We start from the raw sequence: 72,089 nt of genomic DNA on the forward strand, positions 1-72,089 counted from the left end.
CAGCGTCACCCTTTTAACCAGGCCGTAACGGGGTCGGCCAAAGGAATCCTAGAGAAAGAGAATCCTCCTCTCCACTGCTCAACCAGGATGCCGACATAGGTCCGAAAATAGACAACTAAAGGGTACGCAAGAAAACTTTACGGCCAAGGCTGCGCAGACTTCGGCCTACTAGTATAAATACATTCAAAATTTACGAGGAGCACACAAAAAACCTCCATTGAAACCTAGGCAACCTGCGCAACTGGAAAGAAGAAACACTGGTGGTAGGAATTCACACCGGCGCAGTGAACCAGTTCCAGTCTTCTATATCGAAGTTTACCACGCCTAGTGTAATCCAGCGAAAACAACACAGCCTCAACCGAATGTTGCCTTTGTTTCATGAGCGCCAAAGACAGAAGTAATCTGTGCCAGAAGATTGTGCTCTTATGGAGGTACCTAAGTATACATACATACATACATACATAAATACAAACATACATACAAACATACTTTAGTACATACATACATACTTGCATACATACATCGTGATCTTGATCCTGCTGCCAAGTCTCGCTACATACACACATACATACAAGAAACAGACCTAGATACACCCACTCTTATGTTGTAACCCATCCACCCAGTGATACATTTGCTGTTTTTTCTTCGTTATTTCTTCCATTGGGTTTCTATGTCTGGTTCACACAGGATTCAGCGGAATATCCGATGTAGTATCATCGAAGAGGATCGATTCGGTCGCCCAGGAGCAACCCTGAGGTCGTCAATTAACATCATTGGTGGACTTGATATTTCGTTCAGCAGCAACGACAACCAGACGGCCGTGGCTGCGCTATCGCTATATAACTACGGTACCATGCAACACATGCATACATTTAAGATTCCCGTCAAAATAACCGTACCATACAAATCCGGCTTTTTGGCGTATCGAGAAGTCGAGCATTATGTCACGTTGCTGGAGACACTTAAGAAGGAACACCCCCAGTGGAAGCCACAGGTGCTTTTGGTGGATGGCAATGGAATTTTGCACCACAGAGGCTGTGGCTCAGCCAGCCATCTAGGAGTTGTGGCTGACGTGCCCACCATTGGTGTAGCCAAAAAACTTCTTATTCCAGCGGTTCAAGCCCGAAGTGAGCGACAATTCCGAGAAGTAAGTGAAGACTTCTCTATGTTCTTGCCCTGGAACATTCGTTAGGAATACTCGCATCTACTTCTTTATCTTTGCCGTGATGATGCCCATTTCGCACAGTATTGGCTGTAATTCATTATTATTCCTGTCGTGCAACTGAGCGAAATTTTCGTAGATGGAGGGGATAGCAAGTGAAAAGTACTTAGCTTAGGATTTGGTCCCAGTGATAATCATCTGTCCCTGTTGAAAGTTTAACACTTGCGTCTTTTTGACCCTTTTGGCATCCGCAGGACAATATCAAACACCTTTGCCAAAACAGAGGCACGGCTCCAGTGATTGGAAAGGGCAAGACCGGCATCATTGGAGTAGCCAGCGTCAACAAAGGTGGATCAACACCCGTCTATATTTCAGTGGGCCACAGAGTGTCTCTGAATACTGCAGTTAGAATAGTCCAGCAGTGCTATCGAGGCAATTGTAGAATTCCAGCTCCTATAGACAGTGCTGATCAAGAATCCCGGCAACAGATTGGTGCAAGAACGAGAGATACTCGCCCGCGTGTGAATGCCAAGCCTAGAGATCGCAACACTTACCACGGACCAGTGCAGCAGGTCGACATGGACACGTCTGGCGGCAAGGATTCCACGACTTCCACCACACATGACGTTCAGCAGGAGACTCCGAATACAGCTCCACTGAAGGCACAGCCATCAGATAACGCCCAAGGGACTCCTGGTTTCCCTGCTCGTCTACGTGGCAAAGCAGCTCACACCTCCCCAGACGACGAGGGCTTCACCTCGGCTACTGGAAAACATACATTGAAGCCCAAGCCATCAGCTAACGCCCAAGGGACTCCTGGTTTCCCTGCTCGTCTACGTGGCAAAGCAGCTCACACCTCCTCAGACGACGAGGGCTTCACCTCGGCTACTGGAAAACATACATTCAAGCCCAAGGCATCCCCGTCAGTGCAACACATCACCCGATCCACAGGTAACATGGGCTACGGAAGCATCAGCCACCAAGAGGGAGAGGCATTTGGAACGCATTGCAGCTACCCGCAGAGGAAGCGCTAGTGCAATCAAGGTAATTAATGGCTTAAGTTGTGTTTGCACTCTCATTACTCACCATTATGTATCATACAAGTTGCCAACTATACCAACAGGACACCCGTGGAAACCCTAATGAAATCCCATTTCATCCTAGCTCACAGCCCTCTAATTACTCCCTTTTATCGAACATCCACATAAATCCTAGCATCGCATCAGAGTCTGTCACACGATAAACTGCTGGAACTGTAAAGATAGGCTTCATTAGTTCATGCAGCCCTCGACATAAGATACACCACATCACTACCCCTCTCGAGGAATGCATTGGGAAATCCTGCGCGGTTACGTAGATACATTCTACGTAGATCGAAGTCAGAGCACGTCGAGAAACGCATCTTCTAGCTTGTATATACCGATATTAAGACGAACCTGTGTCATACATGTACTGGCCTCTAGTGCGTCGCCAAAGACAGTAAGAGCCTGAGGAGGCATACTGGTGTTCGAGGATGTATTGCTTTTCGAAGAAACTCAATTTCCATTGAATGTGTGAATTGTGAACTGTAATGTCTGGCCCAATACAACATGTACATCGTTGATGTTGAAATATTTCGCAGCGTGTATAATAATCACCTGTGGTTCACATGGTGTAGCCTCGTGCTCTCGAGTGTCCCTGGGTATCACTGACCATGCTGGTAATGTTTTCCTTTGGTCATTTTCTATTCTCTGCTTCAGCAAAAACTGGATGCTGCCACCCGTGATTCGTCTTCGAACAGCGACCCTGATGAGGTTCCTGTCGCTATGGGCAAGCGGAAGGCTACCCAAGCACCGCCAACCAGGGATAACCTTGATGATTATGTTCTTCTACACTTTGTCATGTGATAATTGTCAACTCGCTTGCTAGCCTTCCTACTTTGTTGTATCCCATTTATTTTAGTATTCCTGATGTTTGTCCATACCCCTGCTTGATGATTTAACTCCAGTTACTTTCATTGGCTACCTTTAATTCCGTACTCCACTGATGATAGGGACAGAAGATATATTTCTCGCCGGCCGAGCGGAGCGAGTGAGGTTAGAAATGATTTCTCGCGCAACAAAATTTTTTTTCTTGCGAATATGGAATCTGGTGTTTTCTCTTTTTGTTGCTGTTCTTTTTGCCTGACTTCTTCAGTCAGTTTTTTATGTCTCACCAGTGTCCCCACCCTCCCACGTTTCATGTCTGCCCGTCTTTTTCCCTTTCTTTCTTGGCTGTAGATATGTTGTGCCAGTTTAATGCTGCCATATTACCACTTGGGGTTATACACCCGGTCTTTTCCCTCATTCGTGCGTTCGTCGGCGCGAGGGTTTTTTTCCGGCTGGCTCGGTCCAGAGAAATTAATCTGACGGTCCCAAGTGGTGCAATGCAATCAATTTTCCTCCTAGGGTCTGTCTCCCTGTTGTTGCTCCTAGTTTCGTCTTCATTCCGGTTCACATCTGGCTACGGCCTACTACCCTCACTCTGTGTGCTCCTGCCTCTGTGGTCTGGGTCCATGTCCTTATGTCGGTGTATGTGGAGCGAGAACATCGGTTCTGGATTATAATATTCCTGTTACACTACTACTAGGATAAACATACATATCGAACAGGAAACTTACCTGTGGTTGCGTGATGTATGCAGCCTTCATTTTATCTACAGCTCTATTAAAGTTATTAACTCCTCGAGGGTTGTTAAAACCGAAAATGAATAGAAAATATGAAGTTCAAATCAGGTTCCAGATCCGTGACTGTCTCAAGTCGCCTTGTATGCTTTCGTACATGTCTAGTCTTACCCTTACAATTGGTAGAGGTTTGGTTTTCTGCAGAACAAGAGGTCAAACCGACATGTATGCATAACCGTACCTTGACCAGCGCTTTATCTGTTTGCCACAAATATGGCGCTTGTTTGACGCCTTGCTTGAAACTTCGGCTGTTGGAGGAATTTTGCACACCTTAGTTGATCTCACATGGATGCAGCTAATGGGATTTCGGTCTTTGACCACTTGGTGGTGGGTCTGATCTACTCACCTCCCACCGTTTAGGCGCTGCATCTGCGCCTTTGATCCTAGAGGGTGGTGGCATTCCCACGGCGGATGCGGAAAACTCGGCTTCCAGCCGAGTCTCACGCGAACCGTGAAATTTATTTTTAGTTGATCTCACCAGTACAGACTGTATATTGCCGAAATCCATAGTCTATTGCCAGTGAAAAGCACTAATTATTCCAGAGAACAATGTCTTAGAACTCAGCCATCTGAATTCTCCACCGAGCAAAAAAACGCGTTACATGTATACATTGTTTGTTTGTTTGAAGTTTTATTTTACATCGCAAACCAAACGGGCATTGATGCCCAATATTATGATGGCGATAGAATAAAAAGTGTGGCTCGATAAAGCTGCACTTGAGAAAATGAGAAAATAGTCAATAGGAAGTATTTGTACCGGTAATTACAAGTCAAAATCGAACGAAGTAACAATCAGAGAGAAATAGCAAGATGAGGTCCTATGCCAGAGGGAGGTGCTATTTGGCCATATTAACCGTAGAAAAACACTTTCAGCAATCCTTTAAACGAGGTTGGACTACGAGTGGACGTGAGTTCCTGTGGCAGGGTGTTCCAAAGCTTCACGGCAGAAACCAATGGTCGGCTGTCGCCAGATGTTCGCCGAGTTAGTGGAACAACGTATTTGCAATTGTCATTGCCACGGGTGTTACTGGGAGGTTGGAGGGCTACTCTATCTTTCAGAAGAGGGCTGATGCTGCTGGTGTGGACTAAGTGCATAAGCAAACGCAGTTTGCATTTGGCACGTTCAATTGCAGGGGTCAGTGCAAGCCGAGTGTATATGAGTGGTATGGGACGGGAAGGGCAGATTGGCTACGCAGCGAACACATCGCTTGTCGAGGACAGTGAGCTGGTGCCGCTGCTGAGCCTTAAGTGCTGAGAAGAACGCGTTTGATCCATTAAGCATGTCAGGAAGTATAAGGGCAGAATAGAAGAGGAGTGACTGGCGTTCAGATAGCGACGGATGGATGGTTCTCAGGGTGGTTAGCATGTGCGAAGTTTTACGTACTATGCTGGAGACCTGCGCGTCCCACCGAAGACAGGAATCGAAAGCGAACAGTGGTGGTCTGGGTGAGAGGCGTCCCGTTGCAGTTAAGGGGGCAGCCTACCCATAAATTTCATAATTATGGCATTCAATTGACCGTTACTTTGGTGTTTCTCAATGGATTTGAGTGAAATTTTGATCACACACTCCTGCCACTATGCTAGCCCTCAGGACATGATTTACAAGTTCTTGCGCCTCACTGACAGAATTTCCGGCATAGTGCCACGCTGTGCGAGCCACCCAGGAGCCAAACAAATGCATTTTCAATTTTTTTCACATTTTCGTGCTCATTCTGTTCGTGCGCGGGACTCATACCTAGTACAAGTCCAGAAGCAGCCATGGGTGATGGGGTAGGGCCCCTCAACGAGGCCCTGGAATCTGTCACAACGGAACGAGTGGGCGTTCTCTCACAAACTCCCACAGACCGAAGTCAATTTTTGAATTTTTTTAGGTTTAGGGTGTGCTACGAGGTCGTAAATTTGATACAACATCCAGTGCTGGGACCTCCACAGCAAAGAATTTCCACAGCGCTGCACACCAAATCCAGGATACCCTCAGAAACCGGCAAAGACTTCCACTCACGTTTCACGACTGCCTAGTACTGAATCCTACCTGACTTCTTGACACGACTCAAACTTGCCAAAGTCACTAAATCAACGTCAACTACAATAATCAAGCCACATATCTGAAACGTCACGAGGGTGCTGGCAAAAGTCCTGCTGCCCAATTCGTGGCTCAAAAACCTAATTTTTTGGACTTGGAGCAAAATTCTGCACACTTTCACGTGTTTCCATGATACGACAAGTTGCGTACGGTCTGCTCACATTCAAATACAGTGCTGCCAACAAATGACAGCGTGCAACAAAAATTATCTTTCCTTGCAAGGGCACATTTTCGGCCATAACTCTTGAACGGCCGGTCAGATTGGGACACAATTTTCAGAGAATTTGCAGCTATTCATGCTCTTTCAACTGACGTAGCACTCAATATGAATTTACAAATTCGATTTTTCAGCAAATTTTTGGATAGTCTGCCACCTTAACGTTGACTTCCAGGGTACCACGGCATGAACCCTCGAATGGCTAAGACCTGCGTCTTGTCAGGGTTTAAAACCAGGCCTTTCCCGTGTAGGTAGTCAGGCAAGTTTGACACAGCAACTGATAAGACTTGATTTAGGGTTGCTACGGATCCGCATGCAGTGTCAAGAAGGATGTCATCCGCAAACAGCTGGGAGTGTGCTGGGCTGGTGACGCTATGGACGTTCATGGTATATAGTGAAAACAGCAAAGGCAGTATGTAGCTGGTGGTTTGCTGACGACAGATAGCGGTCCATGGCCAAGGTCAGGGTATCTTCCGTGGAGTGTTGTGGCCGGTACGCAAACTGATTGGCAGGCAAAAGTGAATGGGTTTGTAAGAAGTCACACAGGCGTTTGTGGACTATCTTCTCCAAGATCTTCGATGCTTTTGGCAGCAAAGATATGGGACGGTAATTGCGAGATGCGTTCTTGTCACTAGACTTAAATAGGGGTCGAACATTTGCAATCTTCGGGGAGAAGGGCACCATTCCAGACGAAAGGGATGCATTAATTAATATGGATAGCGACGGGGCGAGGGCTGCTGGACGATGCTTCAGGATGAATGCCGGAATACTGTCGCCGCCCTCAGCTTTACGAGCATCGAGTATCACGAGGATGGTGAATATCGCCTCAACACTAGTGGCCTGGAATTCCCGCAAAGGATCCTCAACTGATGTAAAGTTCAATTCAAGGTGACAAAACAAATTAAAACCAAGTAGTTCGGCAATTTCTGTCAATGAAATGCCACCAAAGGCAAGTGGCACAAAAGTTGAAACATCTTCCTCTAGATTGCTTTGCAAAATGACAGTGACAGTGAAATGACTAGCTTTTTGTATAGCCTACTCTACAAGTAGGTATTGAATCTAATAACACGTCAGAGGCTGGGTGTTTGTGCCATAGGCACCGGCGGATAATGTCGGCATAATTATTGGCATAATTTGGTGGTTGAAAATTTGGAGCAAAATTTTGCATCCTCTCGGAGGTAGGAGCATAACTACACGATTTTACCACGGTTCTAGTATGTAGGCTATACAATTGTGTACAATGCGCCTGATCAGTGCTGGTGGTCTGCATGGCAAAGCGTTTGGAGGTCATGCAGATAGTATTTTGAATGAAAAGCAGGGTAGAAATCATGGCAATACAATATTGTATGCTCGAACTCGTCTTCTGCAAAGTTCTTTCTCACACTGGCACAGTACATGTAGGAGAAGATGCGAGTGAATCAGCCTTCATCAGGTATCCCGGGGCGGAAGGGATAGTGACGGGTAGTCCGCAAAACTACGTGAACATTTACCGGTACTCGTACATTACATTTGTACATTATGCATGTTACGAAGTCATGACCAGTCTGGATTTTAGCAGCCATGATATGACGGCAGGCTACGGATATTGCTCTTGTTCGGTCATGATGGAAGGAGAAGTGGAGCTACGGGCCAGATAAGCTGATTATTCGCAGGGTGAGGCCCAGGGTGACATCGGTTGGACGAGTATGATGATTACGAAGACAGTTGAACATGATAATTTTCCAAGGTAACTCAAACTAATTTGGCAATGAAATAATATTTTTACTGAAGTACAAAAGAAATCAAGTAATGAATAGAGGAAGTATTGTTTTCTCTTTTCCTTGTTGACCGCTTAGGCTCTTACATGTGTAATAGGTAGCCGAGTGGTAGGCGCGGTGATATCAACAATAATTACTTTTATTCTACTTTCAGGTACACACCTGAGATATAATCGTTCGTGAAAGATGAAGCGGCAAAATAAATAACTTTCTCTCCGGTGCTCACCTAGAGGCTGAATCCTTATTCTTCGAGTTAGCTTTCATTGCTATCCAATCTAATCTAATCTAATTAAAACAGGAAAAGCGCAGCTGCTTTTATGCAGCAAACGCCGTATGCTTATATGCGAAGATACACTAAAATTAATATACATAATGTTGCTCCGTATTGCTTCCGTATTGCTTCCGTATTACTTCCGTATTACTTCCGTATCAGCCAGGCAGGGATACTACACCCTCCCTTCCTACAAATAATCACGCCCTCGTGATTTTCAAAAGTAGGCAGGTGGGTGAATGTTCTGCCTGGGCCGGAGATTGTACGGAAGTGCAGGAGGAGGCGGAGCGGGGGGTTGGAGTTGAGGAGGAGGCGGAGCGGGGGGTTGGAGTTGAGGAGGAGGCGGAGCGGGGGGTGGGAGTTGCGGTAGTGGTGTATGTGCCGGGGTTGTGTGTATCTCGGGATCGTATGTCGGTGGTGTTGCAGGACGTAAATCTACGTCGGTTACTTGATGATATGGCTTCAGGCGATTTACGTAAACAATTGAAAGCCTCTGGCGATCCGACAATGAACGAATGCGGACTGTGACATCATCGATCACCTTCTGGATGACATATGGTCCTGTCCAGAATCGGTGAAACTTGGGGGACTCATTCTGAGGGACCACTGGTGAATGTAGGAGAACAAGCTGATCCTTCGTGAACTTCGGTGGCGGGCGAGATGTACCATCGTAACCCTTCTTCTGGTGCTGGTGTGATTTAAGGCCGTGCTGGCGGGCACGCTCAAAGGCAGCCTCAGTTGAAGTACGAATAGAAGAGACGAATTCAGGGTAAGATGGTGGTGGTGAGTTACGGGGTAAACCATACATCACATCGAGAGGCAGAACCGGATCATAACCAAACTGGAGGCGGAATGGAGAATAGCCAGTCGATGCATGTACACTAGTGCGGTATGCTAGCGCCGTGGGTTGGAGATGCAAGTCCCAGTCTCGGTGATCAGAGATGGATGTTGCAATCATAGCTTCTAGTGTCCGGTTGAATCTTTCAACCATGCCATCACTTTGTGGGTGGTAGGGTGTGGTTCTGGTCTTGGTGATATCAAGCATAGTGCATAGGCTTTGAAACAAGCGACTCTCAAACTGGGAACCTTGATCAGTGTGCAAGGCAGCGGGTGCACCATAGCGACAGATCCAACCATTGAAGAACAAACCAGCGACAGTAGAGGCGAGCATGTTGGGCATGGGGAAAATCTCAACCCACTTGGAGAAGTAATCCATTATGACTAATACGTACCGATTTCCTCGATCAGTGATAGGAAGGGGACCCATGATGTCCATGGCGACACGCTGGCTTGGATAGGATGATGTTTGCGATTGCAGAGGTGCTTTCGGTTTGGGCTGAGGTGCTTTCCGTTTTTGGCACTCCGGGCAGGTTCTAACACACTGTTCGATGTCATCAGCCATGTGGGGCCAGTAGAACCGTGTACGGGCCTTGTCGATGGTGCGGTTGACGCCAAGATGACCCGATCCAATACCGGCATGCAGCGATCTGACAACAGTAGGACGTTGTGACGCAGGCAGGACCAATTGAAGATACGAGGACAGATCATCAGTCGACTCATACCTTCTGTAGAGAACACCATCTTGGACAATGAGACGATTGAACTGCGTCCAGAGTCGGTGCACATCAGGATGAACAGCAGCTAACTCATCTGATCCCTTAGGTGGTCGTTGCTGTGACCTCACCCACTTCATCACTAGAGAAATCGAGGGATCCACAGCTTGGCTAGTGCGGAGGGAGGTAGACGGCAGCCAGGACGCTGACGGAGCAGGCTCACGAGTGCATTGGTCGAGCTCGCCTGTGGACAGAGAGACACCGCATGAACTCACAGCAGCAGGTGCAGCAGGCGGCAGACACATACTCTTGGCAGCAGGGGAAGAACACACATGTCCACACAATCTTGACAAACTATCGGCGTTGACATGCTGAGAGCCAGGGCGATGCCGAGTTTCATAGTCAAACGCTGATAACCGTTCTATCCAGCGTGCAACAATGCCATCCGGATTCTTGAATGAAGATAGCCAAAGGAGGGCTTTGTGATCAGTGCGGAGTAGGAATGTGGCGCCGAGCAAGTAGTGACGGAAATAGTGAGTGAATTCAATAACAGCCAGTAACTCACGCTTTGTCGTTGTGTAATTACGTTGACCAGAGGACAGTGTCTTACTTGCATAGGCGATGGGATGTTCTGCACCATCGGAGCCGATTTGTGAAAGGACCGCACCAATGGCATGATCACTAGCATCGGTATCCAGAATGAAGGACTTATTGGCATCAGGATAGGCAAGGACGGGTGCTGAGCTGAGGTGTTGGCGGAGCTGATCGAAGGCATTCTGTGCCTCGGGTGGCCAGGCGAATGTTGAGTGCTTCCTTGTTAGCGCATGCAGAGGTGTCGCAATCTTAGCAAAGTCATGGATGAATCTCCTGTAGTATGATGCAAAGCCGAGGAACTGGCGCACACCCGTGATGGACGTAGGTTGCTTCCAGGTGGAAACAGCCTTAATTTTGGCGAGATCAGGGCGAACACCATCAGCAGAGAACACATGACCAAGATATCCAACAGATGAGTTGACTAGAGAGCATTTAGACGGCTTCACTTTGAGGCGGGCCTCACGGAGACGGTCGAGGACAGAACGTAACCGTTGGAGGTGTTCCTTGAACGTCCTTGAGAAGACAATGATATCATCCAGATATACAAGACACGTGGATGGAATAAGATCTCCCAGAACAGCATTCATCAGGCGCTGAAACGTAGCAGGTGCATTGCATAAGCCGAAAGGCATGCAGGTCCACTCATAGAAGCCAAATGGAGTGACGAAGGCAGACTTACGCCGGGCATCTTTATCCATGCCGACTTGCCAGTAGCCAGAAGCGAGGTCAATAGTTGTGAAGTGATGGCTCAACCAGCTGCTGTACCAGCCGCCGCTGCTGTACCAGCCGCCGCTGCTCCGGCACCCGCCCGCCACGTGCACAACTGGGCCACCCCGGCCAAATACGCAGGTCGGCTAGATGACAACTGGTCGGCATGGTATGCCCAGTTTGAACAGGTTGCTGCGGTGAACCAGTGGACGCCGGCCGAGCAAACTCAATTCCTGGGGTTGTCCCTCACCGGGGACGCCCAGCTATTCTACCTGAGTCTCCCACAGGCGACCCGTCAAGGCGCTATCGCTAACCTCGCTCAGGCCCTAGAAGACCGTTTCGCTCCCGCTCAGCGTGCGGAACTACACCGGGCCGCCTTCAAAGCGTTGCGACAGGAGAAGGGACAGTCGGCCAGCGCTTACTGTGAGAAAGTAAGGGCGGCTGTCGCCCAATCCTATCCCAACATGGCCGCTGCGGACAGGGATGTCCTTGCAAAGGACCAGTTTCTTGCTGGTCTCGACTCCAGGTCGATTCGTGTCAGGGTCCGGGAACTAGCTCCGAATACCCTGGATGCTGCCCTACTCGCCGCCCTTCACCAACATTCCATCCTGCAGGCTGAAGAGCAGGAAACACCACCTCTTCCCGTGTGCGGAGTCACACAGGAAACGCAGCTAGAGGCAGTCGCTAAATCGCTGGAAGCCATCAGCGTTCGACTGGCTCGCCTCGAACAACGTGACGCCGGTCCAACCGCACAACCTCTCCACCAGCCACAACGCAGCCAGCTGCAACGCAGCCAGCCGAGGAGACCCATTACATGCTTCAATTGCGGTCGCTCTGGCCACTATGCCTCTGAGTGCCGCCAGCCCCGTCAGCCATCGGGAAACAGCCGTCCACAGCAGTCCTGAGTCCAACTGCTGTGCGTGATGCGCTTCGGACTCACCAGCCGGTTAGTTTACCAATAGGAGCCTATTTGTAAACTAACCGGATACCTTGGTATGGGGATACTCATGTACATGTTATTTTGTTGTACTTATGGCCACTTGCAACTTGCAAGTACGAAAAAAGCACAATTTCCTGAACTTTGAGGCTCCTTAAGTACAACAAAGTGAATGCACATGTATATCCCCGGGTGCTAAAGCATAATATGAGGATTTTACGACCATAATGCAAGAATCCATGAAAGCAAAATTCCTTGATTTCGCGAGAATAATCCGCCGGAGCCTATTGTGCACAGGTGTAGTTCTAGTAGTAGCAGAAGTGGGTTGCGCATATACATCAATAAACAAAGGGGTGTTGACGTCAGATCAAGGGGGCCTAGTAGAACGCACAATGTCCTTCTGCGAACCCATCGAAATCCGAGATTGATTTTACGCAATATTTCGCGTTTGGAAACATTTGTCCGCGGGTACCGGGCGCGGGCTGAGAAAAAGTCGTCTTCAAAAGGTTCTTTTGCGAGAATCCGCGATATGCGCATTGAAACAAAATGGCGTCACGATTTATTGAAAGTGGTATAGTTGGTACGAGGGTTCAAAACCATTAATTTTGAACTCCAAAGTGTTCGTCTTCTTTTTGACATGCTCACAACAGCTCGCAACAAACAAAAGCTAAGGACGATGGAAAGAGAGCATGCCAAAGAAGATGAAGGCTATACATGTACTTGTAGTTCAAATGGTTTTGAACACCTGTACTGTACAACCAAGTATGCCACTTTCAATAAATCGTGACGCCATTGGGTTTTAACACGCATGTGGCAGATTCTCGCAAAATAAACTTTTGAAGACGTCTTTTTCTCGCAAAAAAACCTTCTCCAGGTCACGCACGACCGGCCCGCGGCCCGCGCCCGGTACACGCGGGATTTAATGTTTTTCAATCGTGAAATTTTGCCCGAAATACCCAGATTTCGATGAGGGCGTAGAAGTACAATCATGTACTTATATGACTGTAGTCGTTGTTGATTTGACAGCATGCATGAAACAAGTTCTAAGGCGGAGAACACCGTCTTCGGAAACAGTGACCTTACAACAACCATCTAACACCATGACTGTACTAATAGTACTAAGCTCCCTTAATTAATCTGACGTGAACACCCCGTTGTTTATTGATGTGAATTAAGCTGTCGAAGTGCCTACGTCACGCTGCCTGAAAACCCGTAGTTACACGTGGTTACAATAGTATTATTACAAGGCCAAGTGGTGACAAACAAAAGTCGCGTTACCTGCGATTGTGGTGTTTCCCGTGGTAACAACATCACTTTGACTGGGGCGCTCTGGTGCAAGATCGCGATTTCAAATTTTGTTATACTTCAAGAAGTTTCGCCTTTGGTCTAAAGCCTTCTTGCAGTGTTTTCTTGCTGAGTGTTTACCAGCACTTGAGAGATACGAGTTTTGATTTTCGCTTGCCGCTGGACAAGGAAACGAGCCCCGAGTTGGTTGGTCTCAGAACTAAAAGAAATCAGCAATCGTTGCGATGGAAATAACGGAGACCGTGACCCATCATTGTTTCTTGGCCGGCTACTACATGTACATGTACATGTACATGTAAAGCCGAACGACAGCACAGGCACAGCAGTGGCCAAGCAAAAAAATCAGCTGCGCTTCTCCTTCTCTATAAAGCGAAAACTACAAGCTCGGCTACAAGTAGCAGTTTAATTTATTCCCGTAGCTATGCAGAAGACGTTACTTCAGTAACGTCTGGCGCTAGCCAGGGTCCACACAGCTTTAATTTGGTATTTGTTTGTGTGTTTGTGTCACGCCTGGCGCTATCCGTATCTGACGGCAAAAAAGCATAGGATGTTATAAATTTTTCAATTCTCCTTTTTTTTTCAGGCATATCCTGGGATTCGAACCCACACTATCGCCCCACATGCATTCCCCCATACACTTCGCATTCATACCCATTCTTCCAAGTTGCTTGACGTTATTATCTTGCGTTTGAAAGCCCTATTTGAATATTGCGGGCAGCTGTATGTGGCCAGCTGTGTTTGATGGTACGGTACGGTACGGGAGACGGTGTCGTATTACCCTCGATCGTACCTGTCCCGTACCTATCCCCTACCGTACCGTGCCGTCAAAGACGGCTGGCCACAATGCATATTCAAATAAGGCTTTCAAATGCAAGATCACAATGTGAAACAACTTGGAAGAATTAGTATGTATGCGAAGTGTATCGGGGGATGCATGCAGGGCGCGCGATAGTGCGGTAGGCCTTGGCGGATAAAGCGGGATTCACAGAAGCTTTTTTGCGATGCGACACGCGATGCGACAGACGCGAAACCGGGAAAACCCCAAATCGCAGCCATGTCGCACCCCACGCAACTGCCGCAACTGGGCCATCGCAGGCCATCGCAGAAATTGAGCTTGGCTCAACTTTTGCGATGCGATGCGATGCGACAAGCGATTTGGTGTACGATTTTGACCTTTTCTACAGCAAAGTTGTACAAAGGTGCAAGAGTTGCCTATAAATTTGTACAAGTTTTGTCAAACCGCGCGAATATCATGGTGACGTACCCAAATCAGCAAAACTTTGTCGCATCGCTGACTTCTTCTGTGAATGGTGTTTCGCGAGTTCGAATCGCACGCATCCATCGCAGATCGCGTCGCATCGCGTGTCGCATCGCAAAAAAGCTTCTGTGAATCCCGCTTAATGCTCGAAAAGGTGGCAGATTCTGCTTTTTTTGCACCGAAATTGGCAGAACCATACAAACCTTATGGCGGGCAATTCCTCCAATTCTGCTCCATTTCTTTATCCACATACCATACATGCATGAAACTTACCAGAAAAAGTACCGAATTCTGCCAATTTTTCTGCCGGCGTTATCCGCCAAGCCCTATAGTGCGGGTTCGAATCCCAGGTTATGTCTTAAAATAAAATATTTTTTTAAAGAATTTATAATATCCCTATGCTTTTTTTTTGTCTAGGTCATCAAGGCAAAAAAGCATAGGGTAGGGCCGTGAGCTGCCAAGCTCTCTCGTTATTATAAATAAAATTAATAATAATCCACGCAGAGACAACAATTTTATAATACTTGTAGCGAAAAAGAGAACAAATTCTGCTGTCATCGCCACACAACAACAAAGTCATGAAGGTTTACCAAAATCGATATTCTTGTCACAATCATCAGTGGAAAGCCGTGACTGAAGAGTAACCATGCTAAATCAATGATTAAAATACATTCAATAATGTGTTACGAGAACAAAACAAAGTGCTAAAATAGAATGAGGGAAGGTGAGACAATAGAAGTGAAGTGAGAGCTAAGTGCAACAGGGGTGAGGAACTAATTACAACGCTAGAACTGTGTATTGAGACAAACAATCATGCTGTGCACCTACGAAAACAATCTTAACGCAACTACATGTTTCTTCTGCTTACAAAGATCAGGCTTATGCAAACGAATACAAACAGCCTCAAGTACTTTCAACTGACTAGCGTACCGTGCACGACAAAGAACAGAAAAACTAAAATCATCATACACCTGCAGACACTTAGGGTGAGACAACAGATGAAGAAAAACGGCAGACTTCTTACGATCACAATCACCATCCGATTCCTCGTCTCCACCAACCGCAACCTCGTCCTCCGTCTCATCTTCCAACTCGTCCTCAGTGTCGTCCCCCGTGTCATTCTCCTCATCCACACCGATCAGTCCCAGGCTCGCTTCATGTTGCTTAACCTCTGTTCGTTGACTCCTCCTTTGATCTTGATGGTAATTTGTTACCATTGTTGTTGTTGTCATTGTTGTTCCTGTTGTTGTTAACCCTTTGCATGCTGAGCCCCTTTTCTCCAATCCACTGGCCGTACAGCGCACTGACTCTCTTGGTGGAGTATGCACTCACAGCTCGGAACGAAATTTATTCTGATTTTACTCAACCTTGATGGATTTTCATCGTCCTGGGCTCGTTGGAAAGATCAGGACCAAGCGAATCCATCCTGGCAGCTCTCAGCTCCATAGACACATCAGGGCCACATCCAGGTCCTCTCCGAATTACTCCACCGTGCCTCGGAACGGCACAACAACTCAATTTCACATTCTTGTTCGGCTTCTTGCCCAAATTCAACAGATTTTCACAATTCAAACTGCGCTGCAAAGCTCAGATCCAAGCGCTTCATTTGATGTCCATCACGCATGCGCCGTGCCAAAAGGGAAATCTCCTGGCACGCACTGCAACAAAAAGAAGTTATGAACAAAAAAATTCGCGTTCACTCGGGGCCGTGATTTCCGTGTTCATCTTGTCGCCGCTCAATGAATTCTTATCCTATCGCAAAGAACTTTATATCCCCGGAAAGATGAGGTGAAGATCTTTCCAACGGTGTATTGATTGTCGCGATGCGTTTATGTTTGACGAAGTTACGAAAGTTTGTACACTGGTCTATGCACTGCGATACAGCGCGCGAACTTTTTGCGAGTTAACTCGTACGTAGTGGATCAGGTCATGCATAAAGTGCGAGTAACGGAGGCACTATTGCCGACGACGACGGCCACCTAAGAACCCTCGGTCACAGCAATCGTTAGCACAATTGCCGTCGTCGGCAATAGTGCCTCCGTTACCCGTGTCGAGAACCGTGGAGATGGATAATGTGCACATCGTCACCACAACACAATGCACGACAACAGCACAGGAGAGTACGCCACAAGAACATCTGGCTCAAGACCAAAGTGGACGCTGCGATGAGGTGATGCCCCCATCGCCGTCGTTGCCGTTGCCTCCCCCGGAACCGCAACCTGCACCTGTCATCAGCGGTGCTGGGGCTTGGTCTGTGGGGTCGGTGGCACAGGTGAATATGGAAGAGGCAAGCACTGAACATGAACAAGGAGAAAGAAAGCTGAAGGGAACGGAATTCAACAGAGAAAACAACACGATCAACATTCAAAGACCTAGACGTTCAACGGCTAATTATTCAATGAATTATTACAGTACTGGATGTCAAGCACCGGCGAAGACACTGGGAACAGAAGATTTAACAACAACAGGAACAACAACAATGACAACAACAACAATAGTAACAAATTACCATCAAGATCAAAGGAGTAGTCAACGAACAGAGGTTAAGCAACATGAAGCGAGCCTGGGACCGATCGGTGTGGATGAGGAGAATGACACGGGGGACGACACTGAGGACGAGTTGGAAGGTGAGACGGAGGACGAGGTTGCGGTTGGTGAAGACGAGGAATCGGATGGTGATTGTGATCGTAAGAAGTCTGCCGTTTTTCTTCAGCTGTTGTCTCACCCTAAGTGTCTGCAGGTGTATGATGATTTTAGTTTTTCTGTTCTTTGTCGTGCACGGTACGCTAGTCAGTTGAAAGTACTTGAGGCTGTTTGTATTCGTTTGCATAAGCCTGATCTTTGTAAGCAGAAGAAACATGTAGTTGCGTTAAGATTGTTTTCGTAGGTGCACAGCATGATTGTTTGTCTCAATACACAGTTCTAGCGTTGTAATTAGTTCCTCACCCCTGTTGCACTTAGCTCTCACTTCACTTCTATTGTCTCACCTTCCCTCATTCTATTTTAGCACTTTGTTTTGTTCTCGTAACACATTATTGAATGTGAAAAGAATTCGGGTGGACACACCCATTCCCATAGCGCTGCACATCACATCCGAACCAGTTCCGTTATTTTTACAACGTTTCGGCACTTGGCCATCGTCAGGTAATAGCAATGAATACCGTGGAAGCCACACAAGGGCAGTATATACGCAGAGTGTAGCGCCAAAAAAGATGCGAATTATGTCACCTAGTGTGCAGAAGGGGGGGGGGACAGAGAGAGAGAAAAGGCGCAACTAGCACATCACGGAGGAGAAGCAACAGAAGGTAGCGCGCAATGTGCTCTGTGAATGGCGTTACGCAGAGTGTAGCGCCAAAAAATAAAAATGATGCGAGTTATGTCACCTCTATACAGAGGGGGGGGGGGGGAGAGAGAGAAGGTGCAACTGTGCACATCTCGCATCATTTTTATTTTTTGGCGCTACACTCTGCGTAACGCCATTCACAGAGCACAATGCGCGCTACCTTCTGTTGCTTCTCCTCCGTGATGTGCTAGTTGCGCCTTTTCTCTCTCTCTCTGTCCCCCCCCCCTTCTGCACACTAGGTGACATAATTCGCATCTTTTTTGGCGCTACACTCTGCGTATATACTGCTCTTGTGTGGCTTCCACGGTATTCATTGCTATTACCTGACGATGGCCACGTGCCGAAACGTTGTAAAAATAACGGAACTGGTTCGGATGTGATGTGCAGCGCTATGGGAATGGGTGTGTCCACCCGAATTCTTTTCACAGATGAAGCTGCAGGAAGCCTCAGCCCTTCTTCAAACATTATTGAATGTAACAAAGGTTTGCTCCCCACACCGGAGCTCGCGCTATTCCGCCGACTTTACGTGACACTTGACTGACTCACGACTGCCACCCAGAGCACACGAGAAGTCCATCGAACCTTCGACTCGGCAAACCTGCAAGAAAGCACCACTCCCTGCTCAATACACAGTGTTTCGGGGAATTCACCCCTCATCAGTTGAGCTTGAGTAGGCTGAGGAAGATTGTGCCTGAAGAGCACCACTTATATAGTGCTCTCCAGGCACAAACATCACCAGGGATACAAACTTACAAAGACGCTCCGCTTCCAGCGCGATAAACACCTCGTGAACACCAGATAGCAGCGTGAGTCAGTGTCGCTCCTGGACGGTGAGACAAACGTCGAGGACCCTCGGTCATTCGCAACGCTGTCACCTCCAAACCAACTAGTCGCAAGCCCGCGCTGGGCACAACAGTACGAAGTAGTGGTTGCGACTTCGGCGATGATTTGTAAGAAAGGTTTGCTCCCCACACCGGAGCTCGCGCTATTCCGCCGACTTTACGTGACACTTGACTGACTCACGACTGCCACCCAGAGCACACGAGAAGTCCATCGAACCTTCGACTCGGCAAACCTGCAAGAAAGCACCACTCCCTGCTCAATACACAGTGTTTCGGGGAATTCACCCCTCATCAGTTGAGCTTGAGTAGGCTGAGGAAGATTGTGCCTGAAGAGCACCACTTATATAGTGCTCTCCAGGCACAAACATCACCAGGGATACAAACTTACAAAGACGCTCCGCTTCCAGCGCGATAAACACCTCGTGAACACCAGATAGCAGCGTGAGTCAGTGTCGCTCCTGGACGGTGAGACAGACGTCGAGGACCCTCGGTCATTCGCAACGCTGTCACCTCCAAACCAACTAGTCGCAAGCCCGCGCTGGGCACAACAGTACGAAGTAGTGGTTGCGACTTCGGCGATGATTTGTAAGAAAGGTTTGCTCCCCACACCGGAGCTCGCGCTATTCCGCCGACTTTACGTGACACCTGACTGACTCACGACTGCCACCCAGAGCACACGAGAAGTCCATCGAACCTTCGACTCGGCAAACCTGCAAGAAAGCACCACTCCCTGCTCAATACACAGTGTTTCGGGGAATTCACCCCTCATCAGTTGAGCTTGAGTAGGCTGAGGAAGATTGTGCCTGAAGAGCACCACTTATATAGTGCTCTCCAGGCACAAACATCACCAGGGATACAAACTTACAAAGACGCTCCGCTTCCAGCGCGATAAACACCTCGTGAACACCAGATAGCAGCGTGAGTCAGTGTCGCTCCTGGACGGTGAGACAGACGTCGAGGACCCTCGGTCATTCGCAACGCTGTCACCTCCAAACCAACTAGTCGCAAGCCCGCGCTGGGCACAACAGTACGAAGTAGTGGTTGCGACTTCGGCGATGATTTGTAAGAAAGGTTTGCTCCCCACACCGGAGCTCACGCTATTCCGCCGACTTTACGTGACACTTGACTGACTCACGACTGCCACCCAGAGCACACGAGAAGTCCATCGAACCTTCGACTCGGCAAACCTGCAAGAAAGCACCACTCCCTGCTCAATACACAGTGTTTCGGGGAATTCACCCCTCATCAGTTGAGCATGAGTAGGCTGAGGAAGATTGTGCCTGAAGAGCACCACTTATATAGTGCTCTCCAGGCACAAACATCACCAGGGATACAAACTTACAAAGACGCTCCGCTTCCAGCGCGATAAACACCTCGTGAACACCAGATAGCAGCGTGAGTCAGTGTCGCTCCTGGACGGTGAGACAGACGTCGAGGACCCTCGGTCATTCGCAACGCTGTCACCTCCAAACCAACTAGTCGCAAGCCCGCGCTGGGCACAACAGTACGAAGTAGTGGTTGCGACTTCGGAGATGATTTGTGCGACACTGACTCACGCTGCTATCTGGTGTTCACGAGGTGTTTATCGTGCTGGAAGCGGAGCGTCTTTGTAAGTTTGTATCCCTGGTGATGTTTGTGCCTGGAGAGCACTATATAAGTGGTGCTCTTCAGGCACAATCTTCCTCAGCCTACTCAAGCTCAACTGATGAGGGGTGAATTCCCCGAAACACTGTGTATTGAGCAGGGAGTGGTGCTTTCTTGCAGGTTTGCCGAGTCGAAGGTTCGATGGACTTCTCGTGTGCTCTGGGTGGCAGTCGTGAGTCAGTCAAGTGTCACGTAAAGTCGGCGGAATAGCGCGAGCTCCGGTGTGGGGAGCAAACCTTTCTTACAAATCATCGCCGAAGTCGCAACCACTACTTCGTATTATTGAATGTATATTAATCATTGATTCAGCATGGTTACTCTTCAGTCACGGCTTTCCACTGATGATTGTGACAAGAAAATCGATTTTGGTAAACCTTCATGACTTTGTTGTAGTGTGGCGATGACAGCAGAATTTGTTCTCTTTATAGCTATTATAAAATTAATAATCTTGCTCGCGGGCTTCTCAGCGGTCAAAATGATGCTGTAGCTGTGTTCACTGCATGCTGCTGTAGCTGTGTTCACTGCATGCTGCTGTAGCTGTGTTCACTGCATGCTGCTGGCACTAGAAGTACACTGGAAACACGTCAAGCGCAGGTACTAGGTGACTCGACTTTCGTTTGTCATCACTTGGCACTTGGCGGGCCAAGTAACTACGCATTGTCAAGAAGCTGTGACGTCAAACTTCAAAGGCCTATGGGGAACCCACTTATAGTTATACTTGTTATACAGCACGCGGCTACCACGCGTTGGTACATCTTATACAAAGCACCTTACGTAGAAACGAGAGTAGCTGTAACGTCACTCTCTTTATTCTCGTGAGATATGTACTTGTTTTGAAGTTTGTTTGGTTTATTTGAATTCGCACAGTAACCGTGTACTTCAGCTATTCTCTCCTCCCTCTTCTGAATTTGACTCCCCGCTGGCCTTCTCTCCTCCCATCCCCTTACATTGTATTGGGCCTCCGCAGCTTAACCCCCCCCCCCCCTCGACCACCACCCCACGCACACACTACATTGTCACATACTGTGACATAGCACAACTCAACCATTCGCTACCCTGTTAGTGAGCACTCCTGCTCGTTTGGTCTCGCGAATCCAAATAAAATCGATCACGTCAAACTTGAACGGCCTGTGGGGAACCCACTTATACTAGCTATAGCTAGTTAGCGCGCATGCATGCGTGTACCGCTAATCCACGGCTGCATAGCCAGCGCCCTGGAACCGCTAGACGTGCGACCACATGTCCACGACAGTAGTAGTAGGGTATAAAAAGCTAGTCATTTCACGGTCACTGTCATTTTGCAAGACATTCTAGACGAAGACGCTTCGAGTTTTGTGTCTCGTGGCTCTGGTGGCATGTCATTGAGGTTGCCTGAACTGGTTCAATTTTTGTTTGGTCCATCTGAATCAAACGTTATCAAAATCCTCAGTGGTAGTATTCAGACGATTTCGGGTTCTGCGGTTCTTCCCTAGAACTGTGAGCGATCTTACTGGTGGGCTCAACTGAACCGTGCACAACTCCTCTCTCAGCTGAAGTTTCAAACATGGCGGCAAAGGAGCCTCGTGTTTCTGGCAAACAGATGGAGCAGTGGTCAAGGTACGTTATGCATAAGTATGATCACTTGTTCTACAGAAAACCAAATCTCTGCTACAGTCATGTATTTATAGGAGTCAGGCTTTGTATGAAAGGAAGCTTTCAAGGTGAGGTTAGATTGGCAATGATCTTACCTGATTTGAATTTCCTATTTTCTATCCATTTACTATTCATCCGATCTATTTTACAAGTAATTTTACATCCCAAATCAAATAGGCAAGTATGCACATAGCCAGCAATCGCAGGTTATCACCTAGATATAATACAAAGGCGCACAATGAAAACCTTGGCAAATTTATTCCGTTGTGACTCCGAGTTTCATGGCTGAACCAATCATCAGACAACGATAATGGAATAGGAGGCAGCCCCTGTACGTCGATGTGCGGTCCTGTCACCCACCGCAGGTGCTGAGACAAATACCCATTGGCATCAACAAGAGGCTGCAACGGATCTCATGCAATGAGGAAGTGTTCAACGATGCTAAAACGTTATACGAGGACGCACTGGCCTCAAGTGGCCACCCGAAAACCATGACATACAAGGATGAACCGAGCAACAAGAAGAAAAAAGCGAAGAAAGGGCGCAGCCGCGACGTCATCTGGTTTAACCCGCCGTACAGTACCACGGTCAAAACCAACGTTGGCGCAAAGTTTCTATACCTCGTCAAGAAACACTTCCCTGAAGGTTCGGCGCTACACAAGGTGTTTAACAAGAACACAACAAAAGTAAGCTACAGCTGTATGAAGAACGTAGCGTCGATTATCAAAGGGCACAATGCTGCAAAACTTCACTCGCGACCGCCAGTTGTGCCATGCAATTGTCGGGTCAAGGCGTCGTGCCCCCTCAACGGTGACTGCCAGTCTTCCGACGTCGTGTACGAGGCGCATGTAGCATCCAACGAAGTCAAGACCTACGTCGGCATGACTGCTACCACATTCAAGCAGCGCTACAACAAACACACTTCGGACTTCCGCCATGAAAAGTATGCCGCATCGACTAAGTTGTCCAAGCACATCTGGGATCTGAAAAACGAGAACCGCGGATTCGACATCAGATGGGAGATCAAGGATAGAGCACCTTCGTACAGTAACATCAGAAAGAAGTGTGGCCTATGCTTAACCGAAAAGTTCCACATCCTGAAAGCTTCAAAAGCTGCCTCCCTAAACAAGAGAAGTGAGCTGGTATCTAAATGCCCTCACCAGCGCAAGTTTCTGCTGGCCACCCCTATTACATAGACAGCTATGACCGCTGCGGGTTTTTTGACGCGTGATTGCAGGAGTTTGTGTGCGCTTAGACTTGTCATACGAACGCAGATGCCTGTGTATACGTGTGGACATGTGTCTACAGGTGTGTGTATATGCGTGTGTGCGTGTGTTTGTGCGTGTGCGAGTTAGGGTGTTGTGGGTGGGTGGGTGTCCTGTGTGTGCGTGCGCCCGTGTGCAAGTTAGGGTGTTGTGGGTGGGTGTATGTGTGTGTTAGTGTGTGCGTGTATGTGTGTATATGTGTGTGCGTGTTAGTATGTGTGTGTGTGTGTGGTGTATGAGCGAGATTAAGCGCGTACTTGTTAGTGCTAGACCTGCGCCTACTGCATCTGCCTCTGAAATAGCCCGTCCCTGTATACATTCACGCGATTACTCCTCTCGCTATCGTATTATCACACCTCTCTCCACTTAGATATACCAGCGCTGCCTCCTATTCCATTATCGTTGTCTGATGATTGGTTCAGCCATGAAACTCGGAGTCACAACGGAATAAATTTGCCAAGGTTTTCATTGTGTGCCTTTGTGTACGCCGCTCTGCCTGAATCAGGCATTGAGCACTCTTGCAGAACCAAAGCATATTGCCTCTGTGCACCTAGATATAATAATAATCTGCATAACGGTAAAAGTAACTTAGTTTAGAATGGAACGTTTGCTCAGCGTCACCCTTTTAACCAGGCCGTAACGGGGTCGGCCAAAGGAATCCTAGAGAAAGAGAATCTTCCTCTCCACTGCTCAACCAGGATGCCGACATAGGTCCGAAAACAGACAACTAAAAGGTACGCAAGAAAACTTTACGGCCACGGCTGCGCAGACTTTGGCCCACTAATATTTTAACATACATTCAAAATTTATGAGGAGCACACAAAAAATCTCCATTGAAACCTAGGCAACCTGCGCAGTTCCAAACTGGAAAGAAGAAACACTGGTGGTAGGAATTCACATCGGCACAGTGAACCAGTTCCAGTCTTCTATATCGAAGTTTACCGCACCTAGTGTAATCCAGCGAAAACAACACAGCGTCAACCGAATTTTGCCTTTGTTTCATGAGCGCCAAAGACAGAAGTAATCTGTGCCAGAGGATTGTGCTCTTATGGAGGTACCTATGTATACATATATACATACATAAATACAAACATACATACAAACATACTTTAGTACATACATACATACTTGCATACATACATGTACATCGTGATCTTGATCCTGCTGCCAAGGTTCGCTACATACACACATGCATACAAGAAACAGACCCACATGCATGTACACCCACTCTAATGTTGTAACCCATCCAACCCGTGATACAAGTGCTGTTTTTTCTTCGTCATTTCTTCCATTTGGTTTCTATATGTCTGGTTCACACAGGATTCAGCGGAATATCCGATGTAGTATCATCGAAGAGGATCGATTCGGTCGCCAAGGAGCAACCCTGAGGTCGTCAATTAACATCATTGGTGGACTTGATATTTCGTACAGCAGCAACGACAACCAGACGGCCGTGGCTGCGCTATCGCTATATAACTACGGTACCATGCAACACATGCATACATTTAAGATTCCCGTCAAAATAACCGTACCATACAAATCCGGCTTTTTGGCGTATCGAGAAGTCGAGCATTATGTCACGTTGCTGGAGACACTTAAGAAGGAACACCCCCGGTGGAAGCCACAGATGCTTTTGGTGGATGGCAATGGAATTTTGCACCACAGAGGCTGTGGCTCAGCCAGCCATCTAGGAGTTGTGGCTGACGTGCCCACCATTGGTGTAGCCAAAAAACTTCTTATTCCAGCGGTTCAAGCCCGAAGTGAGCGACAATTCCGAGAAGTAAGTGAAGACTTCTCTATGTTCTTGCCCTGGAACATTCGTTAGGAATACTCGCATCTACTTCTTTATCTTTGCCGTGATGATGCCCATTTCGCACAGTATTGGCTGTAATTCAATATTATTCCTGTCGTGCAACTGAGCGAAATTTTCGTAGATGGAGGGGATAGCAAGTGAAAAGTACTTAGCTTAGGGTTTGGTCCCAGTGATAATCATCTGTCCCTGTTGAAAGTTTAACACTTGCGTGTTTTTGACCCTTTTGGCATCCGCAGGACAATATCAAACACCTTTGCCAAAACAGAGGCACGGCTCCAGTGATTGGAAAGGGCAAGACCGGCATCATTGGAGTAGCCAGCGTCAACAAAGGTGGATCAACACCCGTCTATATTTCAGTGGGCCACAGAGTGTCTCTGAATACTGCAGTTAGAATAGTCCAGCAGTGCTATCGAGGCAATTGTAGAATTCCAGCTCCTATAGACAGTGCTGATCAAGAATCCCGGCAACAGATTGGTGCAAGAACGAGAGATACTCGCCCGCGTGTGAACGCCAAGCCTAGAGATCGCAACAGTTACGACGGAGCAGTGCAGCAGGTCGACATGGACACGTCTGGCGGCAAGGATTCCACGACTTCCACCACACATGACGTTCAGCAGGAGACTCCGAATACAGCTCCACTGAAGGCACAGCCATCAGATAACGCCCAAGGGACTCCTGGTTTCCCTGCTCGTCTACGTGGCAAAGCAGCTCACACCTCCCCAGACGACGAGGGCTTCACCTCGGCTACTGGAAAACATACATTGAAGCCCAAGCCATCAGCTAACGCCCAAGGGACTCCTGGTTTCCCTGCTCGTCTACGTGGCAAAGCAGCTCACACCTCCTCAGACGACGAGGGCTTCACCTCGGCTACTGGAAAACATACATTCAAACCCAAGGCATCCCCGTCAGTGCAACACATCACCCGATCCACAGGTAACATGGGCTACCGAAGCATCAGCCACCAAGAGGGAGAGGCATTTGGAACGCATTGCAGCTACCCGCAGAGGAAGCCCTAGTGCAATCAAGGTAATTAATGGCTTAAGTTGTGTTTGCACTCTCATTACTCACCATTATGTATCATACAAGTTGCCAACTATACCAACAGGACACCCGTGGAAACCCTAATGAAATCCCATTTCATCCTAGCTCACAGCCCTCTAATTACTCCCTTTTATCGAACATCCACATAAATCCTAGCATCACATCAGAGTCTGTCACACGATAAACTGCTGGAACTGTAAAGATAGGATTCATTAGTTCATGCAGCTTTCGACATAAGATACACCACATCACTACCCCTCTCGAGGAACGCACTGGGAAATCCTGCGCGGTTACGTAGATACATTCTACGTAGATCGAAGTCAGAGCACGTCGAGAAACGCATCTTCTAGCTTGTATATACCGATCTTAAGACGAACCTGTCTCATACATGTACTGGCCTCTAGTGCGTCGCCAAAGACAGTAAGAGCCTGAGGGGGCATACTGGTGTTCGAGGATGTATTGCTTTTCGAAGAAACTCAATTTCCATTGAATGTGTGAATTGTGAACTGTAATGTCTGGCCCAATACAACATGTACATCGTTGATGTTGAAATATTTCGCAGCGTGTATAATAATCACCTGTGGTTCACATGGTGTAGCCTCGTGCTCTCGAGTGTCCCTGGGTATCACTGACCATGCTGGTAATGTTTTCCTTTGGTCATTTCTATTCTCTGCTTCAGCAAAAACTGGATGCTGCCACCCGGGATTCGTCTTCGAACAGCGACCCTGATGAGGTTCCTGTCGCTATGGGCAAGCGGAAGGCTACCTATAAGCAACGCCAACCAGGGATAACCTTGATGATTATGTTCTTCTACACTTTGTCATGTGAGATTGTCAACTCGCTTGCTAGCCTTCCTACTTTGTTGTATCCCATTTATTTTAGCATTCCTGATGTGTGTCCATACCCCTGCTTGATGATTTAACTCCAGTTACTTTCATTGGCTACCTTTAATTCCGTAAACTCCACTGATGATAGGGACAGAAGATATATTTCTCGCCGGCCGAGAGGAGGGAGTGAGGTTAGAAATGATTTCTCGCGCAACAAAATTATTTTTCTTCCGAATATGGAATCTGGTGTTTTCTCTTTTTGTTGCTGTTCTTTTTGCCTGACTTCTTCAGTCAGTTTTTTATGTCTCACCAGTGTCCCCACCCTCCCACGTTTCATGTCTGCCCGTCTTTTTCCCTTTCTTTCTTGGCTGTAGATATGTTGTGCCAGTTTAATGCTGCCATATTACCACTTGGGGTTATACACCCGGTCTTTTCCCTCATTCGTGCGTTCGTCGGCGCGAGGGTTTTTTCCCGGCTGGCTCGGTCCAGAGAAATTAATCTGACGGTCCCAAGTGGTGCAATGCAATCACTTTTCCTCCTGGGGTCTGTCTCCCTGTTGTTGCTCCTAGTTTCGTCTGCATTCCGGTTCACATCTGGCTACGGCCTACTACCCTCACTCTGTGTGCTCCTGCCTCTGTGGTCTGGGTCCATGTCCTTATGTCGGTGTATGTGGAGCGAGAACATCGGTTCTGGATTATAATATTCCTGTTACATTACTCCTAGGATAAACATACATATCGAACAGGAAACTTACCTGTGGTTGCGTGATGTATGCAGCCTTCATTTTATTTACAGCTCTATTAAAGTTATTAACTCCTCGAGGGTTGTTAAAACCGAAAATGAATAGAAAATATGAAGTTAAAATCAGGTTCCAGATCCGTGATTGTCTCAAGTCGCCTTGTATGCTTTCGTACATGTCTAGTCTTACCCTTACAATTGGTAGAGGTTTGGTTTTCTGTAGAACAAGAGGTCAAACCGACATGTATGCATAACCGTACCTTGACCAGCGCTTTATCTGTTTGCCACAAATATGGCGCTTGTTTGACGCCTTGCTTGAAACTTCGGCTGTTGGAGGAATTTTGCACACCTTAGTTGATCTCACCAGTACAGACTGTATATTGCCGAAATCCATAGTCTATTGCCAGTGAAAAGCACTAATTATTCCAGAGAACAATGTCTTAGAACTCAGCCATCTGAATTCTCCACCGAGCAATAAAACGCGTTACATGTATACATTGTTTGTTTGTTTGAAGTTTTATTTTACATCGCAAACCAAACGGGCATTGATGCCCAATATTATGATGGCGATAGAATAAAAAGTGTGGCTCGATAAAGCTGCACTTGAGAAAATGAGAAAATAGTCAATAGGAAGTATTTGTACCGGTAATTACAAGTCAAAATCGAACGAATAACAATCAGAGAGATATAGCAAGATGAGGTCCTATGCCAGAGGGAGGTGCTATTTGGCCATATTAACCGTAGAAAAACACTTTCAGCAATCCTTTAAACGAGGTTGGACGACGAGTGGACGTGAGTTCCTGTGGCAGGGTGTTCCAAAGCTTCACGGCAGAAACCAATGGTCGGCTGTCGCCAGATGTTCGCCGAGTTAGTGGAACAACGTATTTGCAATTGTCATTGCCACGGGTGTTACTGGGAGGTTGGAGGGCTACTCTATCTTTCAGAAGAGGGCTGATGCTACTGGTGTGGACTAACTGCATAAGCAAACGCAGTTTGCATTTGGCACGTTCAATTGCAGGGGTCAGTGCAAGGCGAGTGTATATGAGTGGTTTGGGACGGGAAGGGCAGATTGGCTACGCAGCGAACACATCGCTTGTCGAGGACAGTGAGCTGGTGCCGCTGCTGAGCCTTAAGTGCTGAGAAGAACGCGTTTGATCCATTAAGCATGTCAGGAAGTATAAGGGCAGAATAGAAGAGGAGTGACTGGCGTTCAGATAGCGACGGGCGGATGGTTCTCAGGGTGGTTAGCTTGTGCGAAGTTTTACGTACTATGCTGGAGACCTGCGCGTCCCACTGAAGACAGGAATCGAAAGCGAACAGTGGTGGTCTGGGTGAGAGGCGTCCCGTTGCAGTTAAGGGGGCAGCCTACCCATAAATTTCATATGGCATTCAATTGACCGTTACTTTGGTGTTTCTCAATGGATTTGAGTGAAATTTTGATCACACACTCCTGCCACTATGCTGGCCCTCAGGACATGATTTACAAGTTCTTGCGCCTCACTGACAGGCTTTCCAGGCCGGAAAAACTCAAATTTCCGGCATAGTGCCACGCTGTGCGAGCCACCCAGGAGCCAAACAAATGCATTTTCAAATTTTTCACATTTTCGTGCTCATTCTGTTCGTGCGCGGGACTCAAACCTAGTACAAGTCCTGAAGCAGCCATGGGTGATGGGGTAGGGCCCCCCAAAGAGGCCCTGGAATCTGTCACAACGGAACGAGTGGGCGTTCTCTCACACGCTCCCACAGACCCAAGTCAATTTTTGAATTTTTATAGGTTTAGGGTGTGCTACGAGGTCGTAAATTTGATACAACATCCAGTGCTGGGACCTCCACAGCAAGGAATTTCCACAGCGCTGCACACCAAATCCAGGATACCCTCAGAAACCGGCAAAGACTTCCACTCACGTTTCACGACTGCCTAGTACTGAATCCTACCTGACTTCTTGACACGACTCAAACTTGCCCAAGTCACTAAATCAACGTCAACTACAATAATCAAGCCACATATCTGAAACGTCACGAGGGTGCTGGCAAAAGTCCTGCTGCACGGCGGCGGGCTTCGCCCGCCGCCGTGCAGCCCAATTCGTGGCTCAAAAACCTAATTTTTTGGACTTGGAGCAAAATTCTGCACACTTTCACGTGTTTCCATGATACGACAAGTTGCGTACGGTCTGCTCACCATCAAATGCAGTGCTGCCAACAAATGACAGCGTGCAACAAAAATTATCTTCATTCATGCTCTTTCAACTGATGTAGCACTCAATATGAATTTACAAATTCGATTTGTCAGCAAATATTTGGGTAGTCTGCCACCTTAACGTTGACTTCCAGGGTACCACGGCATGAACCCTCCAATGGCTAAGACCTGCGTCTTGTCAGGGTTTAAAACCAGGCCTTTCCCGTGTAGGTAGTCAGGCAAGTTTGACACAGCTACTGATAAGACTTGATTTAGGGTTGCTACGGATCCGCATGCGGTGTCGAGAAGGATGTCATCCGCAAACAGCTGGGAGTGTGCTGGGATGGTGACGCTATGGACGTCCATGGTATATAGTGAAAACAGCAAAGGCAGTATGTAGCTGGTGGTCTGCTGACGCAAGATAGCGGTCCATGGCCAAGGTCAGGGTATCTTCCGTGGAGTGTTGTCGCCGGTACGCAAACTGATTGGCAGGCAAAAGTGAAGGGGTTTGTAAGACGTCACACAGGCGTTTGTGGACTATCTTCTCCAAGATCTTCGATGCTATTGGCAGCAAAGATATGGGACGGTAATTGCGAGATGCGTTCCGGTCACTAGACTTAAATAGGGGTCGAACATTTGCAATCTTCGGGGAGAAGGGCACAATGCCAGACGAAAGGGATGCATTAATTAATATGGATAGCGACGGGCGAGGGCTGCTGGACGATGCTTCAGGATGAATGCCGGAATACTGTCGCCGCCCTCAGCTTTACGAGCATCGAGTATCACGAGGAAGGTGAATACCGCCTCAACACTAGTGGCCTGGAATTCCCGCAAAGGATCCTCAACTGATGTAAAGTTCAATTCAAGGTGACAAAACAAATTGAAACCAAGTAGTTCGGCAATTTCTGTCAATGAAATGCGACCAAAGGCAAGTGGCACAAAAGTTGAAGCATCTTCCTCTAGATTGCTTTGCAAAATGACAGTGACAGTGAAATGACTAGCTTTTTATATAGCCTACTCTACAAGTAGGTATTGAATCTAATAACACGTCAGAAGCTGGGTGTTTGTGCCATAGGCACCGGCGGATAATGTCGGCATAATTATTGGCATAATTTGGTGGTTGAAAATTTGGAGCAAAATTTTGCATCCTATCGGAGGTAGGAGCATAACTATACGATTTTACCACGGTTCTAGTATGTAGGCTATACAATTGTGTACAATGCACCTGATCAGTGCTGGTGGTCTGCATGGCAAAGCGTTTGGAGGTCATGCAGATAGTTTTTTGAATGAAAAGCAGGGTAGAAATCATGGCAATACAATATTGTATGCTCGAACTCGTCTTCTGCAAAGTTCTTTCTCACACTGGCACAGTACATGTAGGAGAAGATGCGAGTGAATCACCCTTCATCAGGTACCCCGGGGCGGAAGGGATAGTGACGGGTAGTCCGCAAAACTACGTGAACATTTACCGGTACTCGTACATTACATTTGTACATTATGCATGTTACGAAGTCATGACCAGTCTGGATTTTAGCAGCCATGATATGACGGCAGGCTACGGATATTGCTCTTGTTCGGTCATGATGGAAGGAGAAGTGGAGCTACGGGCGAGATAAGCTGATTATTCGCAGGGTGAGGCCCAGGGTGACATCGGTTGGACGAGTATGATGATTACGAAGACAGTTGAACATGATAATTTTCAAAGGTAACTCAAACTAATTTGGTAATGAAATAATATTTTTACTGAAGTACAAAAGAAATCAAGTAATGAATAGAGGAAGTATTGTTTTCTCTTTTCCTTGTTGACCGCTTAGGCTCTTACATGCATGGATACCTTGGTATGGGGATACTCATGTACATGTTATTTTGTTGTGCTTATGGCCACTTGCAACTTGCAAGTACGAAAAAGGGCACAATTTCCTGAACTTTGAGGCTCCTTAAGTACAACAAAGTGAATGCACATGTATATCCCCGGGTGCTAAAGCATAATATGAGGATTTTACGACCATAATGCGAGAATCCATGAAAGCAAAATTCCTTGATTTCGCGAGAATAATCCGCCGGAGCCTATTGTGCACAGCTGTAGTTCTAGTAGTAGCAGAAGTGGGTTGCCCATATACATCAATAAACAACGGGGTGTTGACGTCAGATCAAGGGGGCCTAGTAGAACGCACAATGTCCTTCTGCGAACCCATCGAAATCCGAGATTGATTTTACGCAATATTTCGCGTTTGGAAACATTTGTCCGCGGGTACCGGGCGCGGGCTGAGAAAAAGTCGTCTTCAAAAGGTTCTTTTGCGAGAATCCGCGATATGCGCATTGAAACAAAATGGCGTCACGATTTATTGAAAGTGGTCTAGTTGGTACGAGGGTTCAAAACCATTAAATTTGAACTCCAAAGTGTTCGTCTTCTTTTTGACATGCTCACAACAGCTCGCAACAAACAAAAGCTAAGGACGATGGAAAGAGAGCATGCCAAAGAAGATGAAGGCTATACATGTAGTTCAAATGGTTTTGAACACCTGTACTGTACAACCAACTATGCCACTTTCAATAAATCGTGACGCCATTGGGTTTTAACACGCATGTGGCAGATTCTCGCAAAATAAACTTTTGAAGACGTCTTTTTTCTCGCAAAAAAACCTTCTCCAGGTCACGCACGACCGGCCCGCGGCCCGCGTCCGGTACACGCGGGATTTAATGTTTTTCAATCGTGAAATTTTGCCCGAAATACCCAGATTTCGATGAGGGCGCAAAAGTACAATCATGTACTTACATGACTGTAGTCGTTGTTGATTTGACAGCATGCATGAAATTTGAGGCCACATGCCACGTACTGCTCGAGTCCCGGTGGTGTGACTGATGATTTTTTCTTTCTTTCATATCTGGCTTGCAAGTGTTGAGTTTCGGAGAGAAAAGAGCAGTACGTGGCATGTGGCCTCAAATTTCTTAACACTTTGAAAATTCTCCGTGAAATCCAAATTTGAAATTGCAATTAGCATGCATGAAACAAGTTCTAAGGCGGAGGACACCGTCTTTGGAAACAGTGACCTTACAACAACCATCTAACACCATGACTGTACTAATAGTACTAAGCTCCCTTAATTAATCTGACGTGAATACCCCGTTGTTTATTGATGTGAATTAAGTTGTCGAAGTGCCTACGTCACGCTGCCTGAAAACTCGTAGTTACACGTGGTTACAATAGTATTATTACAAGGCCAAGTGGTGACAAACAAAAGTCGCGTTACCTGCGATTGTGGTGTTTCCCGTGGTAACAGCATCACTTTGACTGGGGCGCTCTGGTGCAAGATCGCGATTTCAAATTTTGTTATACTTCAAGAAGTTTCGCCTTCGGTCTAAAGCCATCTTGCAGTGTTTTCTTGCTGAGTGTTTACCAGCACTTGAGAGATACGAGTTTTGAAATTTTTCAATTCTCCTATTTTTTTCAGGCATATCCTGGGATTCGAACCCACACTATCGCCCTACATGCATTCCCCCATACACTTCGCATTCATACCCATTCTTCCAAGTTGCTTCACGTTATTATCTTGCGTTTGAAAGCCCTATTTGAATATTGCGGGCAGCTGTATGTGGCCAGCTGTGTTTGATGGTACGGTACGGTACGGGAGACGGTGTCGTATTACCCTCGATCGTACCTGTCCCGTACCTATCTCCTACCGTACCGTGCCATCAAAGACGGCTGGCCATAATGCATATTCAAATAGGGCTTTCAAATGCAAGATCACAATGTGAAACAACTTACTTGGAAGAATTAGTATGTATGCGAAGTGAATCGGGGGATGTATGCAGGGCGCGCGATAGTGCGGGTTCGAATCCCAGGTTATGTCTAAAATAAAAGATTTTTTTAAAGAATTTATAACATCCCTATGCTTTATTTTCGTCTAGGTCATCAAGGCAAAAAAGCATAGCGTAGCTATAGGGCCCTGAGCTTCCAAGCTCTCTCGTTATTTGAAATAAAATTAATAATCTTGCTCGCGCGCTCCTCAGCAGTCAAAATGATGCTGTAGCTGTGTTCACTGCATGCTGCTGGCACTAGAAGTACACTAGAAACACGTCAAGCGCAGGTACTAGGTGACTCGACTTTCGTTTGTCACCACTTGGCACTTGGCGGGCCAAGTAACTACGCATTAGAGAGGTTTCGACCCGCGTGATTTGTGCTCTTACGTGAACGTCAATTTTTTCCGTCGACGCGAGCTCAGAAAGAGCTTTCGTTTCACGTTGCATGGGAAGCACGTCATTTCGCTGATGTCAGGAGCGAAAACTGGGAGCGAAAACTTCAAAAAGTGAAAAAAGTGATTTTTGGTGAGGCCAAAGTCGCACAAATATTATTTATAGCTAGTTTAGGGAAAATCGACAAAATCAAGTCAATAATCCCAACCTGATAGCAAGGCTAAATTTGAAAAACTCGCGTTCACGTCGAACGTGAGTTGACCTCAGCTCACGTCATGAACGGGAGTTTCGACGCCAAAATTTGCCACACCGACGTGAAATTCCACGGTGTAGTGCAGAACAATGTGAAGCGAAACCTCTCTATTGTCAAGAAGCTGTGACGTCAAACTTCAAAGGCCTATGGGGAACCCACTTATAGTTATACTTGTTATACAGCACGCGGTTACCACGCGTTGGTACATCTTATACAAAGCACCTTACGTAGAAACAAGAGTAGCTGTAACGTCACTCTCTTTATTCTCGTGAGATATGTACTTGTTTTGCAGTTTGTTTGGTTTATTTGAATTCGCACAGTAACCGTGTACTTCAGCTACTGTAAATATACAAATTTTCGGCAGCTATTTAATTTCGGCTATATTCGGCACCGACCCAAAATGCCTAAATTAAAACGCCGATGAAATTTTTCACAGCATCTGTCGCACTATACTATGCCCTCTACCCCACGCCGAAAATAAATCGCCGCCGAAATGTCAAAAATCGTGAAGTGCCGAAATTTTGCAGCGCCGAAATTTTGTATATTTACAGTACTCGATAATGGAATACTGTAAATATACAAATTTTCGGCAGCTATTTAATTTCGGCTATATTCGGCACCGACCCAAAATGCCTAAATTAAAACGCCGATGAAATTTTTCACAGCACCTGTCGCCCTATACTATGCCCTCTACCCCACGCCGAAAATAAATCGCCGCCGAAATGTCAAAAATCGTGAAGTGCCGAAATTTTGCAGCGCCGAAATTTTGTATATTTACAGTATTCTCTCCTCCCTCTTCTGAATTTGACTCCCCGCTGGCCTTCTCTCCTCCCATCCCCTTACATTGTATTGGGCCTCCGCAGCTTAACCCCCCCCCCCTCGACCACCACCCCACGCACACACTACATTGTCACATACTGTGACATAGCACAACTCAACCATTCGCTACCCTGTTAGTGAGCACTCCTGCTCGTTTGGTCTCGCGAATCCAAATAAAATCGATCACGTCAAACTTGAACGGCCTGTGGGGAACCCACTTATACTAGCTATAGCTAGTTAGCGCGCATGCATGCGTGTACCGCTAATCCACGGCTACATAGCCAGCGCCCTGGAACCGCTAGACGTGCGACCATATGTCCACGACAGTAGTAGTAGGGTATAAAAAGCTAGTCATTTCACTGTCACTGTCATTTTGCAAGACATTCTAGACGAAGACGCTTCGAGTTTTGTGTCTCGTGGGTCTGGTGGCATGTCATTGAGGTTGCCTGAACTGGTTCAATTTTTGTTTGGTCCATCTGAATCAAACGTTATCAAAATCCTCAGTGGTAGTATTCAGACGACTTCGGGTTCTGCGGTTCTTCTCTAGAACTGTGAGCGATCTTACTGGTGGGCTCAACTGAACCGTGCACAACTCCTCTCTCAGCTGAAGTTTCAAACATGGCGGCAAAGGAGCCTCGTGTTTCTGGCAAACAGATGGAGCAGTGGTCAAGGTACGTTATGCATAAGTATGATCACTTGTTCTACAGAAAACCAAATCTCTGCTACAGTCATGTATTTATAGGAGTCAGGCTTTGTATGAAAGGAAGCTTTCAAGGTGAGGTTAGATTGGCAATGATCTTACCTGATTTGAATTTCCTATTTTCTATCCAATTACTATTCATCCGATCTATTTTACAAGTAATTTTACATCCCAAATCAAATAGGCAAGTATGCACATAGCCAGCAATCGCAGGTTATCACCTAGTAATAATCTGCAAAACGGTAAAAGTAACTTATTTTAGAATGGAACTTTTGCTCACTGTCACCCTTTTAACCAGGCCGTAACGGGGTCGGCCGAAGGAATCCTAGAGAAAGAGAATCCTCCTCTCCACTGCTCAACCAGGATGCCGACATAGGTCCGAAAACAGACAACTAAAAGGTACGCAAGAAAACTTTACGGCCACGGCTGCCCAGACTTTGGCCCACTAATATTTTAACATACATTCAAAATTTATGAGGAGCACACAAAAAATCTCCATTGAAACCTAGGCAACCTGCGCAGTTCCAAACTGGAAAGAAGAAACACTGGTGGTAGGAATTCACATCGGCACAGTGAACCAGTTCCAGTCTTCTATATCGAAGTTTACCGCACCTAGTGTAATCCAGCGAAAACAACACAGCGTCAACCGAATTTTGCCTTTGTTTCATGAGCGCCAAAGACAGAAGTAATCTGTGCCAGAGGATTGTGCTCTTATGGAGGTACCTATGTATACATATATACATACATAAATACAAACATACATACAAACATACTTTAGTACATACATACATACTTGCATACATACATGTACATCGTGATCTTGATCCTGCTGCCAAGGTTCGCTACATACACACATACATACAAGAAACAGACCCACATACATGTACACCCACTCTAATGTTGTAACCCATCCAACCCGTGATACATGTGCTGTTTTTTCTTCGTCATTTCTTCCATTTGGTTTCTATATGTCTGGTTCACACAGGATTCAGCGGAATATCCGATGTAGCATCATCGAAGAGGATCGATTCGGTCGCCAAGGAGCAACCCTGAGGTCGTCAATTAACATCATTGGTGGACTTGATATTTCGTACAGCAGCAACGACAACCAGACGGCCGTGGCTGCGCTATCGCTATATAACTACGGTACCATGCAACACATGCATACATTTAAGATTCCCGTCAAAATAACCGTACCATACAAATCCGGCTTTTTGGCGTATCGAGAAGTCGAGCATTATGTCACGTTGCTGGAGACACTTAAGAAGGAACACCCCCAGTGGAAGCCACAGATGCTTTTGGTGGATGGCAATGGAATTTTGCACCACAGAGGCTGTGGCTCAGCCAGCCATCTAGGAGTTGTGGCTGACGTGCCCACCATTGGTGTAGCCAAAAAACTTCTTATTCCAGCGGTTCAAGCCCGAAGTGAGCGACAATTCCGAGAAGTAAGTGAAGACTTCTCTATGTTCTTGCCCTGGAACATTCGTTAGGAATACTCGCATCTACTTCTTTATCTTTGCCGTGATGATGCCCATTTCGCACAGTATTGGCTGTAATTCTGTCGTGCAACTGAGCGAAATTTTCGTAGATGGAGGGGATAGCAAGAGAAAAGTACTTAGCTTAGGATTTGGTCCCAGTGATAATCATCTGTCCCTGTTGAAAGTTTAACACTTGCGTGTTTTTGACCCTTTTGGCATCCGCAGGACAATATCAAACACCTTTGCCAAAACAGAGGCACGGCTCCAGTGATTGGAAAGGGCAAGACCGGCAGCATTGGAGTAGCCAGCGTCAACAAAGGTGGATCAACACCCGTCTATATTTCAGTGGGCCACAGAGTGTCTCTGAATACTGCAGTTAGAATAGTCCAGCAGTGCTATCGAGGCAATTGTAGAATTCCAGCTCCTATAGACAGTGCTGATCAAGAATCCCGGCAACAGATTGGTGCAAGAACGAGAGATACTCGCCCGCGTGTGAATGCCAAGCCTAGAGATCGCAACAGTTACCACGGACCAGTGCAGCAGGTTGACATGGACACGTCTGGCGGCAAGGATTCCACGACTTCCACCACACATGACGTTCAGCAGGAGACTCCGAATACAGCTCCACTGAAGGCACAGCCATCAGATAACGCCCAAGGGACTCCTGGTTTCCCTGCTCGTCTACGTGGCAAAGCAGCTCACACCTCCTCAGACGACGAGGGCTTCACCTCGGCTACTGGAAAACATACATTCAAGCCCAAGCCATCAGCTAACGCCCAAGGGACTCCTGGTTTCCCTGCTCGTCTACGTGGCAAAGCAGCTCACACCTCCTCAGACGACGAGGGCTTCACCTCGGCTACTGGAAAACATACATATCAAACCCAAGGCATCCCCGTCAGTGCAACACATCACCCGATCCACAGGTAACATGGGCTACCGAAGCATCAGCCACCAAGAGGGAGAGGCATTTGGAACGCATTGCAGCTACCCGCAGAGGAAGCGCTAGTGCAATCAAGGTAATTAATGGCTTAAGTTGTGTTTGCACTCTCATTACTCACCATTATGTATCATACAAGTTGCCAACTATACCAACAGGACACCCGTGGAAACCCTAATGAAATCCCATTTCATCCTAGCTCACAGCCCTCTAATTACTCCCTTTTATCGAACATCCACATAAATCCTAGCATCAGAGTCTGTCACACGATAAACTGCTGGAACTGTAAAGATAGGCTTCATTAGTTCATGCAGCCTTCGACATAAGATACACCACATCACTACCCCTCTCGAGGAACGCACTGGGAAATCCTGCGCGGTTACGTAGATACATTCTACGTAGATCGAAGTCAGAGCACGTCGAGAAACGCATCTTCTAGCTTGTATATACCGATCTTAAGACGAACCTGTGTCATACATGTACTGGCCTCTAGTGCGTCGCCAAAGACAGTAAGAGCCTGAGGGGGCATACTGGTGTTCGAGGATGTATTGCTTTTCGAAGAAACTCAATTTCCATTGAATGTGTGAATTGTGAACTGTAATGTCTGGCCCAATACAACATGTACATCGTTGATGTTGAAATATTTCGCAGCGTGTATAATAATCACCTGCGGTTCACATGGTGTAGCCTCGTGCTCTCGAGTGTCCCTGGGTATCACTGACCATGCAGGTCATTTTCTATTCTTTGCTTCAGCAAAAACTGGATGCTGCCACCCGGGATTCGTCTTCGAACAGCGACCCTGATGAGGTTCCTGTCGCTATGGGCAAGCGGAAGGCTACCTAAGCAACGCCAACCAGGGATAACCTTGATGATTATGTTCTTCTACACTTTGTCATGTGAGATTGTCAACTCGCTTGCTAGCCTTCCTACTTTGTTGTATCCCATTTATTTTAGCATTCCTGATGTGTGTCCATACCCCTGCTTGATGATTTAACTCCAGTTACTTTCATTGGCTACCTTTAATTCCGTAAACTCCACTGATGATAGGGACAGAAGATATATTTCTCGCCGGCCGAGCGGAGCGAGTGAGGTTAGAAATGATTTCTCGCGCAACAAAATTATTTTTCTTCCGAATATGGAATCTGGTGTTTTCTCTTTTTGTTGCTGTTCTTTTTGCCTGACTTCTTCAGTCAGTTTTTTATGTCTCACCAGTGTCCCCACCCTCCCACCTTTCATGTCTGCCCGTCTTTTTCCCTTTCTTTCTTGGCTGTAGATATGTTGTGCCAGTTTAATGCTGCCATATTACCACTTGGGGTTATACACCCGGTCTTTTCCCTCATTCGTGCGTTCGTCGGCGCGAGGGTTTTTTCCCGGCTGGCTCGGTCCAGAGAAATTAATCTGACGGTCCCAAGTGGTGCAATGCAATCACTTTTCCTCCTGGGGTCTGTCTCCCTGTTGTTGCTCCTAGTTTCGTCTGCATTCCGGTTCACATCTGGCTACGGCCTACTACCCTCACTCTGTGTGCTCCTGCCTCTGTGGTCTGGGTCCATGTCCTTATGTCGGTGTATGTGGAGCGAGAACATCGGTTCTGGATTATAATATTCCTGTTACATTACTCCTAGGATAAACATACATATCGAACAGGAAACTTACCTGTGGTTGCGTGATGTATGCAGCCTTCATTTTATTTACAGCTCTATTAAATTTATTACCTCCTCGAGGGTTGTTAAAACCGAAAATGAATAGAAAATATGAAGTTCAAATCAGGTTCCAGATCCGTGACTGTCTCAAGTCGCCTTGTATGCTTTCGTACATGTCTAGTCTTACCCTTACAATTGGTAGAGGTTTGGTTTTCTGTAGAACAAGAGGTCAAACCGACATGTATGCATAACCGTACCTTGACCAGCGCTTTATCTGTTTGCCACAAATATCGCGCTTGTTTGACGCCTTGCTTGAAACTTCGGCTGTTGGAGGAATTTTGCACACCTTAGTTGATCTCACCAGTACAGACTGTATATTGCCGAAATCCATAGTCTATTGCCAGTAAAAAAAAAAAAAAGTAAATTATCATGTCCGTTCCCGAAGGGAACTCACGACGGCCGCTAACACCCGGTAAATCCTATTGCCAGTGAAAAGCACTAATTATTCCAGAGAACAATGTCTTAGAACTCAGCCATCTGAATTCTCCACCGAGGAATAAAACGCGTTACATGTATACATTGTTTGTTTGTTTGAAGTTTTATTTTACATCGCAAACCAAACGGGCATTGATGCCCAATATTATGATGGCGATAGAATAAAAAGTGTGGCTCGATAAAGCTGCACTTGAGAAAATGAGAAAATAGTCAATAGGAAGTATTTGTACCGGTAATTACAAGTCAAAATCGAACGAATAACAATCAGAGAGATATAGCAAGATGAGGTCCTATGCCAGAGGGAGGTGCTATTTGGCCATATTAACCGTAGAAAAACACTTTCAGCAATCCTTTAAACGAGGTTGGACGACGAGTGGACGTGAGTTCCTGTGGCAGGGTGTTCCAAAGCTTCACGGCAGAAACCAATGGTCGGCTGTCGCCAGATGTTCGCCGAGTTAGTGGAACAACGTATTTGCAATTGTCATTGCCACGGGTGTTACTGGGAGGTTGGAGGGCTACTCTATCTTTCAGAAGAGGGCTGATGCTGCTGGTGTGGACTAAGTGCATAAGCAAACGCAGTTTGCATTTGGCACGTTCAATTGCAGGGGTCAGTGCAAGGCGAGTGTATATGAGTGGAATGGGACGGGAAGGGCAGATTGGCTACGCAGCGAACACATCGCTTGTCGAGGACAGTGAACTGGTGCCGCTGCTGAGCCTTAAGTGCTGAGAAGAACGCGTTTGATCCATTAAGCATGTCAGGAAGTATAAGGGCAGAATAGAAGAGGAGTGACTGGCGTTCAGATAGCGACGGGCGGATGGTTCTCAGGGTGGTTAGCTTGTGCGAAGTTTTACGTACTATGCTGGAGACCTGCGCGTCCCACTGAAGACAGGAATCGAAAAGCAACAGTGGTGGTCTGGGTGAGAGGCGTCCCGTTGCAGTTAAGGGGGCAGCCTACCCATAAATTTCATATGGCATTCAATTGACCGTTACTTTGGTGTTTCTCAATGGATTTGAGTGAAATTTTGATCACACACTCCTGCCACTATGCTGGCCCTCAGGACATGATTTACAAGTTCTTGCGCCTCACTGACAGGCTTTCCAGGCCGGAAAAACTCAAATTTCCGGCATAGTGCCACGCTGTGCGAGTCACCCAGGAGCCAAACAAATGCATTTTCAATTTTTTCACATTTTCGTGCTCATTCTGTTCGTGCGCGGGACTCAAACCTAGTACAAGTCCTGAAGCAGCCATGGGTGATGGGGTAGGGCCCCTCAACGAGGCCCTGGAATCTGTCACAACGGAACGAGTGGGCGTTCTCTCACAAACTCCCACAGACCCAAGTCAATTTTTGAATTTTTTTAGGTTTAGGGTGTGCTACGAGGTCGTAAATTTGATACAACATCCAGTGCTGGGACCTCCACAGCAAGGAATTTCCACAGCGCTGCACACCAAATCCAGGATACCCTCAGAAACCGGCAAAGACTTCCACTCACGTTTCACGACTGCCTAGTACTGAATCCTACCTGACTTCTTGACACGACTCAAACTTGCCAAAGTCACTAAATCAACGTCAACTACAATAATCAAGCCACATATCTGCAACGTCACGAGGGTGCTGGCAAAAGTCCTGCTGCACGGCGGCGGGCTTCGCCCGCCGCCGTGCAGCCCAATTCGTGGCTCAAAAACCTAATTTTTTGGACTTGGGGCAAAATTCTGCACACTTTCACGTGTTTCCATGATACGACAAGTTGCGCACGGTCTGCTCACATTCAAATACAGTGCTGCCAACAAATGACAGCGTGCAACAAAAATATCTTTCCTTGCAAGGGCACATTTTCGGCCATAACTCTTGAACGGCCGGTCAGATTGGGACACAATTTTCAGAGAATTTGCAGCTATTCATGCTCTTTCAACTGACGTAGCACTCAATATGAATTTACAAATTCGATTTTTCAGCAAATTTTTGGGTAGTCTGCCACCTTAACGTTGACTTCCAGGGTACCACGGCATGAACCCTCCAATGGCTAAGACCTGCGTCTTGTCAGGGTTTAAAACCAGGCCTTTCCCGTGTAGGTAGTCAGCCAAGTTTGACACAGCAACTGATAAGACTTGATTTAAGGTTGCTACAGATCCGCATGCGGTGTCGAGAAGGATGTCATCCGCAAACAGCTGGGAGTGTGCTGGGCTGGTGACGCTATGGACGTCCATGGTATATAGTGAAAACAGCAAAGGCAGTATGTAGCTGGTGGTCTGCTGACGACAGATAGCGGTCCATGGCCAAGGTCAGGGTATCTTCCGTGGAGTGTTGTGGCCGGTACGCAAACTGATTGGCAGGCAAAAGTGAATAGGTTTGTAAGAAGTCACACAGGCGTTTGTGGACTATCTTCTCCAAGATCTTCGATGCTATTGGCAGCAAAGATATGGGATGGTAATTGCGAGATGCGTTCTTGTCACTACACTTAAATAGGGGTCGAACATTTGCAATCTTCGGGGAGAAGGGCACCATTCCAGACGAAAGGGATGCATTAATTAATATGGATAGCGACGGGGCGAGGGCTGCTGGACGATGCTTCAGGATGAATGGCGGAATACTGTCGCCGCCCTCAGCTTTACGAGCATCGAGTATCACGAGGATGGTGAATATCGCCTCAACACTAGTGGCCTGGAATTCCCGCAAAGGATCCTCAACTGATGTAAAGTTCAATTCAAGGTGACAAAACAAATTGAAACCAAGTAGTTCGGCAATTTCTGTCAATGAAATGCCACCAAAGGCAAGTGGCACAAAAGTTGAAGCATCTTCCTCTAGATTGCTTTGCAAAATGACAGTGACAGTGAAATGACTAGCTTTTTGTATAGCCTACTCTACAAGTAGGTATTGAATCTAATAACACGTCAGAGGCTGGGTGTTTGTGCCATAGGCACCGGCGGATAATGTCGGCATAATTATTGGCATAATTTGGTGGTTGAAAATTTGGAGCAAAATTTTGCATCCTCTCGGAGGTAGGAGCATAACTACACGATTTTACCACGGTTCTAGTATGTAGGCTATACAATTGTGTACAATGCGCCTGATCAGTGCTGGTGGTCTGCATGGCAAAGCGTTTGGAGGTCATGCAGAAATCATGGCAATACAATATTGTATGCTCGAACTCGTCTTCTGCAAAGTTCTTTCTCACACTGGCACAGTACATGTAGGAGAAGATGCGAGTGAATCAGCCTTCATCAGGTATCCCGGGGCGGAAGGGATAGTGACGGGTAGTCCGCAAAACTACGTGAACATTTACCGGTACTCGTACATTACATTTGTACATTATGCATGTTACGAAGTCATGACCAGTCTGGATTTTAGCAGCCATGATATGACGGCAGGGTACGGATATTGCTCTTGTTCGGTCATGATGGAAGGAGAAGTGGAGCTACGGGCGAGATAAGCTGATTATTCGCAGGGTGAGGCCCAGGGTGACATCGGTTGGACGAGTATGATGATTACGAAGACAGTTGAACATGATAATTTTCCAAGGTAACTCAAACTAATTTGGCAATGAAATAATATTTTTACTGAAGTACAAAAGAAATCATGTAATGAATAGAGGAAGTATTGTTTTCTCTTTTCCTTGTTGACCACTTAGGCTCTTACATGCATGGATACCTTGGTATGGGGATACTCATGTACATGTTATTTTGTTGTACTTATGGCCACTTGCAACTTGCAAGTAGGAAAAAGGCACAATTTCCTGAACTTTGAGGCTCCTTAAGTACAACAAAGTGAATGCACATGTATATCCCCGGGTGCTAAAGCATAATATGAGGATTTTACGACCATAATGCAAGAATCCATGAAAGCAAAATTCCTTGATTTCGCGAGAATAATCCGCCGGAGCCTATTGTGCACAGGTGTAGTTCTAGTAGTAGCAGAAGTGGGTTGCGCATATACATCAATAAACAAAGGGGTGTTGACGTCAGATCAAGGGGGCCTAGTAGAACGCACAATGTCCTTCTGCGAACCCATCGAAATCCGAGATTGATTTTACGCAATATTTCGCGTTTGGAAACATTTGTCCGCGGGTACCGGGCGCGGGCTGAGAAAAAGTCGTCTTCAAAAGGTTCTTTTGCGAGAATCCGCGATATGCGCATTGAAACAAAATGGCGTCACGAGTTATTGAAAGTGGTATAGTTGGTACGAGGGTTCAAAACCATTAATTTTGAACTCCAAAGTGTTCGTCTTCTTTTTGACATGCTCACAACAGCTCGCAACAAACAAAAGCTAAGGACGATGGAAAGAGAGCATGCCAAAGAAGATGAAGGCTATACATGTACTTGTAGTTCAAATGGTTTTGAACACCTGTACTGTACAACCAACTATGCCACTTTCAATAAATCGTGACGCCATTGGGTTTTAACACGCATGTGGCAGATTCTCGCAAAATAAACTTTTGAAGACGTCTTTTTTCTCGCAAAAAAACCTTCTCCAGGTCACGCACGACCGGCCCGCGGCCCGCGTCCGGTACACGCGGGATTTAATGTTTTTCAATCGTGAAATTTTGCCCGAAATACCCAGATTTCGATGAGGGCGCAAAAGTACAATCATGTACTTACATGACTGTAGTCGTTGTTGATTTGACAGCATGCATGAAATTTGAGGCCACATGCCACGTACTGCTCGAGTCCCGGTGGTGTGACTGATGATTTTTTCTTTCTTTCATATCTGCCTTGCAAGTGTTGAGTTTCGGAGAGAAAAGAGCAGTACGTGGCATGTGGCCTCAAATTTCTTAACACTTTGAAAATTCTCCGTGAAGTCCAAATTTGAAATTGCAATTAGCATGCATGAAACAAGTTCTAAGGCGGAGGACACCGTCTTTGGAAACAGTGACCTTACAACAACCATCTAACACCATGACTGTACTAATAGTACTAAGCTCCCTTAATTAATCTGAGGTCAACACCCCGTTGTTTATTGATGTGAATTAAGCTGTCGAAGTGCCTACGTCACGCTGCCTGGAAACTCGTAGTTACACGTGGTTACAATAGTATTATTACAAGGCCAAGTGGTGACAAACAAAAGTCGCGTTACCTGCGATTGTGGTGTTTCCCGTGGTAACAGCATCACTTTGACTGGGGCGCTCTGGTGCAAGATCGCGATTTCAAATTTTGTTATACTTCAAGAAGTTTCGCCTTTGGTCTAAAGCCATCTTGCAGTGTTTTCTTGCTGAGTGTTTACCAGCACTTGAGAGATACGAGTTTTGATTTTCGCTTGCCGCTGGACAAGGAAACGAGCCCCGAGTTGGTTGGTCTCAGAACTAAAAGAAATCAGCAATCGTTGCGATGGAAATAACGGAGACCGTGACCCATCATTGTTTCTTGGCCGGCTACTACATGTACATGTAAATGTACATTTAAAGCCGAACGACAGTACAGGCACAGCAGTGGCCAAGCAAAAAAATCAGCTACGCTTCTCCTTCTCTATAAAGCGAAAACTACAAGCTCGGCTACAAGTAGCAGTTTAATTTATTGTTTGAAATAAAATTAATAATGTTGCTCGCGCGCTCCTCAGCAGTCAAAATGATGCTGTAGCTGTGTTCACTGCATGCTGCTGTAGCTGTGTTCACTGCATGCTGCTGGCACTAGAAGTACTAGAAACACGTCAAGCGCAGGTACTAGGTGACTCGACTTTCGTTTGTCACCACTTGGCACTTGGCGGGCCAAGTAACTACGCATTGTCAAGAAGCTGTGACGTCAAACTTCAAAGGCCTATGGGGAACCCACATAGTTATACTTGTTATACAGCACGCGGCTACCACGCGTTGGTACATCTTATACAAAGCACCTTACGTAGAAACGAGAGTAGCTGTAACGTCACTCTCTTTATTCTCGTGAGATATGTACTTGTTTTGCAGTTTGTTTGGTTTATTTGAATTCGCACAGTAACTGTGTACTTCAGCTATTCTCTCCTCCCTCTTCTGAATTTGACTCCCCGCTGGCCTTCTCTCCTCCCATCCCCTTACATTGTATTGGGCCTCCGCAGCTTACCCCCTCCCCCCCCCCTCGATCACCACCCCACGCACACACTACATTGTCACATAGCACAACTCAACCATTCGCTACCCTGTTATTGAGCACTCCTGCTCGTTTGGTCTCGCGAATCCAAATATAATCAATCACGTCAAACTTGAACGGCATGTGGGGAACCCACTTTTACTAGCTATAGCTAGCTAGCGCGCATGCATGCGTGTACCGCTAATCCACGGCTGCATAGCCAGCGCTCTGGGACCGCTAGACGTGCGACCATATGTCCACGACAGTAGTAGTAGGGTATAAAAAGCTAGTCATTTCACTGTCACTGTCATTTTGCAAGACATTCTAGACGAAGACACTTCGAGTTTTGTGTCTCGTGGCTCTGGTGGCATGTCATTGAGGTTGCCTGACCTGGTTCAATTTTTGTTTCGTCCATCTCAATCAAACGTTATCAAAATCCTCAGTGGTAGTATTCAGACGTTTTCGGGTTCTGCGGCTCTTCTCTAGAACTGTGAGCGATCTTACTGGTGGGCTCAACTGAACCGTGCACAACTCCTCTCTCAGCTGAAGTTTCAAACATGGCGGCAAAGGAGCCTCGTGTTTCTGGCAAACAGATGGAGCAGTGGTCAAGGTACGTTTATGCAGAGGTAGGATCACTTGTTCTACAGAAAACCAAATCTCTGCTACAGTCATGTAGTTATAGGAGTCAGGCTTTGTATGAAAGGCAGCTTTCAAGGTGAAGTTAGATTGGCAATGATCTTACCTGATTTGAATTTCCTATTTTCTATCCATTTACTATTCATCCGATCTATTTTACAAGTAATTTTACATCCCAAATCAAATAGGCAAGTATGCACATAGCCAGCAATCGCAGGTTATCACCTAGATATAATAATAATCTGCATAACGGTAAAAGTAACTTAGTTTAGAATGGAACTTTTGCTCAGCGTCACCCTTTTAACCAGGCCGTAACTGGGTCGGCCGAAGGAATCCTAGAGAAAGAGAATCCTCCTCTCCACTGCTCAACCAGGATGCCGACATAGGTCTGAAAATAGACAACTAAAAGGTACGCAAGAAAACTTTACGGCCAAGGCTGCGCAGACTTTGGCCTACTAGTATTTTAACATACAAGTAAATTTACGAGGAGCACACAAAAATCTCCATTGAAACCTAGGCAACCTGCGCAGTTCAAAACTGGAAAGAAGAAACACTGGTGGTTGGAATTCACATCGGCACAGTTAACCAGTTCCAGTCTTCTATATCGAAGTTTACCACGCCTAGTGTAATCCAGCGAAAACAACGCAGCGTCAAGCGAATGTTGCCTTTGTTTCATGAGCGCCAAAGACAGAAGTAATCTGTGCCAGAAGATTGTGCTCTTATGGAGGTACCTATGTATACATACATACATACATACATACATACATACATACATACATACATACATACATACAAACATACTTTAGTACATACATGCATACTTGCATACATACATGTACATCGTGATCTTGATCCTGCTGCCAAGGTTCGCTACATACACACATACATACAAGAAACAGACCCACATACACCCACTCTAATGTTGTAACCCTTCCACCCAGTGATACATATGCTGTTTTTTCTTCGTTATTTCTTCCATTTGGTTTCTATATGTCCGGTTCACACAGGATTCAGCGGAATATCCGATGTAGTATCATCGAAGAGGATCGATTCGGTCGCCCAGGAGAAAACTTGAGGTCGTCAATTAACATCATTGGTGGACTTGATATTTCGTACAGCAGCAACGACAACCAGACGGCCGTGGCTGCGCTATCGCTATATAACTACGGTACCATGCAACACCTGCATACATTTAAGATTCCCGTCAAAATAACCGTACCATACAAATCCGGCTTCTTGGCGTATCGAGAAGTCGAGCATTATGTCACGTTGCTGGAGACGCTTAAGAAGGAACACCCCGAGTGGATGCCACAGGTGCTTTTGGTGGATGGCAGTGGAATTTTGCACCCCAGAGGCTGTGGCTCAGCCAGTCATCTAGGAGTTGTGGCTGACGTGCCCACCATTGGTGTAGCCAAAACACTTTATATTCCAGCGGTTCAAGCCCGAAGTGAGCGACAATTCCGAGAAGTAAGTGAAGACTTCTCTATGTTCTTGCCCTGGAACATTCGTTAGGAATACTCGCATCTACTTCTTTATCTTTGCCAAGATGATGCCCATTTCGCACAATATTGGCTGTAATTCATTATTATTCCTGTCGTGCATCTGAGCGACATTTTCGGAGATGGAGGGGATAGCAAGTGAAAAGTACTTAGCTTAGGATATGGTCCCAGTGATAATCATCTCTCCCTGTTGAAAGTTTAACACTTGCGTCTTTTTGACCCTTTCGGCATCCGCAGGACAATATCAAACACCTTTGCCAAAACAGAGGGACGGCTCCAGTAATTGGAAAGGGCAAGACCGGCATCATTGGAGTAGCCAGCGTCAACAAAGGTGGATCAACACCCGTCTATATTTCAGTTGGCCACAGAGTGTCTCTGATTACTGCAGTTAGAATAGTCCAGCAGTGCTATCGAGGCAATTGTAGAATTCCAGCTCCTATAGACAGTGCTGATCAAGAATCTCGACAACAGATTGGTGCAAGAACAAGAGGCACTCGTCCGCGTGTGAAAGCCAAGCCTAGAGATCGCAACAGTTACCACGGAGCAGTGCAGCAGGTCGACATGGACACCTCTGGCGGCAAGGATTCCACGACTTCCACCACACATGACGTTCAGCAGGAGACTCCGAATACAGCTCTTCAGTCAGTTTTTTGTGTCTCACCAGTGTCCCCACCCTCCGACGTTTCATTTCTGCCCGTCGTCTTCCCTTTCTTTCTTGACTGTATATATGTTATGCCAGTTTTATGCTGCCATATTACCACTTGGGGTTAAACACCCGGTTTTTTCCCTCATTCGTGCGTCCCTCAGCGCGAGGGTTTTTTCCCGGCTGGCTCGGTCCAGAGAAATTAATTTGACGGTCCCAAGTGGTGCTTGTCCTGACTTTATGTTATGTGAATGCAATCACTTTTCCTCCTGGGGTCTGCCTCCCTGTTGTTACTCCTAGTTTCTTCTACATTCCGGTTTACATCTGGCTACGGCCTACTACCCTCACTCTGTGTGCTCCTGCCTCTGTTGTCTGGGTCCATGTCCTTATGTCTGTGTATGTGGAGCGAGAACATCGGTTCTGGATTATAATATTCCTGTTACACTACTACTAGGATAAACATACATATCGAACAGAAAACTTACATGTAGTTGCGTGATGTATGCAGCCTTCATTTTATTTACAGCTCTAGGTCAAACCGACATGTTTGCATAACCGTACCTTGACCAGCGCTTCATCTGTTTGCCACAAATATGACGCTTGTTTTACGCCTTGCTTTAAACTTTGCCTGTTGGAGGAATTTTGCACACCTTAGTTGATCTCACCAGTACAGACTGTATATTGCCGAAATCCATAGTCTATTGCCAGTGAAAAGCACTCATTATTCTAGAGAACAATGTCTTAGAACTCAGCCATCTGAATTCTCCACCGAGCAATAAAACGCGTTACATGTATACATTGTTTGTTTGTTTGAAGTTTTATTTTACATCGCAAACCAAACGGGCATTGACGGCCAATATTATGATGGCGATAGAAAAAAAAGTGTGGCTCGATAAAGCTGCACTTATGAAAATGAGAAAATAGTCAATAGGAAGTTTTTGTACCGGTAATTACAAGTCAAGCTCGAACGAAGTAACAATCAGGGAGAAATAGCAAGATGAGGACCTATGCCAGTGGGAGGTGCTATTTGGCCATATTAACCTTAGAAAAACTCTTTCAGCAATCCTTGAAACGAGGTTGGCCGACGAGTGGACGTGAGTTCCTGTGGCAGGGTGTTCCAAAGCTTCACGGCAGAAACCAATGGTCGGCTGTCGCCAGATGTACGCCGAGTTAGCGGAACAACGTATTTGCAATTGTCATTGCCACGGGTGTTACTGGGAGGTTGGAGGGCTACTCTATCTTGCAGAAGAGGGCTAATGCTGCTGGTGTGGACACAGTGCATAAGGAAACGGAGTTTGCCTTTGGCACGTTCAATTACAGGGGTCAGTGCAAGGCGAGTGTATATGAGTGGTATGGGACGGGAAGGGCAGATTGGCTACGCAGCGAACACATCGGTTGTCGAGGACAGTGAGCTGGTGCCGCTGCTGAGCCTTAAGTGCTGAGAAGAACGCGTTTGATCCATAAAGCATGTCAGGAAGTATAAGGGCAGAATAGAAGAGGAGTGACTGGTGTTCAGATAGCGACGGGCGAATGGTTCTCAGGGTGGTTAGCTTCTGCGAAGTTTTACGTACTATGCTGGAGACCTGCGCGTCCCACCGAAGACAGGAATCGAACTGTAGGCCCATAAAGCGAACAGTGGTGGTCTGGGTGAGAGGCGTCCCGTTGCAGTTAACGTTGAGTTCCAGGGTACTACGGCGTGAACCCTCAAATGGCTAAGACCTGCGTCTTGTCACGGTTTAAAACCAGGCCTTTCCCGTGTAGGTAGTCAGCCAAGTTTGACACAGCAACTGATAAGACTTGATTTAGGGTTGCTACGGATCCGTTTGCGGTGTCGAGAAGGATGTCATCCGCAAACAGCTGGGAGTGTGCTGGGCTGGTGACGCTATGGACGTCCATGGTATATAGTGAAAACAGCAAAGTACTAAGTAGTACACTACCCTGAGGGACTCCACACCCGCATGCAGTTAGGCGCGAGCACTGCCCACTCGCCAGAACTACTCTCTGTCGATGGTCCATGAAGTAGCTCGCAAACCAACGCAATGCAGTCGAAGATACACCCAAAGCAAACAAATCTTGGATCATGAGCTGGTGGCGTACTTTATGGAATGCCTTGCTCATGTCCACTAGTACTGCGCCAGTATTTAGCTGGTGGTCTGCTGACGACAGATAGCGGTCCATGGCCAAGGTCAAGGAATCTTCCGTGGAGTGTTGTGGCCGGTACGCAAACTGATTGGCGGGCAAAAGTGAATGGGTTTGTAAGAAGTCACACAGGCGTTTGTTGACTATCTTCTCCAAGATCTTCGATGCTATTGGCAGCAAAGATATGGGACGGTAATTGCGAGATGCGTTCTTGTCACCAGACTTAAATAGGGGTCGAACATTTGCAATCTTCGGGGAGAAGGGCACAATGCCAGACGAAAGGGATGCATTAATTAATATGGATAGCGAAGGGGCGAGGGCTGCTGCACAATGCTTCAGGATGAATGCCGGAATACTGTCGCCGCCCTCAGCGTTACGAGCATCGAGTATCACGAGGAAGGTGAATACCTCCTCAACACTAGTGGCCTGGAATTCCCGCAAAGGATCCTCAATTGATGTAAAGTTCAATTCAAGGTGACAAAACAAATTGAAACCAAGTAGTTCGGCAATTCCTGTCAATGAAGCATTACACGAGGGATTTGTCAGCTGCATTCCTCCAACGTGCCGTGGACGCAGCAGGACGATGGTTGAAGGATTGGCATCTCCTCGTCAACACCACGAAAACCGTCGTCCTTTCCTTCCAACCCCAACACACCATCCACATCACGCTCCACTCGACTCGGCTGCAGCAGGTCCACCAACATAGGCACCGTGGTGTTACACTCCAAGACGATTTGCGATTGACCCAACACATCATAGAAACCACCAACAAAGCCAAAAAACTACTACACCAACTCCACAAGACACGTGGCACAATGAACGCTTCCAGCCTATTGTTAATATACACAACCTACATCCGACCCGTTCTCGAATATGGCAGCCTTGCCCTCTCGAACACCACACAGCAACAGCGGGATACACTGGAGAGAATTCAACGCCGTGCTATACGCATCTGCCTTCGAATTCCCCTCTTTGCACCAGTTCACCACAGCTCCCTCCTCCATCACGCAAAGCTCCCCACCCTTAGCTCACGACTCCTTGTTAAACAAGTCCTACTAGCATGGGACATCCACCACCAAACCTCCCCACCACACCTGCAACAACCACATCTTGCACCACAACGTCAACACCAACCATACACCCTTCGACAGACAAGGACCTACTCCATCGGACACGCACACACGAACAGGCACCGAGACTCCCCCCATCAACAGTGCCCTCACCCTCTACAACTCACTCCCTATCGACATCACAACCCAACCTCGTAGAACTTCTTTCCGAAACAATGCATCCAGTCTTCTTTTGAGCAGTACCTGCTCCTGCTCCGCGCATCCCCCTGGTTTCTGATATCTCGAACGTGTACTTAACTATCTCGATCACCCCTGCTAACATTATTGCCCCCGCTTGTTTTTCATAATCCATTGCTTCTTGCCTCCCGGTTAATTTCCATCTAGCTGTTTCTGGCTAGTACCAGTTCTATCGCACTTATTAATCATCCTTATTGGCGTCACGCCATCGTGGAATAAAAGAATCATATGAAATGCCACCAAAGACAAGCGGCACAAAAGTTGAAGCGTCTTCCTCTAGATTGTTTTGCAAAATGACAATGACAGTGAAATGACTAGCTTTGTGTATAGCCTACTATACAAGTAGGTATTGAATCTAATAACACGTCAGAAGCTGGGTGTTTGTGCCCTAGGCACCGGTAGATAATGTCGGCATAATTATTGGCATAATTCGGTGGTTGAAAATTTGGAGCATAATTTTGCATCCTCTCGGAGGTAGGAGCATAACTACACGATTATACCACGGGTCTAGTATGTAGGCTATACAATTGTGTACAATGCACCTGATCAGTGCTGGTGGTCTGCATGGCAAAGCGTTTGGAGGTCATGCAGATAGTGTTTTGAATGAAAAGCAGGGTAGAAATCACGGCAATACATTATTGTATGCTCGAACTCGTCTTCTTCAAAGTTCTTTCTCACACTGGCACAGTACATGTAGGAGTAGATGCGAGTGAATCACCCTTCATCAGGTATCCCGGGGCGGAAGGGATAGTGGCGGGTAGTCCGCAAAACTACGTGAACATTTACCGGTACACGTACATTACATTTGTACATGATGCATGTTACGAAGTCATGACCAGTCTGGATTTTAGCAGCCATGATATGACTGCAGGCTACGGATATTGCTCTTGTTCGGTCATGATGGAAGGAGAAGTGGAGCTACGGGAGAGATGAGCTGATTATTCGCAGGGTGAGGCCCAGGGTGACATCGGTTGGACGAGTATGATGATAACGAAGACAGTTCAACATGATAATTTTCAAAGGTAACTCAAACTAATTTGGCAATGAAATAATATTTTTACTGAAGTACAAAAGAAATCAAGTAATGAATAGAAGAAGTACTTCCTCCGTATACGAAAACTTCGTGACTTTTTTTGAATGGTGTTTTGGAGCAAGAACCTGCTGAACGAACGGCGCCAAAGGCTGTCATCGACAACCCACGTCCATGTCGAGGTTAGTTTGGTTGATCCCGAACAGATTCTCCACGGACGCCATGCGTGTGAGGATGTTGCCGACAGAAACTCAAGAGTCAAATGCAAAAGAAACTAACACTTACTTGCTCGGAAATGACACAGTGACGAAGTGTAGCTCGTGGCGGGAACACGGAGTCACGCGGCACTCTCTGCCCTGAAACTGGCCAGGCTCGTACTCATGGTACTTGCGGTGCGCGGCCCCACAGATCTACGCAGCGTGAGAACATAGATTTGTTTCGCTCGCACGGCAAGATGAAACATTTCAGTCGTCATGCAACCAGCGCAGACTCAGGATAAGAATGTCGATGGCCTGGCTTTCTTCGCCTCTGTCCAGTCAGACGTCTCTTTTGTCGCCAAGGGGAATCGCAGGGACCTCCTCGAAGCCATTGAAGAATGCTTGGGATTATTATCCTGGCGAGAAAATGGGAAGCGTGTGGATGTGCTTGTATGACTCGTTTCACGGCATAATGAAGGTCGCGGGTTGGAACGACTGAATATGGTCGACACCGATTCGTACACAGCTCTAGAGATGAAGAGGACGTAGCCAAAGTCCAGCGTTGGATCATCACTGAAGGTGACAAGAATCCGAACGAAATGCGAGCGGAAGCAGCGACTGTTGACGATAGGGAGTCAGCGTCGTCAGGTGACAATGACATGAGCGACGAGGACTCTGAAAAAACTCAAGCACATTCGTCTGAGTTGCTTCTTTCTTTTTTGATAGCTTTTAAACAGGTTAGACAATGCCACGAGTGTAATTCCGAGTCAAACGGGACAATTCCTGAGCTGCGCGCAGCTTTCAGCAAAAGTCACGAAGTTTTTGTAAACGGAGGAAAGTATTGTTTTCTCTTTTCCATGTTGACCTATTAGGCTCTTACATGCATGGACACCTTGGTATGGGGCTAATACTCATGTACATGTTTTTTGTTGTACTTATGGCCACTTGCAACTTGCCAGTACGAAAAAGGCACAATTTCCTGAACTTTGAGGCTCCTTAAGTACAACAAAGTGAATGCACATGTATATCCCCGGGTGCTAAAGCATAATATGAGGATTTTACGAGCATAATGCGAGAGTCCATGAAAGCAAAATTCCTTGATTTCGCGAGAATAATCCGCCGGAGCCTATAGGCACCGGCGGATTATGCTCATGAAATCGGGAAATTCTTTCATGGATTCTCGCATTATGCTCCCAAAATCTCAAAATTATGCTTTGGGATGCTCACTACTCATAGTCCAAAAACACATGTGCATTGCAAAAAATATAAATTATATGATGGATTTGCAGCTAGCAGCAGCAAGTTTTGAAGTACACTTAAAGTCATAAACACAATGTTGCCATGACAGCAAACTCATGGATCAAGCCACAGTGCTGATAAAAAGGAGGGAGCATAGTGAAAACCATTACATGCACAAAAACTGGATATCTGTCACTTTAGCAAAGTAGAAAAGACAGCGGCTGAAAGGCCAAGCATGCCACCATGACTATCGGCTGAAGAATACCATTGCATCACAATAACTTGGACTACAAAGGAACGAGAGTAACAGGAGCATACTATTGGACTTGAATGGTCATCTGCTTGAACCGTGCAGGAACACGTGCGATTCTGTTGATTGTTGGCTGCCACTATACTGGTAAAGAGAAGCACGCAACTATCAGTACAATGTAGGTCTCCAGAGACTCTTACCGCCGGTTATATTGTCGTATCAATGATGCTTCAAGCTGATCAACTAGCCGGTTACCTAGCTGCTTGGTTGAGGACGCCTGAAACAACGAGAATACCCTCTCAGCCGGTGCAGACGAAGGAACGGCAGCGATTCTAGGTTTGCTTGTCCTGTTCATTGACCTATTACGACTACTCTCCGCAGTGTCAGCCTTATCCAATACATGTTCAACTGTGTCTTCGTAGTCGTCATATTCGTCCAAAATGTCAACCTCTTCGTCAGAATAATCAGCCCACCTCTCACGCACATCCACTTCTCCTTCTATCATAAAAAATCTGATTATCATCAACTAAGCTTTCTCAATCTGAAAACAATATCCACTAGATCAAGTGTATATACCGATATGTAGTTGCAATGGGAGTTGTCAACAAGACTAACCTGCATTGTTTAGTCAAACGATGGCTGCTGGAATCCAAAGGTCATGACATGGTATCATGCGTAATGTATGCTGAGTTGTTCCAGACGAACATCGTCGATACCGCGATACGGGTATCTGGTCTGTCCCGAGAAACCTGATTCACTGGATTATTTACTAGACTACATGTATCAGTTCACAAGAGCAAGAAGACGAAGTCCATCATACTATTCACATGATTTCTACCCTGCCCTGTATCGAAATAATTAGCGGCACTGTCTGACCTTTGGACCCTGTAGATCTGCAATGCACACCACCAGCGCAGATCAGGTAGACCTACACAATCGTCCGAATCGTAGACTACAGTCCACATAGTGACATACCTGTAGTAGCGGCGGTACATTGTCTGTACATGTACAGCATGGCATTCTTTCTGGGGCATAACTACAACATGATCGTAACAGAATAATGTAGATCTACATGACATTGTATTATGACAACATGTCTACATTACGAGAGTACATGTTGATGGGCTCTCAATACTCCCTGATGAAGCCTCAAGGGCGAACAATGGGAGTGATATTTACGGCCATTGCAGTGTAAGACCGTGGTGGTGTCGTGAGAGAGACAGGATATTGTATACATTCATCATGACTGTACTTCAAGAAGTAGTTATGCTCCGCCCTCAGATAGGATGCTAAATTATGCTCCAAAATTTCAACAACCAAATTATGCCGAAAATTATGCCGGCATAATCCGCCGGTGACTACTGCTGAATCGCGCAATGCCCGCTACTTGTTGTAGTTTGAGCACTCTGGCGCTAGAGCGACGAGCTACCTTAATGTCTGTGGTGCCTCCTTTGCACCATGGCTGGTAACTCGGCCTATTTAGCTCGTAGCTGTACTGATGAGGCCTTTATGGCCGAAACAGCTTGCTGTCTACAGCATTGGGTACATATGTACATACATACATGTATGTACATTATATCAATAAAAACTGCTTTATGGCAGTTTTCTAAAAAAAGTTATTGGGTTCTAGTCCATGGACCCCGTCTAAAAAGTAAGAAATTAACGAAATGTGATAGCCGAAAATTCAAATTCCACACAAAACCTCACAATAATCACAACACTTGATATGCTGCTTTCAACACTAAACTTGTACTGCACCAACAATTGGCAACATGCATGTCATGCATGCATAGGAAAGAGGATCACGAGGGGAAAAGGTCTTCTACGAGTACATGTAGCTTTTCATTCTGTGTGTGATTATTGTGAGGTTTTGTGTGAAATTTTAATTTTCGGCTATTACATTTCGTTAATTTCTTACTTTTTAGACGGGGTCCATGGACTAGAACACAACGCAGCTTACTCCAAACCCCGCCCCCAGCCCTGGGTCACCCCAGAGCTGAAACAGATGTTTCATCGACGAAGCTCAGCCCACCGCGCCTTAATAAAGCACCCCATGGATGACCGCCTCCGACAGCAGTATCGTGCAATACGTCGTCAAGGAACTTTACTCAACCGCAAACTGAAAAGTGTGTACTACAAAGATAAGTTCAGTGTCGCTACAGGAAATCCTAGACTCCAATGGGCAGTGCTGAATCAACTAACTGGAAGGAGAAAATCCCACCCCACACCGAAAGCCTCCCTCTCATCTTTGTCAGATACCCTAGGCAATATCGTCCATGATGAACACCGCGCTGCTCTTACGACCCCAGACACTCCGGCGGACGACTGTTTAGACAACTGCCTTCTCGAGTTCCAACCCGTTACAACAGCAGCAGCAACGAAGATTCTCGAACGATTGAATACCGCGAAAGCATCTGGATCAGACGGCATACCAGCTTACATCTTGAAACACCATGCCGCCGAGCTGGCCAATTCCTTAACTTCCATCTTCAACCAGTCATTGTCTAGCGGAAAGGTACCGTCAGCCTACAAACTAGCGTCTGTGTGTCCAGTGTTTAAGAAAGGCGACCCCTACGACAGTTCCAACTATCGCCCAGTCTCGCTACTGCCCATTATCTCCAAAGTCTTGGAATCACTAGTGCTCCAGCAGCTTCACGACCATCTGGACATCACACCCGGAGCAATTCCAAATGAACAGTTTGCATACAGGCGGAACCACAGTACTGAGGACCTTTTAACACTTGCCATCAATAACTGGCAGAGAAGTATGGATACCGGAGACTATACGGCCGTACTGCTGCTCGATATGAGCAAAGCCTTTGACCGCGTCCACCACCAAACGCTAATAGATGACCTTCACAATCTGAAGATCCTTGGAAATGCTCTTGAGTGGTTCAAGTCGTATCTGTCTCACCGACAGCAACGCGTAGAAGTGAACGGAACCACAAGTGACTGTAGAACCTGCACTAGGGGCGTTCCCCAGGGTTCCGTCCTAGGCCCTACCCTCTTCAGCATCTACACTCGACTTGTCCCCACTCTGCCATTGCGTTCCCAATGCCTTCTTTATGCAGACGACACCACCCTGTATGCCTCTGGAAAGTGTCCACGAATTCTCATGTCTTACTTAGAAGACGATTTTTCAGTGGTTAAGCAGCACCTCACAGATCGCGGCCTGCTCCTGAACTCCAGCAAGAGCCAAGTACTACTGATCCACAGCAGACGCTCACATCCCCCACCTAACCTGAGCATTATCTGTGGTTCGACTGTTATTGCCCCGTCTGACGAAGTTAAGTATCTAGGACTGACTGACTCTCGATTCAACTTTAAGTTTCAGTGCCCACGTTAACTCCCTCAGGGAAGACATCGGAAAGAAACTAGGTGCTTTTCGACGTGGAAGGAGGAACCTTGCTGTCCAGGCCAGAAGGCAGTTCTACTTGTCAGTAGTCCAGAGCAAGCTCGAGTACGCCAGCACTGCCTACGTCCACTGCCTCGCTGACAATGTGAGAGATCAGCTGCTACGCATAAGTAAGAGAGCACTTAGATGCATATTTGAGCATGACACATTCACGCGGACCTCATACTTGCTTGAGCGATACCACATAATTAGCTTAGACAAAAGATATCATACTAAGTCCATATTCTTCGTGTTCCGTTGCATCCACAATATCTGCAGTTCACTCCTCTCTGACATGTTCTCCCTTCGCCGTGACTGCGCTCACACAGACAGAGTAACCCGCGGCCAAGTCAATTATTCCCTTTCCTTACCCATTGTGCAAGCTCAAGCTGGATACAGATCTATTTCATTCCTTGGTGCTGACCGCTTTAATGCGCTTCCCGAATCCCTTCGCACAAATCATATCCCCAATTCATTTCGCCAGGAACTTAACAATTTCATTCATCTTGGGCACCCTGTAAGAAGACCTTAGGGTCTGTTGGGAATGCCCAAGTAAAATAATAAAATACAATACAAATACAATACAATAACTTTTTTTAGAAAACTGCCATAAAGCAGTTTTATTGCTATAATTTCTTTTGTTTTTTTCTGTCACCAATCAATGGAATGCCCTACTAGTATATCAATATGTAAATTTAAACTAAATGATGGCCTTCACATCATATCAAGAGATCAATACCGTATTATACGCATTGATGTGCAAGCCTTTTCTTGCAGAAAATGGCAAAATGCATGTTCTTCTGCGGGGAAACATGTGAGTACGTAGTGGTGGACCGTGGTGATACTTTTTTTATACGGAGGTCATTCTGTGCATGTTGCTGTAGCAGAATTTCATGACTCTGTCATAAAATTGTCTTGCCTTTCAGATATTTCAGATCTCCCAACCCTCGATCAGATTTATTTGAGAAATGTAACCAAGTGCGTGTCGCAGATGTTTTTGTTGATTCTGTGTTTATAATGGTTTATAATCATGGGTTTTCGTGATAAGGTCATCCTGCATCATATTGCACTGAAATCGTAATCCTGTTGATGTCGATACAACTTTTGGAAGTAGTTCAATGACTTCAAACTGCTAGTCCACGATTCTCTAAAACAACACAGCAAAAGAGGAACAATAAACATGTATTAAAATGTAAACAAATACATTGCTGAGTCCGACACCTCCTTCCAACAATTACACTGATCCTGAGGATTAAAGGGGCAAGGCTATGGTTGGAGGTACTGAGAGATAAACAAGGCACTCCATAAAAATAAATCTTACACATCTTTTGGTGAGTATCAATGATATCCAGTCGAACCTCTTTAGGACGAACACCAAGGGACCGATGGTATTTATTCTATAACAAGTGAATACAATTATTTCTCCAATAGACGTACGAATAGATTTCTTCTACAGCGAAAGATGATTCTAAGCCACACCAACTCATTGACTCGTCTCATATGAAACAAATGAGTCACTAGAGAGGTTCTGCAAAACGAAAATGCGTACAAACTTTCGTTCTACGTTATGAAGTGCGAAACTTCGCACGAACTTTCGCAACTTTGGACGCGAAACTTGTAGGGAACGCGAAATGAACTGTCGTAGGAAAATTCGTGAGATCGGGTCATGGCGTACGTGCACTTGGCCCGTGCAAACTACGAAAATGTGCAGAACGCAAAATTCGTGCAAAAATTTGTACACACTTTCGCAAGGACTGTCGCGAAACTTTGTTCGAATTTTCGTTTTGCAGAACCTCTCTACTGAACCTTTCTTTAGAAACATGACGGCAACTGAAACAGCAACAGAGAAAGTACGATACATGTACAGCACATTCTTGCAGGTACATGTACTACAAACAGATTGCAGATCGTAATTCTTGCTTTGGCGGCACGAAACTTTATTTGGGGCAGTGCAATCTCGGCGGTACTCACAAATAATGAATCAAACAGCCCAGACTCGAGTAAACAAATCCAATCATACAAGTACAAGATCTTCACGAGACGAGACTGCACCCGTTGGCTTGTTTCGTATGAAGCAAACAAGTTTACTGAACCTCTCCACAATGGAGATTTTCCCTGATAAATGAAAGAGTCAACACAAGCAAATGAATCAAAGGGAACTGGTCAACTCACCTGTCATTAAGTAATATTCCGCGAAAGGAGGTCTCAGCAGCGCCGAAACGAAATAAGCCAGGCCAGGAGACGAAATATCCGAAACAGCTCATACAAGAAGCAGTTCCAAAGAAGGAAGTTCCTCGCGGATGCACATCCGAACGTTCGAACACGGACTGCACTGCAACACAATGTCTGCCGTGCACGTGCACCGCACGCGGCTACCACCCGTTGGTAGATCTAATACCGAGCACCTTACGTAGAGACTTACGCCCACACTGCAGTATTAGTGACTGGAACTCCCTCCCCGCCGCTCTTCTGTCCCAGCCTCCCCACAGCAAGGGAATACAAGCATTCAAAACTAATGTTTATCGCCATCTGCGAAGCACAAACTGGCTCTGGGCAGTCGACTCGCTATGATGATGCTCTCGTCGTTCTCCTCTATCCCTATCTTGCACCACAACTGGCTCAGACAACCGACTCACCATGATCAGCCATGATGATGCTCCTCTCAGTAACAGCCCTTGTAATTTGTTAATAGTCTCACAGTTTCTCCCGCACACTCGCTGGTGTTAACCCTTAAGGCCTTCCTTTCTTTTCATTTTGCTGACTCGTACAGCTCTATCTTTTGTTTTTGGTGCGTGTTTTTGGGCGTGATGCCGAGACCTCAGGTCGGCAGAGCCATCAATGCCCCACGATCACTGCTGCGTCTCGCTGCAGCCCCTGCTCAATAGTTGTCACGTTCGTCCTAGTCTCAGTATCATTGTCTTTCTTATTATTTTCGAGCTGGGAATGTGAACATAGTAAAAAAAAAAAAAAAAAAAAAAAAAAAAAACGTAGCCTAACTGAAATACCGAGCACCTTACGTAGAAACTTACGTAGCATAGCGGTGTCGTTTTTCTTGCCATGTGAACACAATAATAGAAAAGCTGACAGGATCGCTTTTCTAAATACATACATACATGTACATACATGTACGTACATACATACTCAATCTATACTCAATATATATATTTATCGCCTTCTTAGTATTTGACCCCACTAATTTCCCCGATACCTAAACTGTGAAGACCTAAGCGGTCAAATATATCGCGTATTTGACTGCTTAGTCAAATACACGATATATGTGACTACTTATATTTGACTCCTAAGAACTTCTTAAGCGGGATTCACAGAAGCTTTTTTGCGATGCGACACGCGATGCGACAGGCGCGAAACCGGGAAAACCCCAAATCGCAGCCATGTCGCAACCCACGCAACTGCCGCAACTGGGCCATCGCAGAAGTTGAGCTTGGCTCAAGTTTTGCGATGCGACAAGCGATTTGGCGTACGATTTTGACCTTTTCTACAGCAAAGTTGTACAAAGGTTCAAGAGTTGCCTATAAATTTGTACAAGTTGTATCAAACCGCGCGAATATCATGGTGACGTACCCAAATCAGCAAGATATTGTCGCAAAGCTGACTTCTTCTGTGAATGGCATTTCTCGAGTTCGCATCGCACGCATCCATCGCAGATCGCGTCGCATCGCGTGTCGCATCGCAAAAAAGCTTCTGTGAATCCCGCTTTAGACTTAGAAATTTTCTCTCCAAATTAGAGAAAGAATTTTTTGAAGAAAGCAGAAATACACAAGATGGGATTTGAACCCACAACCTTGTGAATCTCAGTCACTCTTCCTTACCACCCAGCCACTGTGCTACCGATGCTGAACCTAGTTAAAACAATGATGTTGACCTTCAATGCAGAACAATGCTGTATAGGCTATAGTATAATACTAGAAATACAAGGATATGTCGTATATGAAGAGAAACTATTGCGTGGAGAACACGATAAATAGATTATAGACCTCATAGTTGGTCTATACAGGATATATAGACCTCCTAACCGGTCTATAATCTATACATACATACATAATATTGAGATTGAGTATATAAGAAAGGTTTGCTCCCCACACCGGAGCTCGCGCTATTCCGCCGACTTTCACAGTTTCTCCCGCACACTCGCTGGTGTTAACCCTTAAGGCCTTCCTTTCTTTTCATTTTGCTGACTCGTACAGCTCTATCTTTTGTTTTTGGTGCGTGTTTTTGGGCGTGATGCCGAGACCTCAGGTCGGCAGAGTCATCAATGCCCCACCATCACTGCTGCGTCTCGCTGCAGCCCCTGCTCAATAGTTGTCACGTTCGTCCTAGTCTCAGTATCATTGTCTTTCTTATTATTTTCGAGCTGGGAATGTGAACATAGTAAAAAAAAAAAAAAAAAAAAAAAAAAAAAAAACGTAGCCTAACTGAAATACCGAGCACCTTACGTAGAAACTTACGTAGCATAGCGGTGTCGTTTTTCTTGCCATGTGAACACAATAATAGAAAAGCTGACAGGATCGCTTTTCTAAATACATACATACATACATGTACGTACATACATACTCAATCTATACTCAATATATATATTTATCGCCTTCTTGTTATTTGACCCCACTAATTTCCCTGATACCTAAACTGTGAAGACCTAAGCGGTCAAATATATCGCGTATTTGACTGCTTAGTCAAATACACGATATATTTGACTACTTATATTTGACTCCTAAGAACTTCTTAGACTTAGAAATTTTCTCTCCAAATTAGAGAAAGAATTTTTTGAAGAAGGCAGAAATACACAAGATGGGATTTGAACCCACAACCTTGTGAATCTCAGTCACTCTTCCTTACCACCCAGCCACTGTGCTACCGATGCTGAACCTAGTTAAAACAATGATGTTGACCTTCAATGCAGAACAATGCTGTATAGGCTATAGTATAATACTAGAAATACAAGGATATGTCGTATATGAAGAGAAACTATTGCGTGGAGAACACGATAAATAGATTATAGACCTCATAGTTGGTCTATACAGGATATATAGACCTCCTAACCGGTCTATAATCTATACATACATACATAATATTGAGATTGAGTATATAAGAAAGGTTTGCTCCCCACACCGGAGCTCGCGCTATTCCGCCGACTTTACTTGACACTTACAAATCATCGCCGAAGTCGCAACCACTACTTCGTATTGAGTATATACATACATTTATACAAATATTACACAGCAATGAATCAAACAAGTCTCATTCCGCTGTTACTCCGAGTTTTGTGTCAGAACACTTCATCAGACAGCATATGACCAAGACTAACAATCACTAGAATATATATACGGAGAAGGGGAGAAGGGGGCAAAGGTGATGGAGGTACATTTCAGTAGCGCGAGGAAAAGGGATGACAAAATCAGCGTGATTATAAGAGGAAAAAGATGTTGAGAGTATAGAGCCTAGCCAGGGTAGAGATACAGCGCGATTTTCTGGCAACACATCATTACAGAATTGTGCTGCATTGTTACACATCAAATTGTGACCTAGGGTGGTAAAAATGTTGATGGGAATTGTGTTGTGGGAATCACTCACGCCAGGCAAGGGGGTGACTACCACACCCGCCAAGGCACCGGCGACAGAAGCCAAGATCCGCCAAAGCGCGTGAGCCATGAGCCCTGGGGAGTGCTCACCATTCCCGCGTCCCGCGGAACCCAGCCCCGACAACTGTACAACTGTACATACATTTATACATAATTATACTCAATCTGCGGACAGAACTGTTTCGTCCTTTTTGGACTCGTCAGCGCAGCACAGAGGAAATGAGGCCGAACCTGATAGCAATGGAAATACAAATTTCCAATCAGGACCGAACGTACCTTGCCAGAGTGCTCAAACTGACAAGTCAGTGAGCTCTGCATAACGCAAACAGCAAAGGCACTACCCCACGCAAGTGTGCTCAACTGCAACAAGAGCAGGAGCGAAATACTCAATCTGCGGACAGAACTGCATACATACATATTACATGTATACTCAATCTGCGGACAGACCTGTACATATATATACATATATGTACAGTTTGTCGAGGTTGGCAATCACCCACTCTCGTAACATTGGCCGGTGTTTCCGCCGAGTCTTGAGATGTTAAAATAAATAGTAATAATAATAATAATAATATTAACTGGTTTGAGGGAAAGAGACAAACGGGAAAGGTCTGAAGAAAAAATTGACTGTCACCGCCAGGACTCGAACCAGGGACCTTCGCTTGTAGCCAGCGATGCTCTAACCACTGAGCTATGGTGTAGTCGTCATCCCAGCAGAGGCCGTTCAACATTTTCCTCAGACTTCGTAACTCACACTTCCTATGAATCCACACAGGCGGGTGGGGCGCAGCCCTCACTGTAACCCACACACTTCACGTACAAACTAGCACGCGGGGAGCCCCAAGTCACAAAATATTAACTGGTTTGAGGGAAACAGACAAACGGGAAAAGTCTGAAGAAAAAATTGACTGTCACCGCCAGGACTCGAACCAGGGACCTTCGCTTGTAGCCAGCGATGCTCTAACCACTGAGCTATGGTGTAGTCGTCATCCCAGCAGAGGCCGTTCAACATTTTCCTCAGACTTCGTAACTCACACTTCCTATGAATCCACACAGGCGGGTGGGACGCAGCCCTCACTGTAACCCACACACTTCACGTACAAACTAGCACGCGGAGAGCTTCAAGTCATAAAATATTAACTGGTTTGAGGGAAAGAGACAAACGGGAAAAGTCTGAAGAAAAAATTGACTGTCACCGCCAGGACTCGAACCAGGGACCTTCGCTTGTAGCCAGCGATGCTCTTACCACTGAGCTATGGTGTAGTCGTCTTCCCAGCAGAGGCCGTTCAACATTTTCCTCAGACTTCGTAACTCACACTTCCTATGAATCCACACAGGCGGGTGGGACGCAGCCCTCACTGTAACCCACACACTTCACGTACAAACTAGCACGCGGGGAGCCCCTAGTCATAAAATATTAACTGGTTTGAGGGGAAGAGACAAACGGGAAAAGTCTGAAGAAAAAATTGACTGTCACCGCCAGGACTCTAACCAGGGACCTACGCTTGTAGCCAGCGATGCTCTAACCACTGAGCTATGGTGTAGTCGTCATCCCAGCAGAGGCCGTTCAACATTTTCCTCAGACTTCGTAACTCACACTTCCTATGAATCCACACAGGCGGGTGGGACGCAGCCCTCACTATAACCCACACACTTCACGTACAAACTAGCACGCGGGGAGCCCCAAGTCATAAATTATTAACTGGTTTGAGGGAAAGAGACAAACGGGAAAAGTCTAAAGAAAAAATTGACTGTCACCGCAAGGACTCGAACCAGGGACCTTCGCTTGTAGCCAGCGATGCTCTAACCACTGAGCTATGGTGTAGTCGTCTTCCCAGCAGAGGCCGTTCAACATTTTCCTCAGACTTCGTAACTCACACTTCCTATGAATCCACACAGGCGGGTGGGACGCAGCCCTCACTGTAACCCACACACTTCACGTACAAACTAGCACGCGGGGAGCCCCCAGGTCATAAAATATTAACTGGTTTGAGGGGAAGAGACAAACGGGAAAAGTCTGAAGAAAAAATTGACTGTCACCGCCAGGACTCTAATCAGGGACCTACGCTTGTAGCCAGCGATGCTCTAACCACTGAGCTATGGTGTAGTCGTCATCCCAGCAGAGGCCGTTCAACATTTTCCTCAGACTTCGTAACTCACACTTCCTATGAATCCACACAGGCGGGTGGGACGCAGCCCTCACTATAACCCACACACTTCACGTACAAACTAGCACGCGGGGAGCCCCAAGTCATAAATTATTAACTGGTTTGAGGGAAAGAGACAAAAAGGAAAAGTCTGAAGAAAAAATTGACTGTCACCGCCAGGACTCGAACCAGGGACCTTCGCTTGTAGCCAGCGATGCTCTAACCACTGAGCTGTGGTGTAGTCGTCATCCCAGCAGAGGCCGTTCAACATTTTCCTCAGACTTCGTAACTCACACTTCCTATGAATCCACACAGGCGGGTGGGACGCAGCCCTCACTGTAACCCACACACTTCACGTACAAACTAGCACGCGGGGAGCCCCAAGTCATAAAAATTAAATATTAACTGGTTTGAGGGAAAGAGACAAACGGGAAAAGTCTGAAGAAAAAATTGACTGTCACCGCCAGGACTCGAACCGGGGACCTTCGCTTGTAGCCAGCGATGCTCTAACCACTGAGCTATGGTGAAGTCGTCATCCCAGCAGAGGCCGTTCAACATTTTCCTCAGACTTCGTAACTCACACTTCCTATGAATCCACACAGGCGGGTGGGACGCAGTCCTCACTGTAACCCACACACTTCACGTACAAACTAGCACGCGGGGAGCCCCTAGTCATAAAATATTAACTGGTTTGAGGGAAAGAGACAAACGGGAAAAGTCTGAAGAAAAAATTGAATGTCACCGCCAGGACTCGAACCAGGGACCTTCGCTTGTAGCCAGCGATGCTCTCACCACTGAACTATGGTGTAGTCGTCATCCCAGCAGAGGCCGTTCAACATTTTCCTCAGACTTCGTAACTCACACTTCCTATGAATCCACACAGGCGGGTGGGACGCAGCCCTCACTGTAACCCACACACTTCACGTACAAACTAGCACGCGGGGAGCCCCAAGTCATAAAATATTAACTGGTTTGAGGGAAAGAGACAAACGGGAAACGTCTGAAGAAAAAATTGACTGTCACCGCCAGGACTCGAACCAGGGACCTTCGCTTGTAGCCAGCGATGCTCTAGCGACTGAGCTATGGTGTAGTCGTCATCCCAGCAGAGGCCGTTCAACATTTTCCTCAGACTTCGTAACTCACACTTCCTATGAATCCACACAGGCGGGTGGGACGCAGCCCTCACTGTAACCCACACACTTCACGTACAAACTAGCACCGGGGAGCCCCAAGTCATAAAATATTAACTGGTTTGAGGGAAAGAGACAAACGGGAAAATAATAATAATAATAATAATAATAATCTTCACTAGTTTGAGGGAAAGAGACAAACGGGAAAAGTCTGAAGAAAAAATTGACTGTCACCACCAGGACTCGAACCAGGGACCCTCGCTTGTAGCTAGCGATGTTCTAACCACTGAGGTATGGTGTAGTCGTCATCCCAGCAGAGACTGTTCAACATTTTCTTCAGATTTCGTAACTCACACTTCCTGTGAATCCACACAGGCGGGTGGGACGCAGCCCTCACTGTCCCCACAAACTTCACGTAAACTCTAGCACGCGGGGAGCCCCAAGTCATAACTTCTTCACTAGTTTGAGGGAAAGAGAAAAACGGGAAAAGTCTGAAGAAATAATTGACTGTCACCACCAGGACTCGAACCAGGGACCCTCGCTTGTAGCTAGCGATGCTCTAACCACTGAACTATGGTGTAGTCGTCATCCCAGCAGAGACTGTTCAACATTTTCTTCAGACTTCGTAACTCACACTTCCTGTGAATCCACACAGGCGGGTGGGACGCAGCCCTCACTGTACTCACACACTTCACGTACACTCTAGCACGCGGGGAGCCCCAAGTCATAACATCTTCACTAGTTTGAGGGAAAGAGACAAACGGGAAAAGTCTGAAGAAAAAATTGACTGTCACCACCAGGACTCGAACCAGGGACCCTCGCTTGTAGCTAGCGATGCTCTAACCACTGAGCTATGGTGTAGTCGTCATCCCAGCAGAGACTGTTCAACATTTTCTTCAGACTTCGTAACTCACTCTTCCTGTGAATCCAGACAGGCGGGTGGGACGCAGCCCTCACTGTACCCACACACTTCACGTACACTCTAGCACGCGGGGAGCCCCAAGTCATAACATCTTCACTAGTTTGAGGGAAAGAGACAAACGGGAAAAGTCTGAAGAAAAAATTGACTGTCACCACCAGGACTCGAACCAGGGACCCTCGCTTGTAGCTAGCGATGCTCTAACCACTGAGCTATGGTGTAGTCGTCATCCCAGCAGGGACTGTTCAACATTTTCTTCAGACTTCGTAACTCACACTTCCTGTGAATCCACACAGGCGGGTGGGACGCAGCCCTCATTGTACCCACACACTTCACGTACACTCTATCACGAGGGGAGCCCCAAGTCATAACATCTTCACTAGTTTGAGGGAAAGAGACAAACGGGAAAAGTGTGAAGAAAAAATTGACTGTCACCACCAGGACTCGAACCAGGGACCCTCGCCTGTAGCTAGCGATGCTCTAACCACTGTGCTATGGTGTAGTCGTCATCCCAGCAGAGACTTTTCAACATTTTCTTCAGACTTCGCAACTCACACTTCCTGTGAATCCACACAGGCGGGTGGGACGCAGCCCTCACTGTACCCAAACACTTCACATACACTCTAGCACGCGGGGAGCCCCAAGTCATAACATCTTCACTAGTATGAGGGAAAGAGACAAACGGGAAAAGTCTGAAGAAAACATTGACTGTCACCACCAGGACTCGAACCAGGGACCTTCGCTTGTAGCCAGCGATGCTCTCACCACTGAGCTATGGTGTAGTCGTCATCCCAGCAGAGGCCGTTCAACATTTTCCTCAGACTTCGTAACTCACACTTCCTATGAATCCACACAGGCGGGTGGGACGCAGCCCTCACTATAACCCACAAACTTCACGTACAAACTAGCATGCGGGGAGCCCCAAGTCATAAATTATTAACTGGTTTGAGGGAAAGAGACAAAAAGGAAAAGTCTGAAGAAGAAATTGACTGTCACCGCCAGGACTCGAACCAGGGACCTTCGCTTGTAGCCAGCGATGCTCTAACCACTGAGCTGTGGTGTAGTCGTCATCCCAGCAGAGGCCGTTCAACATTCTCCTCAGACTTCGTAACTCATACTTCCTATGAATCCACACAGGCGGGTGGGACGCAGCCCTCACTGTAACCCACACACTTCACGTACAAACTAGCACGCGGGGAGCCCCAAGTCATAAAATATTAACTGGTTTGAGGGAAAGAGACAAACGGGAAAAGTCTGAAGAAAAAATTGACTGTCACCGCCAGAACTCGAACCGGGGACCTTCGCTTGTAGCCAGCGATGCTCTAACCACTGAGCTATGGTGTAGTCGTCATCCCAGCAGAGGCCGTTCAACATTTTCCTCAGACTTCGTAACTCACACTTCCTATGAATCCACACAGGCGGGTGGGACGCAGCCCTCACTGTACCCACACACTTCACGTACACTCTATCACGAGGGGAGCCCCAAGTCATAACATCTTCACTAGTTTGAGGGAAAGAGACAAACGGGAAAAGTGTGAAGAAAAAATTGACTGTCACCACCAGGACTCGAACCAGGGACCCTCGCCTGTAGCTAGCGATGCTCTAACCACTGAGCTATGGTGTAGTCGTCATCCCAGCAGAGACTTTTCAACATTTTCTTCAGACTTCGTAACTCACACTTCCTGTGAATCCACACAGGCGGGTGGGACGCAGCCCTCACTGTACCCAAACACTTCACATACACTCTAGCACGCGGGGAGCCCCAAGTCATAACATCTTCACTAGTATGAGGGAAAGAGACAAACGGGAAAAGTCTGAAGAAAAAATTGACTGTCACCATCAGGACCCGAACCAGGGACCTTCGCTTGTAGCCAGCGATGCTCTCACCACTGAGCTATGGTGTAGTCGCCATCCCAGCAGAGGCCGTTCAACATTTTCCTCAGACGTCGTAACTCACACTTCCTATGTATCCACACAGGCGGGTGGGACGCAGCCCTCACTGTAACCCACACACTTCACGTACAAACTAGCACGCGGGGAGCCCCAAGTCATAAAATATTAACTGGTTTGAGGGAAAGCGACAAACGGGAAAAGTCTGAAGAAAAAATTGACAGTCACCGCCAGGACTCGAACCAGGGACCTTCGCTTGTAGCCAGCGATGCTCTAACCACTGAGCTAAGGTGTAGTCGTCATCCCAGCAGAGGCCGTTCAACATTTTCCTCAGACTTCGTAACTCACACTTCCTATGAATCCACACAGGCGGGTGGGACGCAGCCCTCACTATATAGTCGTCATCCCAGCAGAGACTGTTCAACATTTTCTTCAGACTTCGTAACTCACACTTCCTGTGAATCCACACAGGCGGATGGGACGCGGCCCTCACTGTACCCACACACTTCACGTACACTCTAGCACGCGGGGAGCCCCAAGTCATAAAATATTAACTGGTTTAAGGGAAAGAGACAAACGGGAAAAGTCTGAAGAAAAAATTGACTGTCACCACCAGGACTCGAACCAGGGACACTCGCTTGTAGCTAGCGATGCTCTAACCACTGAGCTATGGTGTAGTCGTCATCCCAGCAGAGGCCGTTCAACATTTTCTTCAGACTTCGTAACTCACACTTCCTGTGAATCCACACAGGCGGATGGGACGCAGCCCTCACTGTAACCCACACACTTCACGTACAAACTAGCACGCGGGGAGCCCCAAGTCATAAAATATTGACTGGTTTGAGGGAAAGAGACAAACGGGAAAAGTCTGAAGAAAAAATTGACTGTCACCACCAGGACTCGAACCAGGGACCCTCGCTTGTAGCCAACGATGCTCTAACCACTGAGCTATGGTGTAGTCGTCATCCCAGCAGAGGCCGTTCAACATTTTCTTCAGACTTCGTAACTCACACTTCCTGTGAATCCACACAGGCGGATGGGACGCAGCCCTCACTGTAACCCACACACTTCACGTACAAACTAGCACGCGGGGAGCCCCAAGTCATAAAATATTGACTGGTTTGAGGGAAAGAGACAAACGGGAAAAGTCTGAAGAAAAAATTGACTGTCACCACCAGGACTCGAACCAGGGACCCTCGCTTGTAGCCAACGATGCTCTAACCACTGAGCTATGGTGTAGTCGTCATCCCAGCAGAGGCCGTTCAACATTTTCTTCAGACTTCGTAACTCACACTTCCTGTGAATCCACACAGGCGGATGGGACGCAGCCCTCACTGTAACCCACACACTTCACGTACAAACTAGCACGCGGGGAGCCCCAAGTCATAAAATATTGACTGGTTTAAGGGAAAGAGACAAACGGGAAAAGTGTGAAGAAAAAATTGACTGTCACCACCAGGACTCGAACCAGGGACCCTCGCTTGTAGCCAACGATGCTCCAACCACTGAGCTATGGTGTAGTCGTCATCCCAGCAGAGGCCGTTCAACATTTTCTTCAGACTTCGTAACTCACAAATCCTGTGAATCGACACAGGCGGATGGGACGGAGCCCTCACTGTAACCCACACACTTCACGTACAAACTAGCACGCGGGGAG

At 46.6% G+C, this 72,089-nt stretch overlaps 2 protein-coding genes across 2 annotated transcripts; both read left to right on the forward strand.

The window, feature by feature from the left end:
* The first annotated feature begins 24,883 nt into the window (after positions 1-24,883).
* Positions 24,884-27,782, forward strand: LOC135812481 (endonuclease V-like). Its single transcript, XM_065325837.1, has 3 exons — positions 24,884-25,052; positions 25,322-26,111; positions 26,806-27,782. Exons 1-2 carry the CDS (start codon positions 24,900-24,902, stop codon positions 26,099-26,101), a joined length of 933 nt encoding a protein of 310 aa, XP_065181909.1. The 5' UTR covers positions 24,884-24,899; the 3' UTR covers positions 26,102-26,111; positions 26,806-27,782.
* Positions 27,783-35,751: 7,969 nt separating this feature from the next.
* Positions 35,752-39,843, forward strand: LOC135812862 (endonuclease V-like). The gene is made up of 4 exons (XM_065326078.1): positions 35,752-35,804; positions 36,819-37,320; positions 37,537-38,327; positions 39,002-39,843. Exons 1-3 carry the CDS (start codon positions 35,752-35,754, stop codon positions 38,236-38,238), a joined length of 1,257 nt encoding a protein of 418 aa, XP_065182150.1. The 3' UTR covers positions 38,239-38,327; positions 39,002-39,843.
* The last annotated feature ends 32,246 nt before the right edge of the window (positions 39,844-72,089 follow it).

Source organism: Sycon ciliatum, chromosome 3, assembly GCF_964019385.1.
Source record: "Sycon ciliatum chromosome 3, ocSycCili1.1, whole genome shotgun sequence".
Lineage (NCBI taxonomy): Eukaryota > Metazoa > Porifera > Calcarea > Leucosolenida > Sycettidae > Sycon > Sycon ciliatum.

Coding starts and splice junctions, on each gene's coding strand:
- LOC135812481 (XM_065325837.1), top strand. CDS start 24,900: ATGCTTTTGGTGGATGGCAATGGAATTTTGCACCACAGAGGCTGTGGC. Junction 25,053..25,321: donor GTGAGCGACAATTCCGAGAA/GTAAGTGAAGAC, acceptor TGGCATCCGCAG/GACAATATCAAACACCTTTG.
- LOC135812862 (XM_065326078.1), top strand. CDS start 35,752: ATGGCGGCAAAGGAGCCTCGTGTTTCTGGCAAACAGATGGAGCAGTGG. Junction 35,805..36,818: donor CAGATGGAGCAGTGGTCAAG/GTACGTTATGCA, acceptor TGGTTCACACAG/GATTCAGCGGAATATCCGAT. Junction 37,321..37,536: donor TCTTGCCCTGGAACATTCGT/TAGGAATACTCG, acceptor TGGCATCCGCAG/GACAATATCAAACACCTTTG.